At 34.7% G+C, this 72,089-nt stretch overlaps 2 protein-coding genes across 5 annotated transcripts; one reads left to right on the forward strand and one right to left on the reverse strand.

Moving 5' to 3' along the window:
• Positions 1–5,296: 5,296 nt before the first annotated feature.
• On the reverse strand, positions 5,297–21,486 carry LOC111049391. 3 transcript variants are annotated; one of them, XM_039433220.1, is made up of 3 exons: positions 21,102–21,359; positions 6,427–7,320; positions 5,299–6,204 (listed from the first exon to the last, which is right to left on the reverse strand). In XM_039433220.1, the coding sequence occupies exons 1-2, from the start codon at positions 21,168–21,170 to the stop codon at positions 6,469–6,471; spliced, it is 921 nt and encodes a 306-aa protein (XP_039289154.1). In that variant the 5' UTR covers positions 21,171–21,359; the 3' UTR covers positions 5,299–6,204; positions 6,427–6,468. The 3 variants fall into 3 exon arrangements, with proteins under 3 accessions (XP_022191131.2, XP_039289154.1, XP_022191132.2); XM_022335439.2 differs by having other exon boundaries at positions 5,297–7,320; positions 21,102–21,416; XM_022335440.2 differs by lacking the exons at positions 5,299–6,204; positions 6,427–7,320 and adding an exon at positions 16,472–16,972 and having other exon boundaries at positions 21,102–21,486.
• An 81-nt stretch (positions 21,487–21,567) lies between these two features.
• Positions 21,568–33,460, forward strand: LOC111049390. Of its 2 annotated transcripts, none has more exons than XM_039433224.1 (5): positions 21,568–21,849; positions 25,674–26,047; positions 28,943–29,236; positions 31,125–31,617; positions 32,299–33,460. In XM_039433224.1, exons 2-5 carry the CDS (start codon positions 25,755–25,757, stop codon positions 32,311–32,313), a joined length of 1,095 nt encoding a protein of 364 aa, XP_039289158.1. In that variant the 5' UTR covers positions 21,568–21,849; positions 25,674–25,754; the 3' UTR covers positions 32,314–33,460. The 2 variants fall into 2 exon arrangements, with proteins under 2 accessions (XP_039289158.1, XP_022191130.2); XM_022335438.2 differs by lacking the exon at positions 21,568–21,849 and adding an exon at positions 22,707–23,016.
• The last annotated feature ends 38,629 nt before the right edge of the window (positions 33,461–72,089 follow it).

Genomic DNA, 72,089 nt, shown 5'->3' on the forward strand with positions numbered 1-72,089 from the left:
TTCGATTTTCAAAGTAGGATAGAACTTCTAAACTAAAACTTCCACAGTCGACGACAACAAGCATTGTTGACGTTGACATTCATATTGGCCAAATTTCAAGTGTGCTAAAACAGCTGATCGAAAAACTTTATTATTTGTGTTTATTATTCAAGAATCAAAATATTTATAATAATATCATCTTATTGTCATTTGAAAGAATAAAAAAGTATAAACTCAACATCCACATTAAAACATAATTGAACATAATCTTTTAGGTATTTAGACAAATCAGAATAAAAAATTAAAATACTTGGACAATTTCCTGATATTCAGATTACCTAAGATTTGCTAGAGCTATGACTTTCCAGTTTTGCTTTCGGAAGTGCCTAATAAACAATTATTCTCATATTTAAATATAGTTTTATTTTTATGTGTGGCGAAAAATAGCGTTCGCACCACGGGCAAAAATGTGTTTCCGGCTCTCAATCTTTTCTAGTCCTCGGCCCACGGCCTCGGACTTGAAAACCGATTTCGAGCCGGAAAAGTCTCATTTTCGGCCCTAGGTGCGAAATATACTATTTCGCCACACTTGGATGTAATGAGCTGGTTTACGTGCGTCATATGGAGGCCGAAAGTGATTGGTTTTTGACCAGGCCGGTAAAATTTTCACGGCCCTAGGGCTGTAAAATAACCTTGAAGTCAGCTGATTCTGATTTGATGTGAACGTGTCTACAAAATAGTTTATGAAACACGGAATCAGTTTATGCTTCTAGAATTGAATAAAGTATTTTGCAATAAGATACTATCATTTTATTTGGATTAATGAAATACAAATAAGATATTATAAACTATTCAAATTCAATTTTCAGAGTATAATAGAATCTAACCTCAAACCTCATAGTACTGCGTTTATTACGAAACCTGGTGGATAATTTTGGAACTACTTGGGCAATATCCATGGTGCTGAACGTTTTCACAAATAGTTTATGAAACAGAATCAGTTTATGCTTCAAGAATTGAATAAAGTATTCTGCAATAATATACTATCATTTTATTTGGATGAATGAAATACAGATAAGATAAGATATTATAAACTATTCAAATTCGATTTTCAGAGTAGTATAGAACTTCTAACCTAAACTTCCGAAGTCGACGACAACAAGCATTGTTGACGTTTTGACATTCAGATTGGCTAAATTTTAAGTGAATCTAGCAAGTTTGATCGGAGCTGCAGCATTTTAAAACACGCCTCTGGAATGTGTTTATTCTGCTGCCGTGACAGACCACCGAAATAAACAGGACTCGAAAATTCGCAACCAACCGTCTGCAGTTTCTGAATTCTTTGCTCCTGGATGTAGACGAGTGAATAAATACGTCACTACGTCACGCTCCGTACTTACCGAAAGTCAACCTCTTGTTTGCACTGGCTTGAATCACTGGGAAAGAGTACAGTATTTATGGCGGGAACCCGCAATAAACCGTGCTCTTATCTAAAACGAGGTTTTATATATGTTTCAACCTGGTGTTATGTATGTTTCAACGTGGTTTTATATATGTTTCAACGTTGTTTCATATATATTTAAACGAGGTTTTATATATATTGTAACGTGGGCTTCCCGATGTTGTCTCTTAACTCCTCATCCTTCTCACACCAGTATTTGTTACCTCATATATAGTGAACAACATATCAATTAAAAGCTTAACTCCCAGATTAAACAAGTGAGCTTCCTCCTGATCACAACACCTTTTCCGACGAATTAAATTGAATTTTGTAACAAGAAATTTCAAGCGCTACATTTGCTGTGAGATGTTACTCTATCTTCCATTTCAATTACAACCGGGATTTGTAACGGCCACGTTATCAAGATCTTTGAACTGAGCCAGTATAAAGAACTGTACAAGCCGGATTACAAAGAGATCCCTATAGTACGGAGGCTGAATCTCAGGCTACTATAAGGGTTTCTTTGTCCTCTATAAATTATCACAGTTTTTTCATCTCTCACGATTCTTTCGAGAAGTAAGTTTTAGCATATAGAAACGATAGCATAAGTAGATATCCCATGGTATATGGCGTTTATGTCGCAACTTTTATTGTTATCCCAAGCTGATAGTTCACTTAGTTCTTTCCCATGAAGCTGTGTGAAGCTGGTAGTCTCTCAAATTGTGCCGTTCATACACTCTCACCCCAACAAAACAGTACTAATCGACGACAGTAATCGGCTTGAGATAACAGTAAAAATTGCGACATAAAAGCCAAGGGATATCTACTTTATGATATTTTTTCTCTATGGTTATAGTGAGTTACGGTATTCCATTTTCCTACAAATTTCATGTTTAATCAAAATATTCTTATCACAGGGTTCATAAAATCATGATTCTTCCGAGAAGCAAGTTATAGTGAGCTACTTTATTTTCCTACATAGGTACCTCATGTTTAATGAAAATATTCTTATCATAGTTTCTTGTTATAGAATTTGAATAATCATAACAGCTTTCCCAGGAATAACTATTTCTGATAAACGTATACTGAAAATATTATAGATAACCTTACCTTACCTTCCCCTGCTTGTGATTGTGGAGAGGCTAGACAGACGATGAAGCACATCATCAGAAATTGTATACTAATATACGCGCCAATCAAGGCGATTTAAATGATTTTATCTCGGCTTCTCCACAATCAGTACACTACTTTGTCAACCTCACCATCAAAATTAACAATCAATAAATTTACAATATTTTATTGACCTGACAACAGTCTTATGACCAGATTTTTTCTTTGATTACCTATGTATTTGTGTGCGTCTATATATGCCATACGCTAATAATAATTATAGAGAAAGATTGCCAATTGCAAATTAGAATATTCAAAACATATTACAAAATCTTTTTAATATGACATATCATTGAAAATATAAATAAATGAGCATAACTACTCATATAAATACTTGGAAAAAATTAAAATAAAATATAAAATCTAGGAATCACCAGCAAAAAGAAAATCTTTGCCCGCTGGTGAGAGTTGCAAAACAGCAAAAGAGAAACATAATATTTCGAAATAATGCAGAAAGTTGAAGATTGGAGAGATATATGATATAGTGGAGAGAAACAAAACAGTGGTCTTGCCTTCAAGGATTAGGCATATTATTTTTGTCGACTCTTAGTCATAATATTCTGATAATAACATAGATTGTTGAAATGATTATTTGTATAATATAGTCATACAAATTGAGAGGTAGGGGTCATAATCACTAAATTCCTAAATTTGTTATAAAAGATGTTATTTCTTTTATTGAATCTCAAACAAATTTAGAGTTTTACCAGGTGAATTTTTATTTGATGATATATGCTGAGCAATTAATGGCCAAAGTGTTTATTGCAAGCCATTGAGTATACAAACTGTTGAATCACTGTTGTATCTATTCTAAAATCACTGTTGCGATCGCGAATGTCTGCTCAAAAAGGCAGAATTATTCAATGTTACAATAATGATAACCATAATCACCAATTAATGAAGTTCACCTCAGTTCGCAGCTTCATTATTCTTTATCACAAGAATACGGACAATCATTATGGGAATCAGCCTCAATCCTGTTCTTCAGTAGCTTATTTATTTTAAAATCCTTGTCCAATATTATAGAGTATCCAATATCCTAATGGTTTTATCAATTGAAAGTGAAATGACTCAAAACATGACAGTCCTTATACCCCTTAGGAGGTCACTGAATGAATATCAAGATAAATATCAAATATAAGGTGATGCCTATTTCTATGATGAGGTAATATCATAGAGAAACAATAGTGTAAGTAGATTTCCTATGGTATAGGGAATTTATGTCGCAACTTCTACTGTTATCTCAAGCCGATTACTGTCGATTATTGTAAATTTTTACTTTTGGGATGATTATTGTAAATTTTTTCTTTTGGGATGATAGTGTATGAACAGCACAATTTGAGAGACTACCAGCATCACACAGCTGCATAGGAAAGAACTACGTGAGCTATTTGCTTGGGATAAAAGTAAAAGTTGCGACATAAACGCCCTATACCATGGGATATCTACTTATGCCATTGTTTCTCTATGGTAATATCCATTGACATTCTATCACTTTATTCTCATTTATTGAATCATTTATTACAAAAATAATAATAGAAACGATATTTCATCATTTGTGTTCAGTGATGCCCTTCCTCCTTACATTCTTTCCTGAGCATTTCAATATAAATACTTGTATAAAATTAAATAAAATATAAAATCTAGGCATCAACAGCAAAAAGAAAATCTTTGCCCGCTGGTGAGAGTTGCAAAACAGTAAAAGAAAAACATAATATTTCGAAATAATGCAGAAAGTTAAAGATTGGAGAGATATATGAGTGGAGAGAACCAAAACAGTGGTCTTGCCTTCAAGGATTAGGCATATTATTTTTGTCGACTCTTAGTCATAATATTCTGATAATAACATAGATTTTTGAAATGATTATTTGTATAATATAGTCATACAAATTGAGAGGTAGGGGTCATAATCACTAAATTCCTAAATTTGTTATAAAAGATGTTATTTCTTTTATTGAATCTCAAACAAATTTAGAGTTTTACCAGGTGAATTTTTATTTGATGATATATGCTGAGCAATTAATGGCCAAAGTGTTTATTGCAAGCCATTGAGTATACAAACTGTTGAATCACTGTTGTATCTATTCTAAAATCACTGTTGCGATCGCGAATGTCTGCTCAAAAAGGCAGAATTATTCAATGTTACAATAATGATAACCATAATCACCAATTAATGAAGATCACCTCAGTTCGCAACTTCATTATTCTTTATCACAAGAATACGGACAATCATGATGGGAATCAGCCTCAATCCTGTTCTTCAGTAGCTTATTTATTTTAAAATCCTTGTCCAATATTATAGAGTATCCAATATCCTAATGGTTTTATCAATTGAAAATGAAATGACTCAAAACATGACAGTCCTTATACCCCTTAGGAGGTCACTGAATGAATATCAAAATAAATATCAAATATAAGGTGATGCCTATTTCTATGATAAGGTAATATCATAGAGAAACAATAGTGTAAGTAGATATCCCATGGTATAGGGAATTTATGTCGCAACTTCCACTGTTATCTCAAGCCGATTGCTGTCGACTATTGTAAATTTTTACTTTTGGGATGATTATTGTAAATTTTTACTGTTCTTTTGGGGTGATAGTGTATGAACGGCACAATTTGAGAGACTACCAGCATCACACAGCTGCATAGGAAAGAACTACGTGAACTATTTGCTTGGGATAAAAGTAAAAGTTGCGACATAAACGCCCTATACCATGGGATATCTACTTATGCCATTGTTTCTCTATGGTAATATCCATTGACATTCTATCACTTTATTCTCATTTATTGAATCATTTATTACAAAAATAATAATATAAACGATATTTCATCATTTGTGTTCAGTGATGCCCTTCCTCCTTACATTCTTTCCTGAGCATTTCAATATAAATACTTGTATGGAAAAATATACTCACAAACACAATAAAGTGTCACTAATCAACACGAAATTCCCGATTTTATTTTGAAAAGAATTAAGCATAGTGGTAGAGTGATTCAAAAATTGAGAGAAGCGTCAACGTGAGTTATGAAATGAGTTAAGAAGACACAACGTGATTGTGATTTGAGAACAAATAATGCAATTGTCAAAATAATATCACATTTCACAATACATCAATCACAAAAAATAACTGAACATTGATAAGAAATGTCACCCCCAAAAACACTATGAATTTGCTGATTATGGTTTGATGTAACACAAAGCTATGAGAAGAAGTTATGACATGGATGGGACAAATAAAATGTTGAAATACATGAAAGAGTTTGAATGAAACCCAATTGAGCACTGTGATTTTGCTGATCATGGTTGTATGTGAAACAAATCTATGTGTAAAAGTGATGACATGAATGAAAAGTTAAAATACATGGAAGAGTTTGAATGAAACCCAATTATTGAGCACTGTGATTTTGCTGATCATGATTGGATGTGAAACAAATCTATGTGTAAAAGTGATGACATGAATGAAAAGTTAAAATACATGGAAGAGTTTGAATGAAACCCAATTATTGAGCACTGTGATTTTGCTGATCATGATTGGATGTGAAACAAATCTATGTGTAAAAGTGATGACATGAATGAAAAGTTGAAATACATGGAAGAGTTTGAATGAAACCCAATTGAGCACTGTGATTTTGCTGATCATGGTTGAATGTGAAACAAATCTATGTGTAAAAGTGATGACATGAATGAAAAGTTGAAATACATGGAAGAGTTTGAATGAAACCCAATTGAGCACTGTGATTTTGCTGATCATGGTTGTATGTGAAACAAATCTATGTGAAAAAGTAATGACATGAATGAAAAGTTGAAATACATGGAAGAGTTTGAATGAAACCCGATTGGGTTTCTTGCATCATTTCTGTTGTAGTTCGAAAATTCAGAAATCAGTCATGAAAACATGATAAGGATCCTCCAATCTAATCAAACTAGCACCTTTAATCTCCCTGAAATAAGGTTCAAGACCAGATTCATGAGGCCTTATTTTGAATGCCGGAGAAATCACTCCTGAAAACATGTCACAATCCGAGAAAGTATCAGATTCAGTCAGCTGTAGTTTTATCATTTTCTCCAAAATATCATTGGTTTTCTTAGCGGCGCCCATACACCTCACAGTACACTTAAACCAGTTTTCCTCCAAGTTATCATTTGCCGTATGTGCGCTCTCTTTAAACCTCTGAAAGATATCTCTTCTGAACTGAATTTTCCTGTTTTCGTTGTAGTGGAAAAGCCTCACAAAACAGTCTTCGACACTTCTTTTCTGGTTCTTGTTCCTGCATTGTTCAACATCTGTCTTGAATTTATTCTGTAGATCTTGGAGCATCTCAAGAGTGAACCTTACCCAATCCTTGAATCCCCTCATCACGTCGTGATTAGCAGCACAGTTCCTGATGTACCCTCTACCCTCAAGCAAAACATTTTTCACCTTCTTCCCCAGTTTCTCTGAGCAGCTGCTCTGTTCTAACAGGAATACAGTCCCAGCTAATCGTCTGGCCAACAGCTCCCAACCAGAATGTAGTAGATTCCTCCTGTGGTCATGAAGCTCCTTCTCGATAGAATTAATTTCATCGGTGACTTTATCGATGAATTGTTCTATTAGTCGACCTGTCAAGTTCCCAATCTGCTCCCTCTCTATGGTTTCTAGAAGCTTGAGGTTCATATCCTGCTCGGAGGGCGTCTTTGTAATAGCTTCAGCACTATCCTCGTCTGATTCATTGCTATCAGGAGTGTTCTGTTTGGAATGAAATGAGAAAATTGTGTTATAGATTCAAAAATTATAAGTGAAGCATGAAAAATAAGGGGGATAGGTCCAAATTTGATGGATACATCATAATTTCATCACATTTTGAATTTGGAATGAAAAGAGAATTTTAGAGATGCAAGAAGTCGCCATACACAGATACACATGAAAATCAAGATGAATATCCAGTCAAAAAATAATAAAAACAGCATTGAGTAAAAAAACTCATTCAAGTGTTGTGGAGGAGCAAACACTACTTGGGAACCTTCCACACATAGGAACAGACATAAATAAACACATATACAGACATAGATAAAAAAAATATTGCGTGATAATAGATGTATGTGCTCTAATACTATGCATAGTTTGAATTGATAAAATTTTGATAATAGCTAAGCTGCCTCAATCGAAAAGAATCCCATGATAATCAATGTGCTTAAACGATAATGATAGTATGAATATGATGAGGAGTAAAGTCTATGCTTATGAATATGCTGATGTGATGCAGTTTGAGTGGATCCAGTGAGATGACTCACTGATGATCGTGACCCATATGAAACACATAATTGCAATCATACCCAATGATAATTGGAATGGAAGAGAATTGTGCTTTAGATTTGAAAATGTTGAGTGAAGCATGAAAAACGAGGGGAAATTGGTCCAAATTTGATGGATAAATCATAATATCATCACCATTCATGATGATATAATAGAAAACCATTATTATCACTATTTCGGAAACCTGCCCTCTGTGAATTAAAAGAAAATCCAAGAAGATGATCATCATCATTGGAACATAAGGCTAGGTACACACTAGCTAGTCAAAACAAGACAAGACATGATCATACACGTTCAGTCACAATACTTCACATAGTTGCTTATGACGCAACACTCACTGATTAGTCATTGCAATTAGACATGTCTTCATAAGCAACTATGTATTGTGACTGAACGTGTCTGACTGAACGTGTACTTCACATAGTTGCTTATGAAGACATGTCTAATTGCAATGACTAATCTGTGTGTGTTGCGTCATAAGCAACAATGTGACGTATTGTGTCTGATTGTCTTGTCTTGTCTTGACCAACTGGTGTGCGCCTAGCCTGATAAATAATAGAATAGAATGACTGCCTTTATTTTATACCTGGCAGGGCGAACTTAGGGCGCAGTCGGCCCTCTCTTACACTTAACCCTCAAAAATAATGATTGATGACTAAGGAGTAATTGATAAGACTATTGTAGAGGTGCAAAAAGTTGTCAAACACATAGAAATAGAGATGAATATCCAGTAAAAAAAATTCCTTGATAAGAGTTTAGGTGATTGATAAGAGTATTTTAGAGATGCAAGAAGTCGCCATACACAGATACACATGAAAATCAAGATGAATATCCAGTCAAAAAATAATAAAAACAGCATTGAGTAAAGAAACTCATTCAAGTGTTGTGGAGGAGCAAACACTACTTGGGAACCTTCCACACATAGGAACAGACATAAATAAACACATATACAGACATAGATAAAAAAATATTGCGTGATAATAGATGTATGTGCTCTAATACTATGCATAGTTTGAATTGATAAAATTTTGATAATAGCTAAGCTGCCTCAATCGAAAAGAATCCCATGATAATCAATGTGCTTAAACGATAATGATAGTATGAATATGATGAGGAGTAAAGTCTATGCTTATGAATATGCTGATGTGATGCAGTTTGAGTGGATCCAGTGAGATGACTCACTGATGATCGTGACCCATATGAAACACATAATTGCAATCATACCCAATGATAATTATGTGAATATAAATTACAAATAAAATAAACAAAAATAAAATAGTCACAAATAAATGACACTTATTCTCACCTTGAACATTTGGTGTTAGATAAAATTGGAATTACATACGGTACAATTGCGTCAGCTCTAAAACATTGGAATTCTAGATGCTAGGTTTCTATTAATATTGAATGAAAAAGACTAAGAAATTGTCAAAAAACCACTGATTTATTGATAATTAGAAAGACCGGTTTCGGTTATTACACAATGATGAAAAATACACAAATATTACACCATATCAATAAATCAGTGGTTTTTTGACAATTTCTTAGTCTTTTTCATTCAATATGAATAATTACCACAATATCAACTTCTCAACTACACAAAAAGTTTCTATTACCTAATAATTTATATTCAAATTAAAATAAAAATCATGTAGGATTATTGGTATGATTGTCAATAAAAGTAGATGATTATATTCTTTTATACAATTTATTAGCAATCGATTATCGATTTCACAATATTCTTGATTGTAAGGTACGTGATTTTATGAATACAATGACATGTTACAACTTTCAATCAAAATAGGTATTACAGGACTACAAAATTGTAACATTGTAATGTTCCAATACCTTAATTTAGATATCATTACTTATAATAAAGTACACGTGCTCAGCTGTAAGTACAAACTGCCTGTAAAGGACTTTACTGTCAAAGTATTATCATATTTAAAATAACCTATTGAAGTATTTAAACAGTATAAAGTGGGTTAAGTATATTATATAGACTTGATAAATGTGTAATTGAATGTTCTCCATACAGAGAAAGTATCAAATTGAAATTTCAATAACTTACTGTTTTGTTATGTTGCAGATATCCTTATTGGATGAGAACAACTCGATGTTGTAAAAACCACTGGTATGCTTTATTTGAAAAAAAAAATTGAGATACTAGTACGGATTTCAAACCATTATCACAAACTCCAGTAAACTGGAAGCTTAAAGATTGAGCAGCAGAATATAGTGTGGGTGGAGCCCTACGATTGGCAATTAGCTATCGCCCAATAGCGGCTGAGCTCTACTGCTATTGGCCGAGTCAGTAGAGCCAGTAATGGCCAATCGTGTAATGGACTATCATGGGGATTCTTCCACACTATAATATTGTATTGCTCAATGCTTGATCTCACAGTTTACTAGACATTACGGCGTAACAGCCGAACTAGTATTTTAAATTGTTTTAATAAACCAATAGTTTTGACAAGATCTTTGTTATCATTTGTATTAGTTGGCTGTGTTTGGTTATAGTGTTAGTGTTATTGTCTTATTGTTATAGTTATTATTCTATTGTTGCATTTGCTGCTATTGAATTACTGTGCTTCCTTTGCTATTGCTAAAAATATTTTGTTTGCAATTGCTTCAAGCTGTTGAATTTGCGCTGATAGTTTCTAATGCATATTTGTATATTTCATTCATATTACTGTTATTAGTTGTTATACTTCTGAATGATTGCTAAGTTACTTATTTGACTTTATGTTATGTATCTCATATTTATATTTATATTTGTCTTGTTATTTTTGTTTATCTTGTTACTATTGTATTCTTTTAAAATTGGTGTATACCGTTGGAAATGTAATAAATAAATAAATAAACATCAAGTCGTTTTAATTGGAATTTCAATATTACTGGTGATGAACAAGTATTTTCATAACTACAAATAATGAGATTTGTCATCCTTTGAATTCAATCATTCTACCTTCTTAAAATAGTTGTCATAAGAGCAGATTGCAATATTAACTCTTGCTAATTCAATACATGGCTTGATAACACGAAGTCTTTGCTCTTAGCAATTCATATGAATAGTGGAATATATCGAGTATTATTTTTAGCTCTTCAAGGATTTTTAATTGTTTTTTCTCAATAGAGCACTCACTCTAAGCATCTATTACTGTAACTTTTATCTTGCATAAGTTGAATTTGTGAATACACATTTGAGACAGAAATAAGTAATATCAAATAAGGTAACTTTTGATTATCGCTAGATTGATGACAATTGAAATCTTCATAGGTTACAAATGATACACACCATGAAATTGAATAATATTGTGACAGAGAGAATTAGAAACTCATCAATTTCCAAAATGATGAATGATGACAAAAAATGTAATGATCTATTAGATAAGGAACTAATTGAATAACATGAGATAGTAGAACAACTTCATAATCAACCAATAACTACGAATTGAACAAAACTTCAGAATCAAAGAAAATTCTTGAATATTGGTTCATGTTAAGATCACAAAACGATTAGACTATAACATAACTGTTCATAATAATATTATGTCTATCAATATAAGCTATATATAAGTAGTAGGCTAGGCCTATCCCGCTACATTCATCTTTAAAATGAATTCTAATTTTAAGAAACATCTTGTGAATCAAAAAATTGTTACAGTATCTAAAACAGATATTGGTACATAACTGATATGTACATAACGGGATTCTTTCATAGAGAAACAATAGCATAAGTAGATATCCCATGGTATAGGGCGTTTATGTCGCAACTTTTACTGTTATCTCAAGCTGATAGTCCACGTAATTTTTTCCTGTGAAGCTTTATGACGCTGGTAGTCTCTCATATTGTACCGTTCATACACTCTTACCCGGTCAAAACAGTAAAAATCGACAATAATCGATAGTAATCGGCTTGAGATAACTGTAAAAGTTGCGACATAAACGCCCTATACCATGGGATAGCGTCTACTTACGCTATTGTTTCTCTATGATTCTGTCGTGTGAAACTAGCCAATATTCGAAAGACGTTCAATAATAGCCTAAAAAATTGATGATTGAAAGATAAACAATGATAGTATTTCGAAATAAAAACCATGAATTTATTCTCCATAGAATCGTTTAAATAAAATCAACGGATCGAATAACGGATTGAATTGACAAGGATATTAAACATAGCCTGAAAAATTGATGATAATAAAAAAGTATCTTGAATTGTCATATTTATTTTGTCTCAAGTTTATTAAACTTTTGTAACTTGTTTTTTTTTCAACTGGGCACCCGACGAAAAACCTTCGGGTTTGGCAGGACCCTCAACTGTTTTTAGTTGTGAATGAAAATTTTTATTTTAAGAAACATCTTGTGAATCAAAAAATTGTTACAGTATCTAAAACAGATATTGGTACATAACTGATATGTACATAACGGGATTCTTTCATAGAGAAACAATAGCATAAGTAGATATCCCATGGTATAGGGCGTTTATGTCGCAACTTTTACTGTTATCTCAAGCTGATAGTCCACGTAATTTTTTCCTGTGAAGCTTTATGACGCTGGTAGTCTCTCATATTGTACCGTTCATACACTCTTACCCGGTCAAAACAGTAAAAATCGACAATAATCGATAGTAATCGGCTTGAGATAACTGTAAAAGTTGCGACATAAACGCCCTATACCATGGGATATCTACTTACGCTATTGTTTCTCTATGATTCTGTCGTGTGAAACTAGCCAATATTCGAAAGACGTTCAATAATAGCCTAAAAAATTGATGATTGAAAGATAAACAATGATAGTATTTCGAAATAAAAACCATGAATTTATTCTCCATAGAATCGTTTAAATAAAATCAACGGATCGAATAACGGATTGAATTGACAAGGATATTAAACATAGCCTAAAAAATTGATGATAATAAAAAAGTATCTTGAATTGTCATATTTATTTTGTCTCAAGTTTATTAAACTTTTGTAACTTGTTTTTTTTTCAACTGGGCACCCGACGAAAAACCTTCGGGTTTGGCAGGACCCTCAACTGTTTTGAGTTGTGAATGAAAATTTTTATTTGAATCGAACATAAAAGAACATGAACTTCTACTCCATAGAATCGTCAAATAAAATCAACAGATTGTATTGACTAGGATATTAAAAATACTTAAGAGTATTTACTTAGTCAACAGTAAGGTACCTAGAATACAATCTAAGTACATTGGTGAACAGTATGACCAATAAGACTCATCAGTATAGACTCAGTATAGACTCTGTTAGAATTGAGTATAGACTTATAAACGATCACAAACGTTTTATCGAGGATTCAAGAGTAATAAAATTCTAGTATCAAACACAGAAATTGACTCAAAAATTGCTTGATGTAATTGACACTATACAGTGTATTTCAAACACAATTTTATCATGCTACCAATGAATACCTCTCATCATACAACCTTCAAATACTAATGAGAGAAACATTGTTCTCAAGTGGTAAAACCTCTTGATTCAATCAACCTCTCATCAACAACCTTTGTTTTCAAATGAGAGAGAAACATTGTTCTCAAGTGGTAAAACCTCTTGATTCAATCAACCTCTCATCAACAACCTTTGAATTCAAATGAGAGAGAAACATTGTTCTCAAGTGGTAAAACCTCTTGATTCAATCAACCTCTCATCAACAGCTTTCGAATTCAAATGAGAGAGAAACATTGTTCTCAAGTGGTAAAACCTCTTGATTCAATCAACCTCTCATCAAAAGCTTTTGAATTCAAATGAGAGAGAAACATTGTTCTCAAGTGGTGAAAACTCTTGATTCAATCAACCTCTCATCAACAACCTTTGAATTCAAATGAGAGAGAAACATTGTTCTCAAGTGGTGAAACCTCTTGATTCAATCAACCTCTCATCAACAGCCTTTGAATTCAAATGAGAGAGAATCATTGTTCTCAAGTGGTAGAACCTCTTGATTCAATCAACCTCTCATAAACAAACTTTGAATTCAAATGAGAGAGAAACATTGTTCTCAAGTGGTAAAACCTCTCGATTCAATCAACCTCTCATCAACAACCTTTGAATTCAAATGAGAGAGAAACATTGTACTCAAGTGGTAAAACCTCTTGATTCAATCAACCTCTCATCAACAACCTTTGTTTTCAAATGAGAGAGAAACATTGTTCTCAAGTGGTAAAACCTCTCGATTCAATCAACCTCTCATCAACAACCTTTGAATTCAAATGAGAGAGAAACATTGTTCTCAAGTGGTGAAACCTCTTGATTCAATCAACCTCTCATCAACAACCTTTGAATTCAAATGAGAGAGAAACATTGTTCTCAAGTGGTAAAACCTCTCGATTCAATCAACCTCTCATCAACAACCTTTGAATTCAAATGAGAGAGAAACATTGTTCTCAAGTGGTGAAACCTCTTGATTCAATCAACCTCTCATCAACAACCACTGAATTCAAATGAGAGAGAAACATTGAACGATACTATAAAAGTTAATTACTAAGTTACGAAGGGTTGGTTTCCGAGCTCGGGATTCAGCTAAGTTCTAGACTTTAAACAGTTGGAGCTGGAAAACTGGCTCTCCAAAACGGGGCTTAGTCGCAGTTCGCAGTTTCTATGTTAATCTTTATTTTCTCATTTCTGTAATTCGTAACGTTTTTCCTTGACAAAATGAAACATTCCTGAATAATTCAAAAATAGCTGAAACTTGCCACTATTTTCTCTTTATTTCATTATGTTTTAAATTCTCTAGTTTTTCAAGACTTTTTCAAACGTGGACTGCGGCTACGTCCCGTTTCGGAAAGCCAATTTTCTGACTCCAGCTGTTTAGAACTCAGCTAAATCCCGAGCTCGGAAACCGAAGATAAAAGTTACTGAGTTTCTGAAAGTTATTACTTATAGATTGATTAGTTATTCCATTATTAAACTCAGCATCCGAGAAACCTCTCCATTCAATCGTCTTTCTCCTCCTCTTCCAACTCCTCCTTCTTCTTCGCCTCATCGAGCTTCTGATCGACCAGCTTCCGCAACGTTTCGCTGCCATCTTCCTGTTCCCAGGGCATCTTCTGATATCGCGGGGGATGTAGAGGTATCTTGTTGTTTCTGACACAAGGGTTGATGCGATTGGCCGCTTCCCTACTGCGCCTTAACACCTGGACCCTGGCATTTATCAGACACCTGAACATGTACTCTTCAACACCCTCCAGCGTCTCATCCAGGGAGTGTCTCAACATCCTCATTTTCTTCATCATCAATTTATTCATTTTCGCTCGGGATTCCATGTAGACAGGATTCAGACACTGCTGGAGCTGTGTTTCATTCAGGGCTAGATTAGACGTGCACTCCAGTAGCAAAGCCACAGCTTTACTTTTGTGGTCTTCAACTTTTTCCCTAACTTCTGCCACATCATCAAACAGATAAGATATGTCCTCTTCAACACCATCGCAGTCCCCTAAAGCGTCCGCTGCCTGTTGTATTATGAACTGCCGTTCTTCCTCTATCTTATCATACATAATCACGCAGTCTCCGATTATTCCATTTGTTTTGGCGTTATGAATGGCGTCCAGCATCGGCTTCAACTGCTTGCTGACCATTTGTAGTGCGAAGTTCAAAACGGTTCTGGCGTAGTCTCGTGCTGTGGGGACCAGATCGTTGATCTCATCGAGACTGTCAGAGTGGCCTTCCATTGTGAACGCGTGCAGTGATGCTATCAACCTCTCATCAACAACCTTTGTTTTCAAATGAGAGAAAAACATTGTTCTCAAGTGGTAAAACCTCTCGATTCAATCAACCTCTCATCAACAGCTTTTGAATTCAAATGAGAGAGAAACATTGAACGATACTATAAAAGTTAATTACTAAGTTACGAAGGGTTGGTTTCCGAGCTCGGGATTCAGCTAAGTTCTAGACTTGAAACAGTTGGAGCTGGAAAACTGACTCTCCAAAACGGGGCTTAGTCGCAGTTTGCAGTTTCTATGTTAATCTTTATTTTCTCATTTCTGTAATTCGTAACGTTTTTCCTTGACAAAATGAAACATTCCTGAATAATTCAAAAATAGCTGAAACTTGCCACTATTTTCTCTTTATTTCATTATGTTTTAAATTCTCTAGTTTTTCAAGACTTTTTCAAACGTGGACTGCGGCTACGTCCAATTTTCTGACTCCAGCTGTTTAGAACTTAGCTAAATCCCGAGCTGGAAAACCGGAGATAAAAGTTACTTACTGAGTTTCTGAAAGTTATTACTTATAGATTGATTAGTTATTCCATTATTAAACTCAGCATCCGAGAAACTTCTCCATTCAATCGTCCTTCTCTTCCTCTTCCAACTCCTCCTTCTTCTTCGCCTCATCGAGCTTCTGATCGACCAGCTTCCGCAACGTTTCGCTGCCATCTTCCTGTTCCCAGGGCATCTTCTGATATCGCGGGGGATGTAGAGGTATCTTGTTGTTTCTGACACAAGGGTTGATGCGATTGGCCGCTTCCCTACTGCGCCTTAACACCTGGACCCTGGCATTTATCAGACACCTGAACATGTACTCTTCAACACCCTCCAGCGTCTCATCCAGGGAGTGTCTCAACATCCTCATTTTCTTCATCATCAATTTATTCATTTTCGCTCGGGATTCCATGTAGACAGGATTCAGACACAGCTGGAGCTGTGTTTCATTCAGGGCTAGATTAGACGTGCACTCCAGTAGCAAAGCCACAGCCTTACTTTTGTGGTCTTCAATTTTTCCCTAACTTCTGCCACATCATCAAACAGATAAGATATGTCCTCTTCAACACCATCGCAGTCCCCTAAAGCGTCCGCTGCCTGTTGTATTATGAACTGCCGTTCTTCCTCTATCTTATCATACATAATCACGCAGTCTCCGATTATTCCATTTGTTTTGGCGTTGTGAATTGCGTCCAGCATCGGCTTCAACTGCTTGCTGACCATTTGTAGTGCGAAGTTCAAAACGGTTCTGGCGTAGTCTCGTGCTGTGGGGACCAGATCGTTGATCTCATCGAGACTGTCAGAGTGGCCTTCCATTGTGAACGCGTGCAGTGATGCTATCAAATCATCCACACCTCTGATCACTTTCAACTGGGAATGAGGCAGACAAAAATAACTATGTCAATAGATTACATTATACAGAGTGAGTCCCTTCAATACATGGGAACCCTTCAATAAATTGGAGACTTTTGTGGATATAATAAGTTACTGTAACTTTCAGGATTACTGTTATTGGTGGAATACTGGTCTGAAATATTGGTCTGAAATAACATAATTTATTCAAAGTGCGGTGATATTAAGTGCAAAATTTGACTATAATTTGGTATTTTAATCATTCTAAATTCAAAATTTCTAGCTAATATATATTCTTGGACAGAACTTTGAACCTTAAATTTCCTCAGTAAGAACTTAACCTATTTTTTCGGACATTTTATTATTTATCAAAATTTGGGAACAGAATAGTTTTGGGCTATGCCTGTTGTTCTATCCCGATCATATTCATATGATTTGTAATTATATCAACGAATAAATAAATAAATAAATAAATACTCTACGTTTCGACCTACAACTGAAATTCAACCCCTCATAACGGTTGTAAATCAAATTTAAACTCCCATTGTGTGGTAAATCATCTTGAAAGCCTTTTTAGAACAAGAAAGATAACATCAATCAAAATGTTCGATGATACTTGTTTCCAAATTGGCGGCTGGTTGAAGTTTTAGTTTTTAAGGAAATGAGGGGTTGTAACACAAATATTTTAAATGTAAACACCCATTGTATGGTACATCATTTTTAATACATTTCTAAAACAAGAAAGATAACATCAATAAAAATGTTCTATAGTGAGGTCCACGTTATAATGACAGTATTTGTTCAACTTTGGATTTGTTATCCTTGTCTATCATTCGACAAAGCCTTATCCTTTACTATCCTTTTCTAGGTTCACAACGATGCCAATTATGTTTTTGACAGTGTAGAAATATAATTAATTAATGCAGAGAATCGGCATCGCTATTCTCCTATCTTTATCCACCGCCATTATAAAGTGGACCTCACTATATATGATACTTTTATCCAAAATGGCTGCTGATTGAAGTTTTAGTTTTTAAGAAAATAATTAATAAAGTTCAATCAACTGCCTATTTTAATGAAAGTATCATAGAACATTTTCATTGATGTCATCTTTATCATTTTGAAAAGGCATTCAAAATTATGTATCACACAATGGGTGTTTTCATGCAAAAGAGTTACAACCCCTCATTTCTTTAAAAACTAAAACTTCAATCAGCCGCCATTTTGAATACAAGTATCATAGAACATTTTTATCGATGACATCTTTCTTGTTCTAAGAAGGCCTTTGAAATGATGTACCACACAATGGGTGTTTACTTTTAAAATATTCAAGTTACAACCCTTATTCTCCCCCTTATGAGGGGTTGAAATTCTGTTGTACGTCAAACGGTAGAGTATTTGACCGATAGCTTTTCCTGAAAGTTACAGTATTATATCTACAACAGTCTCCAATTTATTGAAGGGTTCCCATACATATGACTCACTCAGTATATCCTATGATGCTACAATAAATTTTATTGATTTGATTTACGGAAGCCTAAGTAAGATCAAATCAAAACTCCATCTGTTCGATATAATGCTAGCAATATTCTAGATTGATGCCCCACTTCAATCATGATGCCAGAAAAAATTCTTGAATTTATTCACGGTCAGATCAAATCAAACCTCCATCCGAATGAGAATCGGTTCGATAATGCTAGCAATGTTTTCTAAGTATTTTTTTTTTCAAACATTAGTTTTAGTATTTTTTCTGTTTTGAATAAATTGTTTACGAGTCTCATTGTTGTGTTGAGGAAGCATATTTGGGTAGTTGCCTGTTGTTTCTGTTGTAATATCATGATTAAATGAATGCTAGATTGATGACTCACTTCAATAAATAAAACTGAATGGATTATCCAATATACAAGTTACAAGGCACTCAAAATGTACGAGTACAAATAATTATAAGATCTGAGCCTTCCCATCCACTATCTCCGTAAACAAAGCCGTAGTGCATTCGTGTAACGTCAGCACAGGTAGGGCTCCTACACCAATAAGGATTCGTTGATTTCAGCTGATCCTTATCAGCAAGTGTTTCTATTGGTGTAGGATCCCTACCTGCTACCTGTGCTCTATGTGCACTATGGCTTTGTTCAAGGAGGTAGTGTCCCATCTCTATACAGTATTTTTTAGTTGTAAAAATAAAATGTAGATCTGTGGTATACTATATTTCAAGTGAGAAGAATTGCTTAAAAGATTTGAGACTTTCCATCACCGTACAGTATTTTTTAGTTTTTTTTAAAATAAAATGTAAATCTGTAATATAATGTATTATAAATGTAGAAAATTTCTCTAAATCTCTCTTTCAAGATTCTCGTAAGAGAAACATCTATTTCTGTTATTCTATTCTATTTTTTTCATTGTCAGTGAGTGATCTGAATCTGAATTGTATTGAATACATCACATATTTTACAACTGGTTCTTTAGTGTACTCCATAAACCTCGATGATGAATGATTTAATAGAATCATTCAAATCAAATTCACATTAGTAGACTAAGAGAATATCAACACTTCAATAACTGCTATCATCAACTGCATCAGAATCACATCAACAATATTCATATCACAGCATTTTCATCAATTTATTCAATGGGAATTACATAATTTTCTTTCAATTAATTCATTGATCACGGAAATTTGGATTAGTTTATTGTCTACTGTACCACTAAACTACTAATAATACATCATTCATAACCTTAGCTCATCATATCCTATTATATTAAGCGAGCAATTCCTGTATATTTTTATCTGATTATTTTTATATCTGGTTATTTATGTTCAACGGATCTCGAAAACGGCTCTAACGATTTTCACGAAATTTGAAACATAGTAGATTTACGATATAAAAATTCGGTTGCACTAGGTTTCATCCTTGGGAAAACTCTCTGGACGACATTAAAAGGATAATTCATCCGTGGCTGAAACAGCTGTGGATAGTAAAAAAGTGAGTGAGCGAGTGAGTATGTGAAAAATCAAAATATCGCATCCCCGAAATTCATAAGATGACGTATAGCCAGCTGTGACCTATAAACACGATCATTTTAGAGAATTGTGTTCTGTTTATCAATAAATAAAAATAACGAGCGAAGCTCGGTGATATTATTAATGATGGAGACACTGGGATGTTGTCAGATATAGGCTATCACTAATTTATTATAAATAATTGATGGATCTATTATAATATATTAATGTATTGAAGGTTAAGCCACATCACAAGCTCAAAACATTCAATATGAAGTTAATTAATAGGGAATGAGCTAATAGTTTTGATTCTTCTTAAAACTCAATGACCGATCAGGAATATCATTCTATGCTTTTCGAAAATAGACTTATAAGACGACAAAAATTGAAAACAATAATCATATTGACAACGCGCTTATGCTCTAGATACAGTGGAGCCACTTTGGGGATTATGCCCATCTTTTTCTACTTTAGCTTATTATTTTTATATTACTGTATTACTGAACCGTAAAATGTATCAATATCATTTTAAGCTATTCGAAAATAGATTTATCAGGCGACAAAAATTGATAATGATAAGAATATCGACAACACGCTTATGCACTAGAGTCTAGATACAAGTGGAGCCACGAAGGGGATTCCTGCCCAACTTTTTCTAATTTAGCCTACAATTTTTCTATCAATTACTGAATTACTGAACCGAAAAACGTATTAACGAATCAATATTTCACTCATCAATGCTATCCGGCTCTTCTACGGAGTTGAAATTCAGTAGATTATAATTGAATTCAGTAGATTATAATTTTCATATTACTGTATTACTGAACCGAAAAAGGTACTGATGCATCAATATTTGACTTATTTATTCATGTATTTATTATTTTCATTCTCACAGAGAAGCATTGAATGAGAGATAAAAACCAAGGATACTCCTTGTAATATTTTTCTCCCTAATTTAGATAATATTTTAAAAGTCCGAAATGGGGCTATGATTCCACTTCTTTGACATTTATTCCTATACGGATCTACTACTGACTTGAAATTTAGTAGATAATTACGCTATTCATTGAAACCCACCTAAATAATATTAGATTGTTAATTGAAATAATTATTACCTAAATTCTTGATTGAGTTATCATAGTTTACCTGAGAAGTATAAAGTGTCCCGTAGCTCAACATCAAAAATATCACAAACAATCTTTTCATCGAATCCATTTCGCATGAAATAATAAATCCAACTATAATCCTCTTAACAGGAGTAGAAAAACTCACTCATCAAAGTGCACACGATGTGAGTACAGCAAACTAAAGACACTCTATTGCCAGAGAAAACTTCTTTACTATATTGTTATTCTGAGCTACTGCTTGAAGAAATACACTCAAACGCATGCACCTGCTATTAAAGTTGTGATGTATGCTATAATGTCAGATCCATTTCTGTCAGCTTCGTTTGAATGGGTAGCATTGGTATTATTCATTGGGAATGCCAACAGTTTAAAGTGAATCGAGCTATAGTATACAGGTCGAACATGACGAAGAGTGATTTGCATTGTAAATATCGGAGGCAAACATACTTTGTCTAAGTCAAGATTAATGAAAGACTTGGAACAAAAGGCAGTGAATCGATGCTTTAGAACAGTAATAAGATATGATTTGATTGAGATTATTTATTGCTTATAAGTAGAGGGTAGCCTGTTTTTCAAATATAAATTTATCTCATATCATCATCGAACAATCCACTGTTGAGTGTGACTGTTAATATTAGAGTTCTTGATTTGATTGAAAATGAACGAACTTTCATATTCATAATAAAATAAATACAAGGGAGAAACTAGTTCTCATTCTTGTTTTTAAAATCAAGAATACGTTTCTTCTAAGTTGTACAGAGGATACGGTGAGTAGAGTACTTTCTTGTTCTAGTACATGGATTAAACATTATACGGTAACTGTTAAAAATCGTTAATGAGAAAACAGAACTGGCGAACATGCTCTCATGAAATATGAAAAACCAATACACAATTTTACAGGACATGAGGAGTAGAAAGGGGGTGACCAATTGAGAATCCTCTCTTTATGAGAATTTGTTCCATGACCATGCTTAATTATTTCAATTTTGGGGAGTAGTTGAATCATATCCAACTATTTGTCACTCATATTCCATTTTCCAAAAAAATCATACTCTTCAAGAAATGTAAAATTCCTCACTTATAGACTAACAGAGTGATGTGAAATACGCGAATAATAATATTTTTCCTTCACTAGGTAGAATCTGTGAGACAATAGAGTCTCTTCAATGAAATATTAGTGAGTCAATTCATAAAAATTCCTCACTTATAGACAGAGTGATGTGAAATACGCGAATAATAATATTTTTCCTTCACTAGGTAGAATCTGTGAGACAATAGAGTCTCTTCAATGTAATATTAGTGAGTCAATTCATAAAAGCTATTAAGAGTTCTCCGTGATGAAATTTGCTTGCTCTTGTGTGAATCCTTTCATATTTGGAAGGATCACTATCAATTCGATTGACTTAAAATTTGAAAAGGAAGAAAACACTGTAGTTTTTTTTTTAATTATAAATGATACCATAACATTCCTGTTTTTCTACTCTCCATCTCATTTCCTAGATCTTTGGGATATATGTCAGGAAACAGTTTCGATGAACAATTGAACATTGCACCACTCTAAATAATGATCAATACGATTCCTAAATGAGCAGCTGCACGAACACTTGAGCTCCAATATTAGAATAGTCATTAACAAGAGCGGTGATTGAGTGTGCTTAGAAGAGAGTGCTTGATGAGTTATCTCCATTCCTTTCTAGATCAGGTTGAACTTTATTCACAATGTTTCCGATTGGATACTGCGAGTGTTCGACGTCGAAATTTGTTATTCAGTGATACAGTTTCTCAATGATACTGTTACACAGTGATACCTCGCGTTGAGCTATTGACGGATATTTTAATTTAATCAAGGTGGACTATTGATGTGATTTTTTTATTCTGACAAAATGTTACTGAGGAAGATTTTTTTTGGATTGCTCATAATGTTGAGTACAGAGGTGAGTTTATGGTTATAATAAACAGTAGTGCATTCATAATATCCCAGTCAATAATAAAATGATCAAAGGTTTCAAAATATAAGATCCTCCAAAATCTCCTGGATTATACTATAACATCTTTAATAATTGAATAGTCATGTTTTAAACCTATAAGATCTTACTTATATATTTTGGTATGATGATAGTGAAATATTCCATAAACCCCCGTTAATAATGAAAATATAATCATGGTTCCAAACTATGAGACTTTCTAGATCATACTATAACATCTTCAATAATTGAATAATTATGGATCAAGACTATTAGATCTTACTTTGATATACTGGTAATGATCGTGAAATTTCCATAGAGACCGGCCTTTGATAATCATGGTTTCGAAATATAAGATCTTCTAAAATCATATTATAGTTTTTTTAATAATTGAATGATCATGGATTCAAACTATGAAATCTCACTTTGATATTCTGGTGATGATCGTTGAATATACCATACTTTACCACTTTCGTGCTGTATTGTCAAATATTACGTAGTAGACAGTCTCTTAAAAATGATATCAATCACAATCTATCGCATGCCAGAATATTGTTATCGAAAGAAAGCGAGAAAACAATATTTATCATTGGAAGATAGGTGAGGAGAAACCATTGAAAAAACCATTGGAGAAACCTTGATAATATTATTTTCGCCACACTGCACAGAAAGCAGCTGTTTTCCAGTCCCTACGTAGATCTGAAAGACCTTGTTTGCAGACGACTCTCGTCTGACGTCAGAAAAGGGGTTCTTTCCGGCCTAAGCCGGAAAACGACTCTTTCCAGCCGCCAACATGGAAGTCCGTAGTTAATAAGTCATCCCCTAAATCGGGCGAGTGTCAACTTTCTTCATCTGAAATTGCAATTATTTCAGTTTGAAATTTCGAATCAAACTAATTCAGCATTCGCTTCGCAACCATTTTTATTCAATTATTTATTGTTGATTAGCGCATTCCGAATTTTCAAAAATGCTTGAAGATGACGACGCCCGTGATATTCCAAGTGAAATTTTAAAAGAATCTGAAATCATGACTGCAAATCTTCTAAAATCAAGAGATAGGTACGATAACTTAACGAGTATTCTTTATTTATTTTGTCAGCACTACCTGTAGTGTGGTGAAATATATCGTTCGCACCACGGGCAAAAATGTTTTTCCGGCTCTCAATCTTTTCTAGTCCTCGGCCTACGACCTCGGACTTGAAAACCGATTTCGAGCCGGAAAAATCTCATTTTCTGCTCTAGGTGCGAAATATACTATTACCTTGGGACTTTATTTGAAATCATCATAACTTGAAGCTATTCTAAATCATCTACCCAGGTTTCTGAACCAAAAGATCAGGAAGATTATGGATACCCCAGAAAAATCACAATTCCGATTACAGTTTTCCTAGCTTGGTCATAATAATATTAACATAACCGCAGATGAAGGAATATGCGAAAATTTTTGTTAGTGTCTCGAAGAGATGAGTTATGTTTCTTTTGTAATTTCCAGATTCATAGAACGCTTCATAACACGAGTATAATCGATAACGGTATTAAACGATTTTGAAATGCAGATCCGTTGAACAAGTTGGTAGAGCAGAAATTGCAATAAAGATATTCATATGACAAATATTTTTTTATAATAATATAATAGAGAATTATCATCATGGAATAGTCAAATGGATTATTGGAAAATATTAAAAGAAGTGAAAATCAATCACCACTTACCAAATAGAAGCCACACAAGCTTGTCAGTGGAAGAGAATAATAACTTCACTTACCTGAAAAATAGAAAATATTATTAATTTTTAGGATAATATTGTAAGATGAGGATCAATTATACCACGAATAATAACATTATGCCATCAAATAACAAACTAAAACCCAATAAGTATTGTATTTTGAATGAATTCAAATTAAAAACACCTCCCCTCTCCATATGGATATATTGGGCGTGTATTTGAGATGGATCACATCCATGATCCATGAATTCAGATGAAATTACTAATTGGAGTTTTCTAGTAATAAATATATTAGTTTAGGCTCATGATGAGAGAAAATTTCGAGTATATACTACGAGTACACTGCTATGAAATAGCAGCATTGAAAAGACAGTATTATAATTAAAATAATATTACATTTCCACTATTTAAATATCACAAATAATTTACACTAGGAGGTTTAAGGTGAATCTATGTAGGCTATACTAAGACACTTATACACTTATACACTTACACTCATACTTGGATATTTCTGAGTTAAAATAATATTACATTTCCACTATTAAAATATCACAAATAATTTGCACTAAGAGGTTGGAGGTTAGATTTCACCTCCAACCTGGTTAATCTATGTAGGCTATACTAAGACATTATATCATATCATACTTGGATATTTCTGAGGTATTCTCAAGACTTCAAAATGATTTGGAGAGAAGAATTCAATTTGCATTTGAAATAAGTAATCAATCAATAATAGTGAGTGATCAAGATAATCATTTTTGTTCACGATTTCTCTCATAGCCTATCTCAACAAAAAAATATTGGGTGAAGAGAATTTGTATTTATTTTGCTAAATATTTCTCTAGTAGCACATGTAGTGGATGATCCAGAGTATTTATTATTCATTCTTGTCTACGATTTCAGTTTTTGGTGAGAGGAGATGAGACAGACACCACTCTCTTCGACTTTGTGGCCAACGGTCTACTGGAAGACTCAGTAGATGTGATGGAAATCGTGGCCTGGTTCAGTCGCCGGGTCAAAGATAACATGTCACAGCAACTCGATGCAGCGTTCAACACCCTGTCCAAGCAACAGAATCGAATCGATCCGCTCATCGAGCACGCTGAAAAACTCAACCGTTCCGAGTGTACAAATGAGAAACTCTTCCAAATCACCGACATTATCTTCAGGGAGTACTTCAACCTCAACGCCAACTGCATCAAAATATCCAAGAAGATGTCTGTGTTCTTGATTGAGATGCAGAATGCTACTTCGAGTGTTATTGAGATACAGAGGAGGTAAATGAATGTATATATAATTAGATAAATAGATAAATGAATGAATAAATAAATAGATGAATGAATAAATAAATAAATAAATAAATAAATAAATAATAAATAAATAAATAAATAAATAAATAAATAAATAATAAATAAATAAATAAATAAATAAATAATAAATAAATAAATAAATAAATAAATAAATAAATAATAATAAATAAATAAATAAATAAATAAATAAATAAATAAATAAATAAATAAATAAATAATTAATTAATTAATTAATTAATTAATAAAGGAATGAATAAATAAATGAATAAATGAATGAATAAATAATTGAATAAATGGATAAATAAATAAATAATCATTATATTTTTTCAAGAGCCTTGGCTCATACAAATTGGTTGTACATCCACGTAAATTCAAAAGTAACAATGGAAAAGTAATACTGTAACAAACTGATTAAATAAAAACACATATATGTTGTCAAATTCATGTTAATCATGTTGACAGTGACTCAGTTGAACTGTAACAAACATAAATCCTCGATTTATAATAAACAAATAACAACATAGAGACAGTAAGTATTAACCTATTATTATGCGAGCAATTTCTGTATTTATATATATCTGGTTATTTTTGTTTAACGGATCTCGGAAACGGCTCTAAGGATTTTCACGAAATTCGAAACATAGTAGGTTTATGATTGAACTAGGTCTCATCCTTGAGAAAACTCGCTAAACGACATTAGAAGGATAATTCATCCTTGGCTGGAACAGCTGTGGATAGTAAAAAAGTGAGTGAGCGAGTGAGTATGTGAAAAATCAAAATATCGCATCCCCGAAATTCATAACATGACGTATAGCCAGCTGTAAAATATAAACACGATCATTTTGAAGAATTGTGTTCTGTTTATCAATGTAAATAAAAATAACGAGCGAAGCTCGGTGCCCCGATATTATATGATAAACACATGCAACCATAAGAGAAACATAAATCCTCGAAATGAGTTGTTGACAACTTAATAATTTTCCCAACAAAATGTAGCAGAGGAAACTTTGATCGGAATCTATTGTATAAATCTGGAATTTCTCTTTCCTAAAAATTTGACTGAGTCACTGTCAATGTTGTAGAACCGTTCCATAATAAAATAAAAAACACACATATGTTGTCAAATTCCACACAGTTTTTAAACTGTGTATATTAAACTGATATTTTTTGTGGTAGACGACAAGATGCAAAATAGTCTAATGATGTCCTAACTTTTTCTTAAGTTCTTAAGTTTTCTCAAGTTCGTCATTTCAACAAATGAAATTTTCATTGTTAATATGGAGAATATTGAAAAACTTCTTTATTTGGCGGAGTTAGAACTTTCAAGTCCTCTAAACCAGAGTTCTGATTGGACTATTACAACTCAGCACGACCAAGCGTGTATGAATAGTCGTCACATTAGAGCTTTTGGGAATAATATTCCTACTGTACCGGTCACTTTCATGTGGGATACAGCTTAATACCTCTAAAAGGAGAAAGAGAAATAAATCATACTTCAAAAATGAGTAGACAATTTTCTAATGATTGCATATCATGCCAGAAGTAAATGATCACATCCATGTGGAATCCACATGGAGAAAAGATGGCATGAAAAGATGGCATAGCATGGCATAGGACGTGCATCTTCCAATTTTCACTGTTAACTCAAGCATAATTATATTATAAGTAGTTATTTTTCGAGAAGCTATGTGACGCTGGAAGTCTCTCATAATATATAAATCAATAATATGTTAATATTTCCCATTTTAGTGATAATAATGTGAAACATTCCTTCTATGTTTGGTTTTGAAGCATCTACATTTTAAAATCTACTTTGTGAAAATAATTAAGGCTGTGCAAGGGCTAAAAATAAACTTTTTACTCCTGATATTTTTCAAAGATTTTTGATTTGTATATCATCAAGCTATCAAATTGAGAAATGTTTTCAGGAAAACATTTTTATTCTGATCATTACTTTTTGAGAAATGAGCGCCTAAAGTTTCAATTTTTGGAACAGAACATTTCAAATTCGGTAATAGATAAATCCAAGAGATTTGGAGGATAGATTCTTCATGGTATTGTTGATCTAGTAGAACAAACATTTTTTTGAAAATAGCAATTTTTAAGATAGTTATTCAATTTACTAAAAATAACCAAAAATAAAATTTAGTTGAGTTAATTTTGGTAAATTTAATAACTTTTCCAAAAATTTGGAAAATTATCTAGATCGTTTTACTAGATCAACAATACCATGAAGAATCTATCCTCCAAATTTCTTGGATTTATCTATTACCGAATGTGAAATGTTCTGTTTTGAAGAATGAAGATGAAGATGAAGAATTCATTCTCTAAATCTCATGGATTTATCTCTCACCGAATTTGAAATGTTCTGTCCCAAAAATTTGAACTTAGGCGTTCATATTTCAAAAAGCAATGATCAGAAAAAAATGTTTTTTGAGAAAACGTTTTTATTTTGATAGCTTGATGATATACAAATTGCAAAACTTTGAAAAATATCACCAGTTTATTTTTAGCCTTCGCACAGCCTTAAGGTCTGAAAAATTTGTGAAGTTAACAACTACAAAATTTAACCTATTTCAGACTATGTGTAACCTCATCTAAATTTGGGAGAGGAATAGCACAAGGTTACGTTATTTTTTCTCTCCCCATCATTTTGATAATGTAGGCCTACTTATTGTATCAATAATACAGAATATGCTGTTCTAACACTCTCACCCGGCCGAAACAGTAATAATAGACAGTAGTCAATATTAATCGGCTTGAATTAACAATAAATCTGCTTGAAATTTGAAACATAATACACCATGTGATATCTACTTATGCTATCTTTTATCTATGAATTCACTAAATCTTTTCCTCCAGATACATGAATTCAGCGCCGACATGCGAGCCACCTTACAAGCCGACAGTGGACAGAGAATGTCTACAAGACCTGGTCAACAAAGGGCGGAAAGAGATCTTCAATGTCAGGAAGGGATTGCTGACTCTGGGATATGACATTGAGGATTTCATGGACAACCATGCGGAAGAAACGTTCGCTTGCCTCCTGCCCGCTATGAGTCAAGTCAGAACTGCCACCAAGAGAGCTGCTAATGAAATACAGTGCTGTTTGGCCGGCAAGAAAGAATGTTCTGATTTCGATGAGAAAACTTTCAGGTTTGTGAGAAAATATTCTTTAATTAATACTCATAATCAATACATCTACAGGGCTCGGCATAAAAACCTGATGATTTTGAGGGATAATAACTAAAGTGTGCTTCGTACAATTAAATCATATCAAATCAAAGATCAAATTTTGCAATTCATAGTGAATAACATAGATAACGCACAAAGTTTTTTATTTGTGGATTATGTCATCCAAATGATTTCCGATACTTTTCACACACTCACTTAACCTAATCCTAAAATTTGCCATTGCTCGCTCAATCATTACTTGTGGAATCGCTTAAATTTCTCGTTGAATGACTTCCTTTAGTTCTGTGGATTATTGTCTGCTCGATAAAGGAAATGTTGTTTATTCACAAATCCTGAAAAATGAAAATGTTCCTCGTCACTTGAAAGAATAACGGTATCTTAGTAGACATTTTTGAGAAGATTTCGCAAGCGGCTTTGCGATGTGCCCAATATGCCCAAAATGTTGTTGCACTAACATTATCTTATACGGATGGAATTTTAGGACGGAATGAAGAATTCGTCGTACACTTTGATCAGTCATGGCTAGCGCAACAGCATGTTTCGCTGCTGAACGTCGTGGAGACCGTGTAACAACTACTCAGGCGTTTTTCAGGCGCTCTCACGGTTCGTTTTCGTCCTGTTGGTATCGTTTTTAAAGCGGACAACGTGTTTCTGAAATTCTTCACCCACAACAAGATCGTATTCCTACTGGGAACAGGCGCGTGTCGATTTAAATTATTGAAATGTTTGCGACATAAACGCTGTATTAAAATAACTGAGTCATTACTTTTAGAATAAGCTTCAATCACAATCGTTTGATGTTCACTTGTACACAACATACTGGCTACTGAAATGACAAAAATAGACCTGTTGATGTACAGCATTCCCGCCTTTTCAATGACAGTGGTTCAAACGTAACAATTGATACAAAATCGTCAGATTAATATGCCGGTCCCTGTATTATCCAATCAATATTATCATCTCATTAATACCATCTTCCTAAATTCTTACTTAATTATACTCCGTTCAAACTAACTTCGGACTTGGGATGAACATGCGCAGCAGAGAAGGAATACAGCGGCGGCTATGTTACCGTTGTGTACCGGCCAGCGGTCTCTAATTTCCAGTGAGTATTCAAGCGCTCATGTTAAACTTAGGAAGTTTCCTCTCTGCAATCACAGACTCGACTGACTCTATTCGACAAATTGACAACTACGCTTCCACCTATGACTCAATCCATCACTGCAATTGGCTGATCTCCCTTTATTTCTCTGCGCCGCAAACTCCTCCAAGTCTGAAGATGATTTGCACGGAGTATATATAGACCTATTTATAGGAGAGTCGAGTTCTGGTTGATCCAAATTCATTCTCCATTAATTGATGATTGATTAAACTTTGTGATTATAATTTTCCTTTGTGTGTAGTTGAGAAGTTGATGATATTGTGACAATTATTCATATTAAATAAATCTGAGTTTATCAGAGATTGACAATGGTGTAACAACCCATACCGGTGTTTCTAAACTTCAATAAAATCTGTAGTTTTTGACAATTTCTTAGTCTTTCTATTTAAGATATAATTTTCTTGAGAGATCTTATCAACGGTAAATACCAATATCCGGTATTTGCTTGATGATTGAGTAATAAACTGTAGAACTATCACAACCTTGATCTGATGAATATAACAGACATTGGATTATATTAATTATTGGAACATTCTTATGAACTTATCCATGTTCTAGGTTCCCACATGAGAGACAAGTCTACGTAGAACTAAACTGTAGAATTATTAAGACTTGATTTGATGAATATAACAGACATTGGATTATATGAATTATTGGAACATTCTCATGAACTTATCTATGTTCTAGGTTCCCATATGAAAGGCAAGTCTACATAGAACTACCAACAATCACGACTCAATTCGACGATATCAATTTCAGCAAAGAAGACCCAGCTCTAGCCCGCAAAGAGTTTTTGGAACAAAAGCGGTTGGAACAGCCCTATCCCCAGTTCGGCATTCCTCCCCCGGGGACAAAGCCACCCTTGAAACCCAAAACACCCTCCAGGGATGCGTCAGATTTCCAAGATATGATGGACCAAAGAAAATACGAGGAAATGCACCCTCCTTGGAGAATGCAGCCCAATAACGAACACAAGTACGATTTAATAAAGGATAAACGGCAGAGAGGCACAGAAGCCCAGAGAGGGGGCGCTTTTGACAATTTCGATTTCAATGATGATTATGATAGTGCTGATGATGACGATTTCAATGACGCGTCATTTGCTGACTTCATTGCCGAACTGAGACAACTGGGACAACAGATTGAAGCCGAGAAGAAGATGAAAGAACAAAATAACGAGGTAAATTATCGACACGATCATGATGAATAATATACAGCAGGGCCTCTTAAATATTTGGGAGGTCCTGATATATAGAGTGTTTAACGGAAGGTGTAACAGTCGAATACCATAGACTCTACATTCTACATTCTTCATTCCCGTCCATGAAGTTTGCAACCAAAAATGTCCAGTAATATTCCCACATGTAGACCTTAGTTTTCGAGATATATCGATTTGGCGATATTAGTCTACGTCAATTTCTGGAAAACTATAAGTCGAAATCTGATTTTAAGCACATGGGTCTAAAGAGGAAGATTAATATAATTTGTTATTTTATGTGAAGAATGTAGAATATTGTGTTCCAATTAATTTTCCTTGAATTCGATCATCTCCATTTTTAATAATCCATTCAAAATTCAAAGTGAACATATAGTGATCATAGAAAAAAATTTAATAGCTTATTATGATCATAGGACGTTGATCATTGAACAATGAAATAATGGAGAAAAAATATTAACTTTTTCAAGTTGTTTACTGAGATAACATGTTAATTCGAGTTATAGGCATTTTCTATTGGCCATTTCTCGAGCTTGATCTAGGAGAATCTAATGTCATTAATACAAGTTTTAAGATAAGTGAATACAGTTTGATTCATAGAGAAATTGATTCTACATTAATACCCACATTTTGTTTATTTTTCAGAAAGATGAGCTGTAGTCATTTTCCTAAGTTGGAACAAAGGATTACAACCCTGCTAACCCTAGAATTGAAATTCGTATGAAATTCTCTAATACATTTCAAAATAAAAATAGAAGATAAGAAGGCGATCAGAATCAATGTGAAAATCATATTATGCCGGGTGCTGACAAGAGAGAAACAATATTAATTTTAGCCACAATTCTAAGGGTAACCGTCCACTGGAACCGTATTCAACTGATCCGTTCGACCGTTGGATCGGACGAATCTGCCGGCCGTTAATTCGGCCGAATATGGTCGTCCATTGCAACCGTTTACGTCAGTCTAGTTCAGTAGTTGGCTGAGCAACATTGAATATTGAATTAACTACTATCATAGCCATCAAAATTTTTCATGAACAATGATTATATTGAGATTTTGAAAATTGAATAAACAAATATCCTCTAAATTAGTTATTCATTACAATGATCTCACCTTGAGATCCTATTTGTTCAGTAATCTTTGTCTACAGATTCCTTTGAACATCACGAAGATGATAATCTTTTGTCTCGCATATCCCACAATGGAACATGCTCTTGAACCAAACTTTTTGTTCAGTAGCCTAATCTTTGTCTACAGATTTCTTTGAACATCACTGTTAAATCTCACTTATAGACAAATTTCACAATCACGAAGATGATATCTTTTGTCTCGCATATCCCACAATGGAACATGCTCTTGAACCAATTTTTCATTGTCCATGGTTCAAAAAAGTTCAAAAAACAAAAACAGACAAGACTGTGAAACAATTTTGAGGCTAGGATGATGTTGACTCAGCTCGACTTCGGCCGGATAGAGCCGGAAAATCTCATTCAATTCGGATCGAAAACTTGATCGGCCGTGCACGGCCGTATGAACCTGTTGCAATGGACGAGCATCTATAGCTTTCTTTGTTGGGGGATCATTCGGACAAGTTCAGTAGTTTTCGGCCGATGCTTGTTCGGACGAAGTCGGCTCCAATGGACGGCCCACCTACATGTGTCGCATTCCCGTCGTTTTCCCCCATCACGCATCATTGTGAGTGTGGGTGAATGTAAAGTTTTAGATTTTTTTACAGTCAAGAAATGATTCTCCATTTATTCATTCAGTCATGTACAATTATTAAACTAATGTGAGAAGTCACAACAGACTTATGCCCAAAACTGTTTTATTTATATTCTTCCTTCTATCCTTTGCTATGCCGTGATACTGTCAATGATCGAACATGTTGTACCTATAGTGAGGTCCACGTTATAATGGCAGTGTAGGATTGACGATACTGTTGCTGTCCTTTTCTATCATACAACAAAACAGATAGCGCTATCTCTCTCTAGCTTTGCGATGTTGTCTGTTTTCCAGAATATTGTATTTTTACTTTTGACAGTGACTGTACAAATGTGGACAAAGAATTCTCAGCCGCCATTTTTTTTCTTCATTCTATCAAAATACTTTAGTACAAAAGTCGTATAATTGATTTAAAATGTATTTTTGAATCAATTGAATAATTTTGAGATATTTCCGTATGAGAAACACAAATTAAAATACCTGAAATGACATTTTAAAAGTAGATAACTAACCATCCTAGATTTCATCCATGCTTCAGTTAGCCTACACGTATAGGTTAGACCTACTCGTACCGGTATAAATAATATTGAAAGGTCATTTAAAAATTGAAATTACTTATTACTTACCATTGAAATTACTTATTTTTGATAGGATTTCTATATTTCTCTTATTTTTAAAAGAAATTAGAATAGAATACCTATCAAATAACTTAGTTTCTGTTGTTTTGAGATTCAGATTGGTGTATCACAGCTTTTTAAAATAGACGTCATTTCAGGTTTGTATAAAAATAAAATCTGATCTCAATTATGGAAGAAAATTTTTGAATCAAATTATGAAAAAATATATATTCTTAATTGATTTGACATTAAATTGATTATTTTATCAAGGAAATTATAATTATTATTGGATCAAATTTAATGGGATGAATTGAGTAACAGCTGTGTACACTCAGTGGCAAAATAGAGAGACTTGGCAACGTTCTTCTCCTATCTTTCTTTACTGCCATTATAACGTGGACCTCACTATAGGAAACAGTTTCTGGTTCATTCGCTAGAGTCGCTAGCTCACAGTTCTTGGTGCATCATAGTTGAGAGTTTCGCTGCTAGAGAGCGCAAAATTGCAGTACTTGATGCTTTAGCAAGACTCACTACATTCTGTCAGTATTAGTTGAACGGGAACCATCCATGTTATTAATAAGGAATGCTGGCAGTTGGAATTATCCCACCATAGTGCAGGTACAGTGACTATGAAGGCTCTCTATGAAAATTAGTCCAGTCACGGAATAAGCATAAAGTGTAGTGTTTATAAAGTGTAGTGTGTAACATAAAGTAGTGTTTCTTTCCTCTGTGGTCCAGTCAAGAAAAGGTTATAGAGGGAAAAGTTGGGAAGACAATTTTTGACCTAGAAGTTCTGCTTAGGCACGGAATAAGCATACAAGATTAAGATACAATAAGTAGTGCTTCTTTCCTCTGTGGCTTAGGGCAGTAAGGAGGTGAACATATCAAAAGTCCCCAAAAAGTCCTCAAAAAGTGTAGAGAATTTATCAAGCTTCATTTTTGAAGTCATTCATGTCGGTTCAACGCATTGTTCTCAAAATAATTATGAGCGTGGGAGCAAAACGCTGAAAAATGCAACTTTTAAACCACCCTCATCCCCTTAGCACATGAGTTAGGAATGGGAACTTTTGATATGCTCTCCTCCTAACTAGTCCCAACAACGCTGCGAAGTCAAAAATCTTTTTAAAACATTCCCTTCAAATTTCTTTGTCAATTGGTGTATTGTTGAAAAAATGGAGATTTCACACTCAACACTAAAGCTACTGCAAAAGGTCTAGGGAAATTCGTAAAAGTGTGAAATTATACATCAAATTGAAGAGAATTTAATGCTCTATAAGCTCATAATCAGTAGGGATTTTTCCCATAGATTTTTCAAAAAGTTATAAGAGCAGGAATATAAAAAAAATGTGGCAAACGTATTTTTTTCAAAAATGTTACACCTTCTAGCGGATATATTGAAAACTAGAGGAGATATAAAAAAGTTTTAAAATAAATATTGTAGGAAATTAAGTGAGCTTTAATTTATTATTATGACAGCCAAGTCCTCAGGATACATAGTTTTTGAGTTTTATGTAAATAAATATAAAAAAATTGGTAGCAAACGTTTTTTTTTCAAAAATGTCACACCTTCAAGAGCGGATATCTTGAAAACTAGACTAACAATACGAATCTGTGATTACACAGATGTGTGGAGAAGCCAGTCTATTGCTGTATTTCCATAAGGTCTATAGTTTCAAACAGGTACTTGTGGATGAGAATACTGCGTGAGGTCTACTGTTCACAGAACTACTAGTACAAGAGAAAGGAACGGGAGAAATCGTTTTCCTTTTCCATGATGAAGGATATAGGCTAAGGTATCCAATACAGTCCGGGTAAAACAAGTTGAAACTCAAGCCTAAAGCCGACAGAACAACAGAATTACAAGAAGATGTCAGATTGTGTCTTTCTTGAGCTGCGTACACATATTCGCGCTTCCAACCCGCAGCGAGCACGCTCCTCCCTCGTACCGCCCTCGTACCACCATCGAACCACAGTCGCTCCGCCCACGGACCCATCATGAACGTTACGGAAGATGTTAGATCTTCTCGCGTTCCCCGGTCGACCACTGTTGCTCGCCGGTCGATCATCAATCGCTCTGCTGGAGTGACGTTCGGTTGCGGAGCAGAGCAAAAGTCTGTACGCACCTTTAAATTTACAATTCGGTCACACATGACAATTTGATCCTCGTTAGTAGAATTATTATCAAAATATTTTGGAGAAGGTTCTGAGATGGGCTGAGGTCCATCTTGGCAGTGGACAAGATGATAATATGCAGGTGTCAGCTTGGCTCTATAGAAGGCAGTGGCAAGGCAGAGATTGGCAATGCTGTAATCCTATCCTTCTCCATTGCCAAGATGGACCTCACTATAGGCTCAACATATACATGAAAAATTTGGAAAAGTCTAAAATTAATACTGATAATAATCCTTTGAGAAAAAATATAATTAAATATCAGGAACCGAGCTTCGCTCTTGAGTACAAAAGCATAAAAAAATTATTACGAAAGAAGAAATTATAATAAAATTCATACAGAAATGTTCTATCAAATCACAGTAAATTGGGATTAATTCCCAGAGGAATGCAAAAATTTCCCTTACTAAGGCCAAGTTGCACAAAAGCCGGTTAAATTTTGATCCTGATTAACTTCACGTGAACCAAATCAGAGAAGACCATTTCAAAAAGATGGATTTACTGGAATTAATCAGGATTGAAGATAACCCATCTTTTTTGCAACCGGTACTAAGTACCTGATTGAATGATTACAAAAGTTCAACAGCTGAGTCATAATATTGACATAGTCCCACACACATGAACTCGCTCACTCACTTCCATCACCAACAGACGACGAAATAATTATTATCAGCTGTTTTCCCAAGGATGAATAATAATTATCCTTTTAATGTCCTTCAGCGAGTTTTCTCAGGGATGAGACCTAGTGCAATCGTATCTTCATATTATAAACCTACTATGTTCTGAATTTTGTGAGAATCGTTAGAGCCGTTTTCGAGATCCGGTGAAATACAAACATATAAACATCTAAACATCTGAACATATAAACAGAAGTTGCTCGTTCAATAGTATAGGATTGGTATGGATATGTCGATGATAGAATATGCTTGTACAATAATAATGATGAAACACATGAAGATTTAGAGAGATATTTCAACTCAATAATTTCACCTTCTATAAAATTTACTATGGAAGTTCAAAAAGAGAGAATATTTTTTTTGGTTTGGAAATAAGTTAGAGGAGGCCAAAGTCCACCCAGGACTGTAGAGCCGGATAAAGTAAAAGTAAAGTAGAGTAAGTAAGTAAGTTGGAGATAAGAAACATAATTTTTATATCTTCAGGAAACCCACACATACAATAATTCTCTAATTCCAAAAGACTCTAACCATCTATGGCAACAAAAAACAGAGGCATTCAGATCAATACTTATTGATTGATAAATATTCCCAAGTTATGTCAAAAGAAAATTATGAAAAAGAAGTGAAAATTATAAAACATTTTGCAATAACATTATATCTTTGAAACTGCAAAATTAAATAGGAATAATTTAATAAATATAATTCAATTAAACTTAAATAATCCTATTTTTGATAAAATTAAAAGTAGCCTAAATTAAATTTAAAAAATTAAAAAAAATTGAATTTATTGAAATTTAATAACTTTAATCAAAAATAATGAATAAGAAATAGATCATATTAACATAAGCATAGGAATTCTATTAAACGAGCAGCTTCAGTTTCTATGTTTAGATGTTTAAAAGTTTATATGTTTGTATTGCACCGGATCTCGAAAACGGCTCTAACGATTCTCACGAAATTCAGAACATAGTAGGTTTATTCAATTGTACTAGGTCTCATCCCTGGGTAAACTCGCTGAAGGACATTAAAAGGATGATTATTATTCATCCTTGGGAAAAAAGCTGATAATAATTATTTCGTCGTCTGGTGGTGATGGAAGTGAGTGAGCGAGTTCATGTGTGTGGGACTGTGTCAAAATTATGACTCAGCTGTAGAACTTTTGTAATCATTCAATCAGGTACTTAGTGCCGGTTGCAAAAAAGCCGGGTTATTCTCAATCCTGATTAATTCCAGTAGATCCATCTTTTTGAAATGATCTTCTCTGATTTGGTTCACGTGAAGTCAATCAGGATTAAAATTTAGTTGACTTGTCAGATATCAATCAGATCTGATAAGTTGTGTTGCATTATGTTGCATGTCGAATGATACAGTATCACTGTGGTTTGTATCATGTTTGCTGACAGCGCTTTCTAGCGTCACATTCTACAATTATATTAAGCTTTTCTCTACTTGATTTTCCGTCGGTGCAACTTTGATCACGTCTTTTCATCAAATTTGAAGATGATATTTGCAAATTTGACTATCAAAAAACGTTCTTTGATGTGTGGAGAGCTTACAAAATCAACTTTAGTTCATTTAGCATTGGATTTGTCACTGATAACTGACTTTATAGGTCCTGCCTCTCGCCAGAGTTTTGTGCGAATGTTTGACTAGGTGCAACTCACCATACTACTGCCGTATTATCGTTAATCTTCTTCTAACATTTATTATTTTTTTGGAGGATTATTGTGATTCATAGTAACTTTACTATCATGATGATCCCATACCTCCATTAATTATAGCGCGGCAGAATTTTAAGTTTATCCATAATTAGAAATTAGCAGGAACCCGTGCCTGCTTCGCAAGGATCTATTTTAAAACTTGACGTAATAAAATCTTGAAGAATTGAAAAAATAAGTCTATAACCATTCTTGGTTAGTTAAGAATCCAATAACGGGGCACCGAGCGCGAGCTTCCCTATTACTTATTGACTTTTGATAAACCTAACTAACACAATTCTTCAAAATGATTGGGGAAGGAAGTACAGTTTCAAAATTTCTTTGCAGTCATCTTTATAAATCGCATTAAAAACTTCTATCAATTCCCCCATTATAATTATTTTTACATTCAAATAATGATTCACTATAACCTAAATTAATAAATAATGATCGTCTACAGAAGCATTAAAAACAACCGTCGAAAAATAATTTACTATCAGCAGATGATGTTTCCTCATCAAATCTTTACAGATATTTCAAGTTAATCCAAATTATTGGGTTTAAACCTCCTGCTTTGGAGGTTTAAACTTTCCCAGAGTTTAAACTCAATAAAGAGTTTAAACTGATACTGTGCAAACGGAATTTAGTTTAAACCAAAAAAATCCAGATTTGGTTTAAGCTTTAGCTTAAACTTACACTGTGCAATTAACGGTCCTTAATAGTCTAGAAAGTAGGTTATGTTCCATACACTTGAATTCAGGTTCAATTTTCTGTTCAAACATTAGAAAACAAAAATTTATAATTTAGATTATATACAAACCAAATTGAATAATAAAATAACACTCACTTGATATTGTCAAATAATGATCAACTTTGAAAATTATGAAATACCCTGGTTTAGGAGGATTATCATGTCATATCAACAAATCAGATTATGTCGTTCAAATCGATTAAAAATTGTCTAGCTAGATAAAATTTCTCGCTGATTGATTATGATTACACAGCTGGAAATAATTCTGTCTCTCTCCCACACAGGCACACGCATCTTCAGTTATCAAGAGACGACAAAATTATCATCTGTTTTCCAAGGATGATCTGTTTTCCATCCTTTTAATGTCGTTCAGCGAGTTTTCCAAAGAATGAGACCTAGTGCCTCTTCTCCTCATTCTTTTTCTTCTCTTTTTTCCCCTCATCCTCCTTCTTCTTCTTCTCCTTCCACTTCCACTTCTTCTTCACCTTCTTCTTATTCTCCTTTCTCCTCCCCTCCTCCGCCTCCTCCTCCTCCTTCCCCTCCTCTTTATAATTTTACTCCTTCTCCTTCCCCTTCCGAAACTCCTTCTTCTTCTTCACCACCTCCATCTTCTTCTTATTCGCCTTCATCACCCTCTCCTTCCCCTTTCTTGACCTTCTTCTTCTCGTCATCCTCCATCTTCTTCTTATTCGCCTTCATCTCCTTCTCCTTCCCCTTCTGAAACTCTTCCACCGTCTCCTTCTTTTTCTTCTTCTTTTCGCCTTCCTCCTTCTCCATCGCCTTCTTTTCCTTCTCTTCCTTCTACTCATCCTCCTGCTTCTCCACCTTCTTTCGCTTCTTCTGCTCCTTATTCTTGCTCTTCTTCTATTCCTCGTTCTTCTTGTTTTCCTTCTTGCTCTTCTAATCCTTCGTCCTCTCTTCTCTCATTTTTCTTTTTCTTCTACTTCCGTTAGTCTTTGTATTGAAAGAATACTGCTATATTTTGCAAATCCTTCTACGGGGCACCTTTATTCACCGTTTCTGCGCGCTTTCTAGTTAAATATAAAGTTGTTTGTTCATTATTTGAATGCACATTCACACACATTTAATTGTACACGCACTATCGAGTCTTGCAATATTTATTGTGAGCGATCAACTCGTTATGATAGCATTTCACCTCAAATTGGCCACGCAATGCTAATCTGGTTGGTTCAGTCAGGGAAAACATCTAAAGCTTTATAAGATTGTTTTATTCTATGGTTCAGCTGGCATCACGCACTCTGGCGTGATTGTTTGCATTGAGCATAATGTCCAGTCTATATATTTGTTGCGAGAATAATGTTGAGACTATATATTATTATGTGTAGCGGAAATAATGGGATGAATGTTTGATTCGAGATAGGCCTCTATCTATGACTAGGCCTAATATTGTTTAATAGTATATTTCGCACCTAGGGCCGAAAAAGAGACTTTTCTGGCTCGAAATCGGTTTTCAAGTCCGAGGCCGTAGGCCGAGGACTAGAAAAGATTGAGATCCAGAAACACATTTTTGCCCATGGTGAGAACGTTATTTTTCGCCACACAGAAAAATAAACAATATAAATATGAGAATAATTGTTTATTAGGCACTTCCCAAAGCAAAGGAAGGTCATAGCTCTAGCAAATCTGAGGTAATCTGAATATCAGGAAATTGTCCAAGTATTTTTATTTTTTATTCTGATTTGTCTAAATAACCTAAAAGATTATGTTCAATTATGTAGAGATTGAGTTCATACTTTTTATTCTTCCAATTGACAATAAGATGATTTTATTATATATGTTTTGATTCTTGAATAATAAACACAAATAATGAAAAATTTTTTGATCAGCTGTTTTAGCACTGAAATTTGGCCAATCTGAATGTCACGTCAACAATGCTTGTTGTCGTTGACTTCGGAAGTTTAGGTTAGAAGTTCTATCCTACTCTGGAAATCGAATTTGAATGATTTATAATATATAAATCTATTCATCCAAATAAAATGATATTATCTTATTGCAGAATACTTATTCAACTCTAGAAGCATAGACTGATTCCGTTTCATAAACCATTTTGTAAACACGTTCACATCAAATCAGAATCAGCTGACTTCAAGGTTATTTTACAGCCCTAGGGCCGTAAAACTTTTACTGGCCTGGTCAGAAAACAGTCATTTTCGGCCTCCATATGACGCACGAAAACCAGCTCATTACATCCAAGTGGGGCGAAAAAATATTTTGATGTAATGAGCTGGTTTGCGTGCGTCATATGGAGGCCGAAAGTGATTGTTTTCTGACCAGGCCGGTAAAAGTTTTACGGCCCTAGGGTTGTAAAATAGCCTTGAAGTCAGCTGATTCTGATTTGATGTGAACGGGTTACAAAATAGTTTATGAAACTGGATCAGTTTAAGCTTCTAGAATTGAATAAAGTATTTTGCAATAAGATACTATCATTTTATTTGGATGAATGAAATACAAATAAGATATTATAAACTATTCAAATTCAATTTTCAGAGTATAATAGAATCTAACCTCAAATCTCATAGTACTGCGTTTATCACGGAACCTGGTGGATAATTTTGGAACTACTTGGGCAATATCCATGGTGCTGAACTGATTCCGTTTTTCATAAACTATTTGTTGAAACCAATACTTTATGAAAAACGGAATCAGTTTAATGCTTCTAGAATTGAATAAGTATTCTGCAATAATATACTATCATTTCATTTTTATAAATGAAATAGAGATAAGATTTATATTATAAACTATTCAAATTTGATTTTCAGAATAGGATAGAACTTCTAACCTAAACTTCTGAAGTCGACGACAACAAGCATTGTAGATGTTGACATTCAGATTGGCCGAATTTCAAGTGTGCTAAAACAGCTGATCGAAAAACTTTTCATCATTTGTGTTTATTATTCAATAATTAAAAGATTTATAAAAATATAATCTTATTTAAATTTAAAAGAATAATTAAGTATAAACTCAACCACCCACACAATTGAACATAGTCTTTTAGGTTATTTAAATAAATCCGAATGAAAAATAAGAATACTTGGACAATTTCCTGATATTCAGATTACCTTAGGTTGCTAGAGCTATGACCTTCCACTTTTGCTCTCGGAAGTGCTTAATAAACAATTAATTATTCTTATAATATATATATATATATATATATATATATATATATATATAATATATATATTGTTTATTTCTCTGTGTGACCAAAAATAGCGTTCGCACCAAGGGCGTTTTTCTCCGGCTCTCAATCTTTTCTAGTCCTCGGCCTACGGCCCCGGACTTGAAAACCGATTTCGAGCCGGAAAAGTCTCATTTTCGGCCCTAGGTGCGAAATATACTATTGTTTCGTATTTTTTATGTATGTTGGCAATAAACATTCATTATTCAGTCTATAATTCGGTCTATTATTATAAAATATAATCCAGTCTATTAACCACCATCAATGCAGACTGCATTTCGGAACAGAGTATCAGAACAGAGAGGAGTTTGAGTGTTTAAAGGTGTGACATTTACTTCACCAAGATTTCAGTTGATCAAGAATCACCCCGGGTAGGAAACTCCAGTGCGTCGAGTTTCCATTTTGTCAAGTTGAATTGTTACTTTCAGAACGGTCAAACACGCGATGAACTGATATCGTGAGCAACTGAGACCTTTCCTTTGTAGCAGATGAGTTGATTTTTTGTTGTGATTTATTGGATTGAGTTTGTAATTTGGAGTATTACTTGAAGAAAAATCTGGTGTGGCGCACTCACACAACTTTCCTTGCCGTTATGAAAATGTATCACCTGACGCTAGTGTACACGAGCATCTCAAGTCTATTATTCAAAGATCCAAGCCAGCTGGTGACAGGACAATAACGCTGGATAGGTGTGCTATCTCTTCATAGTGAATGGTTTAATAGAATCAAACAGTTGCCAACAGTTTGCAATTGAAATTATAACATTTTCTCGAATTTCGAGCTTATTTTCAATTTTAGGTGAAAATGTTATTGAACATAAATTGTAGAGATTTTCATGCTCAATCTTTTTCATTTGGTGTTTTTTGTTTAAATTGTTTATGAAGCCTGATAATTGGATAATTGGAAGCCTTTAATAATGGATCCCTGGAGTAAAGATGATGGAGCATTTTCCCACAGAGCACTTATTTATTGAAGCATTGATTTATACACTCAAGAAGAAAATGGAACACATTATTCTTCTTTTCATCCCGATTCCATATAATGAATTTACTACAAATTCATCATAAATATAATAATTATTATAAATTTCATATTACAGGCCATGTTATTATCACCAGACTTGAAGAGATGTAGAAAGTAGAGGTTAAGTTCTATATTGATATATCTTATATGCAAATAATCAGCTATTCACGCATCATAATAATATACTCATCTATTTATTTGTATATTCATTATACTCATCAGTTTCATAGCTGATCCCCGGAGTAATTATGATGGAGCATTTTCCCACAGAGCACTTATTAAAGCCCTGATTTATACAATCAAGAAGGAAATTGAGCCCATAATTTTCCTAATGTTGGTTCTAAATAATTTCTAGTTCAAATGATAGCTTATCAGCAGTTCTGAATTCGTTTTCACACGTTTCAATTGTTGATCTCAAATTTAGAGTTGTTATATAAAAGTAACGAGAAAGAAAGAAAAAGCGAAACGAAAAAGGGACGGAAGAACGTAAAGGAATGGGATGGAAGTAGATAAAAGTGAAGAAGTGACGAAGATGAAGTGAAGACGAAAGTGAAGAAGATGAGGAATTGAGAGAAACGATCAAATTTCTCCATAACTCACAAGCAGATCCAGCTGCAGCTGTAGAGATGCAGTGGACGACCAAATGATTCTACTCGCCTTCAGAGCTCCTCTCCAAGTCAGAGTCATAAAGTGTGAACGTTAAACAATTAAATAGTCAAAAACACCTACGAAGCACTCCGATAACACTATGTGGCCATACCGGTGTGTTGTTTAGAGAGGTCTGGTTATAAATTGTGTGCAGACCTGGCCATTAAATCCAGATGGAGCTCACAAAAGTGCTGCAGATAAGTTGAGTGATGCTGGACTAGACTTTTTAAAGGTCTTCACAGTGATAGACTTTTATTTGTGAGGAATCCCTGAGTTTATACAGAAAGTCAACTCGCATGACATTCCAGCTTGGAGTTTGTTTGTTATGCCGTACCGTACTCATATTAGAAAAAAATGTTCCCTATACAACTAAGTTATAGAGTAGAGATAACTACTAGTACAAGTAGTTTATTAGTACAAGATTTTGCAGTATTGTATATTATTATTTTGTTTGATATGATTGGTTAATAAAATTTATTATTATTATTATTATTATTATTATTATTATTATTACAGAGATATTTAGATATATATGTCTCTGGTTACAGTGTGATTTTACTTATTTTACACGCATGAATAAATATCATTATCGATAATGAAAACTGTCACGGAAATATTATTTGTGAAGTGTTGCAAAAATTAGATGATATGATAAGAGTTTGGTGAAGTAGCATAATAAGCTCACTTTGCAAGCTAGTATTTATTCCACTTGCATCAATATGCATATTATCATAGCCACCTTCAATACAAGGCCGCGGCCTACAATATTGCAACGTCGCAGTGTAGGCCTAGAATCTAATACATGATTGGTGAAGAAGATTTTTAGAAATACCAGCTGATATTTTTCACCAATCATGTATTAGAATGTAGGCCTACGCTGCGACGTTGCAATATCGTAGGCCGCGGCCTTGTATTAGAGGTGGCTATGATATTATCATAGCCACCTTCAATACACCTGTATTAGAGGTGGCTATGATATTATTCATTATTTTTTGGTTGTACAATGTCAATTAATATGATATATTTGTATTTTCAAGAAGATATATTTTATGTTCATTTGGTCATAATACAAAATTCCCTTCAAATTTTAAATTTTGAAATTTACAGTTTATTATTTATAAACAAATAGGTAATATGCTAGTTATGTATTATATACTTTTTATTTATTCATTTATTAATGCTTTGTAATAATATTGTATAATGCATAAATATATACTATGTACTATATATTCATATTGTATTGCATTTTGAGCAAGTGAAATACAATTTATTCTATTCTATTCTATTCTTTCACTTCTATCACTTTGCCAACTACTAAAAAAGTAATATTTTTTTGATCCAAACTATTTTGCTCTCCCTCATTAACTTTCTATATTCATGTTTGAATATAAGTCAGTCTTATCAAACTTTCAAAAAATAGAATGAATGACTGCCTTTATTTTTGACCTAGGAGGGCGAAGTTAGGGCGCAGTCGGCCCTCTCTCACACTTAACCCTCCAATGTGATATTGAGATGGTAAATAATATTATTTTTACTGATTGGATTTATATCTATATTTTTCTTCAAGTAATACTCCAAATTACAAATCCAATCCAATTAATCACAACAAAATCAACTTAATCACAACAAAAGTATGCTTCAAAGGGAGGGTTTCAGTTCCCCACGATATCATTTCATCACGTGTTTGACCGTTCTGAAAGTAACAGGAACTTGACTAACTGAAAACTTGTCGTACTGAAGTTGCCTACCTGGGATGATTCTTGATCAACTGAGATCTTGGTGAAGTAAATGTCACACCTTTCGCTCAAACTTCTCTCTCTAAGAGAAGTTCTCTCTCTCAAACTTCTCTCATATTCATCATCTCAAAATTTTCTGTTCTTTAGTATTTTATATCGCAATTATTACTCAATCAATTTCAAAAATCTCAATTAAATCACACCCTATAACGTTTGTTCCATTTATCTATTTTGTATCATTAATGCAATATTGTATGCATTATAATGCATATAACTCTAATTATAATTATAACTCACTAGCCGTCAGGCTCGCTTCGCTCGCCATATCCGTCTAGCCAGGAGGCTCCGCCCCCTGGACCCCCGACTGGATCGTCCAGGAATGAGATCAGCAGGCTCGCTTCGCTCACCTGCATTTTCCATTTGAGCATTTTTATCATATGTTAGGACAATCCAGTCGGGGGTCCAGACTAAACGTCAGGCTAAACGGATATGGCGAGCGAAGCGAGCCTGACGGCTAGTAATATAATATTCCCAGGATTGAAGTAGCAGTGCCCAATCAATTTTTCCGCGATAAATGCATTCAAATGTTCAACTTGGTGCCAACCTAACAAAGTCAACTCAACTTAATGCCAACCTGACAAAATTTTTAATTTAGTTGCCAGTTAACAACTGTTTCGAAGAGGTACTCTATCCAGATTATAGTTCTATAGTAACATATGATATGGAAATTTTAATTATAATTAAGAGATTGGGAGAAAAAGAATATACATGCTAAAATACGAACTTTAAACCCTTAAAAACAACCCTCAGAGTTAAAATATTGCCAAAAGATTTCTTAGTGCGCCTCTAAAGGGCAAACTTAACATACCTACCAAATTTGAACGTTTTTGGTCCGGTAGATTTTTAGTTATGCGAGTGAGTGAGTGAGTCAGTCAGTCAGTCAGTGAGTGAGTGCCATTTCGCTTTTATATAATAGATTCTAATATCATCCATCTTATACATTCACTCCATTTCTAAGATTCAAATCACATATTCACATGTTATAATATTCCCAACAGCTCTATTCCATCACAACCCGGTCGTGTGTTGATGGGAAGGATATTATTTTATATCCTTCTTAGAGAATGACAATTATTTGTTGAAACACCGCCGATTTATGGAGTTACATTAAAATTTTATATTATCGTTATTCTAATTGCATTTAATCTTTATTCTCATCGATTAATTATCTATACTTTGTAAAATTCGTTGAATAATTAGCATTACCGTCATTTAATGTGTAAGCCAGTAAATATTGTAACATACATAAATAAAGAAATCTGATCTAATCTAAAGGTACTCTGTTATGAAGTGCAGTCTGCATTGATGGTGTTTTAATGACGAACTATAGACTGATTAATGAATTTGTTTATTGTTTAATGAATTATTTAATAATTTGTTTATTGTCAAAATACATGAAAAAATACGAAACAAAAATATTTCAAACAATATTAGGCCTAGTCATAGATAGAGGCCTAATCTCGAATCAAACATTATCCAATATTTCCGCTACACACAATAATATATAGTCTCAACATTATTTTCGCAACAAATATATAGACTGGACATTATGCTCAATGCAAACAATCACGCCAGAGTGCGTGATGTCAGCTGAACCATGGAATAAAACAATCTTATAAAGCTTTAGAAGTTTTCCCTGACCAACCAGATTAGCATTGCGTGGCCAATTTGAGGTGAAATGCTATCATAACGAGTTGATCGCTCACAATAAATATTGCAAGACTCGATAGTGCGTGTACAATTAAATGTGTGTGAATGTGCATTCAAATAATGAACAAACAACTTTATATTTAACTAGAAAGCGCGCAGAAACGGTGAATGAAGGTGCCCCGTAGAAAGATTTGCAAAATATATTAGTATTTTTTTCAATAAAAATACTAGTGGAAGTAGAAGAAAAAGAAAAATGAGAGAAAGAGAGGACTGAGGATTAGAAGAGATGGAAGGAAAACAAGAAGAACGAGGAATAGAAGAAGAGCAAGAATAAGGAGCAGAAGAAGCAGTGGGAGGGTGAATGAAGGTGCCCCGTAGAAGGATTTGCAAAATATAGTAGTATTTTTCAATAAATTAACTTCTGGAAGTAGAAGAAAAAGAAAAATGAGAGAAAGAAAGGACGAAGGAGTAGAAGAGCAAGAAGGAAAACAACAAGAACAGCAAGAATAAGAAGCAGAAGAACAAAAGAAGATGGAGAAGCAGGAGGATAAGTGGAGGGAAGAGAAGGAAAAGAAGGCGATGGAGAAGGAGGAAGGAGAAAAGAAGGAGACGGTGGAGGAGTTTCAGAAGAGGAACGAGAAGGAGATGAAGGCGAATAAGAAGATGGAGGAGGAGAAAAAGAAGGAGAAGGAAGAGAAGAAGAAGGAGTTTCAGAAGGGAAAGGAGAAGGAGAAAAAGGAGGAGAATGAGAATGAGGAGGGGAAGGAGAAGGACAATAATAAGAATATGAAGGGAAAGAAGAGGAAGACGTTTCAGTATAATGAGGAGAAGTAGTATGAGGATGAGGTGGAGGGGAGGAGAAGAAGAAGAAGAAGAAGAAGAAGAAGAAGAAGGAGAAGAAGAAAAAGGATGAAAAGGGAGAAGAAGGAGCAGGTGAGGAAGAAATAAAAGTAGAAGGAGAAGAAGAAGAAGAAGGAGCATGAGGAGAAAAAGGAGAAGAAGAAGCAGATGAGGAAGAAGAGGGAGAAGAAGACGAACAAAAAGAAGAAGAAGAAGAAGACGACGATGACGAAGAGGGTGGAGAAGGAAAATAAGAAGTTGCAGGAGGAGAAGGAGGTGTAAGAGAACGGGGAGGAGAAGGAGAATATGAAGAAGAAGGAGGAGAAGAAAAAGAAGAAGAAGAAGGAGGAGGAGAAGAAGAAGAACAAGCAGAGAATCAAGAAGAAGGAGAAATAGTGAATAAAATTAAAATCAGGTATGATTCATGTTCCAAGACATACCCGTATTATAGGAGGGATGAATGACAACATAACAACTTTGCAGTAGGACAATAAAACTCTCAATCTCGGATTACAGTGATGAACTTGATGTCTGATTCTAACTGGTTCACAGTGTGGAACAAACCGGCTTGATATACAGTAACATACACTCACTAATGAGCTATAGTGAGGTCCACGTTATAATGACAGAATTTGATCAACTTTGGTATTGCTATCCTTGTCTATCATTCGACAAAGCCGGTAGTACTATCCTTTTCTAGGTCCAGAACGATGACAATTATGTTTTTGACAGTGTAGAAACATAATTAATTAATGCAGAGAATTGGTATCGCTATTCTATCTTTATCCACTGCCATTATAACGTGGACCACACTATAGCACTGAATGGACCTATACTCCTCAGGCTGAAATTACATTAAGCCTTTATGGTTAGCAGACATAATATGAAATATGTAATCATTTGGAAGTGATAGGGTAAGATAATTTCTCAAATCATGTTCAAGCGCCAAAGATGACAAATTTGATGGGAGTTGAATACTGAAATTTGACAGAGATTTAGCACTATAGTGAGGTCCACGTTATAATGACAGAATTTGATTAACATTGGTGTTGATATCCTTATCTATCATTCGACAAAGTAGATAGCCCTATCCTTTCCTAGCTCCCCTACGTTGCCATAGCATTTTCAACAATGTAGAAGTATTAACAAATTAAATTATTCAATCTAAACTATGGGAATTTATTATTAAGCATTGGAAAAAGATTTTCTTGACAGATGATATATAATTAAATTTAGCAAAAAATACAATAGTCGGAAAAGGAAAAAAACAGGCTATTGCCCAAAACGTCTTCTAATTCCTAATTTTGTCTCAAAATTGATTGTTTTTGCAAGAATGAACAGTTCATATCAAGTTGCGTACAGATTTACGCGCCGCGAACATGAGCAATTCACTTTTAATCAGCTGATGCCAAGCTTTTTATATCTGTATCTTACCGTTTTTGTAAGAGTATAAAGATATAATCAGCTGATTAAAAGTGAATTGCTCATGTTCGCGGCGCATATATCTGTACGCACCCATATATTACATCAGATACACCAGTATCATCTATTCTCTATTGAAAGGCAGTGGCAAGGCGAAGAATCGACAATACTGTTCTCCTTTCTTTCTAAACAACCATTATAACCAATAATGGACCTCACTATATAGATCGATTGAGTTCGTTGGCCAACAAAATATTTATTTACTTTATTTCCTTCGTCCTTTTTCAGGATACAACATGATACCATTGCAAGTGTTTGAAAAAATGTAGTGACTTATCATCCAGCTGACTTGTCATTTGTGTTTCGAGAGTTATTTTTCATGTCCTCTATGCGCTAACAGGTGATTTTAGCTGCATGTCCTGAATTTAAATTCTGACTTGTTTACCCATATGAGAGAAAGAGCTAGGCTATCTCAAGTGCTATCGTGAGTTAGTTGCAGAAATGTTATGGAGTACAACCTTTGACTATAATAGACATTCATGTCAATAGTCAAAGATAACCCTGTAGTTGGTTTCACCTAGCGACAAAATTGAGAACTGAACAAGTGGGCTTTTCAATCCACCAATCAAAGAGAGTATGAGGAGCTCGAAGGCGTGGCTTGCTGTTATTGGTTCATTGGTATATAATTCACACTCTCTCCTACAAACGCGCACACACACACACTCTCTCACTCTCTCTCTCTCTCACTCTCTCTCTCTCTCTCTCACTCTCTCTCTCTCTCTCTCTCTCTCTCTCTCTCTCTCTCTCTCTCTCTCCTCAATTCAAGTGTTATTGGGAAGGACATTCTTGAGTATCATTAATTTTAAAATAATGTACCCATTACTCACACCCATTAATTAATGATTCAGAGTAACCTGGAAAGCTATATTGATAATATAATATTACAATTTGTGGATTCGAAAACCAGTAAACAATAGTGTTTTAATGAGCAAGTTCTTCAGCCCGGAAGGGCTTACTAGTGTTATAACTTACATGGAAATGAAATCCGATCATATTATGCGAGCAATTTCTGTATTCATATATCTGGTTATTTTCATACCTGGTTATTTTAATACCTGATTATTTTTATATCTGGTTATTCATGTTCAACGGATCTCGAAAACGTCTCTAACGATTTTCACGAAATTTGGAACATAGTGGGTTTATGATTTAAAGTTTCGATTGCACTAGGTCTCATCCTTGATAAGACTCGCTGAACGACATTAAAAGGATAATTCATCCTTGGCTGAAACAGCTGTGGATAGTAAAAAAGTGATTATGTGAAAAATCAAAATATCGCATCCCCGAAATTCATAAGATGACGTACAGCCAGCTGTGAAATATAAACACGATCATTTTAGAGAATTATGTTCTGTTAATCAATGAATAAAAATATTAATTTAACCCCGATATTAAATTTAATATGAAAACTTGTATGAATTTCAAAGTACGCATCTTTATTGGGTGAGTATAAATCCTAAAGCTGCATACACATATACGCTCTTCCAACCCACACCGAGCACGCTCCTCCCTCGTACCGCCCTCGTACCGCCCTCGTTCCTCCATTGAACTACAGTCGCTCCACCCACGCACCCATCATGAACGTTACGGAAGATGTTAGATCTTCTCGCGTTCCCCGGTCGAACCACTGTGCTCCCAGGTCGAACCACTGTTGCTCCCCGGTCGATCATCAATCGCTCTGCTGGAGTGACGTTCGGTTGCGGAGCAGTGCGAAAGTCTGTACGCACCTTTAGACAAGACGAAACAACTCCTCGTTGCCCAGCTGACGTTTTTAACAGTGCTGCTGCCACACTCTGGCAGCATAATGAATGATATGATTGTATATGTAATGTGATGTCTCTGAAAAATGGCGGCACTTTCAAACCTCACAAGGTTGTAACAACTAGTAAAACACTGAATACAAAAGCTTGAATTCTTCAAAAATTCACAAACTTTACAACACTAGAAGAATATTCACCCATATCATTGAGATTTATCTTCTCAAGAATCATTATTATTGTAATCACAATCGATTCTACTTGAAGGAATTGTATAAAATATTATTTTTAACAGTAAAATGGTGGGAAATCATCGCCAAAATAAATTTTCAATACTCATTTACAGGGAAGTGAGCATTTCTAGTTGATCCATTCACACAGTCTTTACAAACAATGGAGAATGATATTTTTTATCTATAAGTACTGGTTCAACGATTTACTAACGCTATAATAAGCCCATCATCCTTGTCTGAAACAGCTGTGGATAGTAAAAAAAGTGATTATGTGAAAAATCAAAATATCGCATCCCCGAAATTCATAAGATGACGTACAGCCAGCTGTGAAATATAAACACGATCATTTTAGAGAATTATGTTCTGTTAATCGATAATAAAAATATTAATATTATTAATATAACTCCGATATTAAATTTAATATGAAAACTTGTATGAATTTCAAAGTACGCATCTTTATTGGGTGAGTATAAATCCTAAAGCTGCGTACACATATACGCTCTTCCAACCCACACCGAGCACGCTCCTCCCTCGTACCGCCCTCGTACCGCCCTCGTTCCTCCATTGAACTACAGTCGCTCCGCCCACGCACCCATCATGAACGTTACGGAAGATGTTAGATCTTCTCGCGTTCCCCGGTCGAACCACTGTTGCTCCCCGGTCGAACCACTGTTGCTCCCCGGTCGATCATCAATCGCTCTGCTGGAGTGACGTTCGGTTGCGGAGCAGAGCGAAAGTCTGTACGCACCTTTAGACAAGACGAAACCACTCCTCGTTGCCCAGCTGACGTTTTTAACAGTGCTGCTGCCACACTCTGGCAGCATAATGAATGATATGATTGTATATGTAATGTGATGTCTCTGAAAAATGGCGGCACTTTCAAACCTCACAAGGTTGTAACAACTAGTAAAACACTGAATACAAAAGCTTGAATTCTTCAAAAATTCACAAACTTTACAACCCTAGAAGAATATTCACCCATATCATTGAGATTTATCTTCTCAAGAATCATTATCATTGTAATCACAATCGATTCTACTTGAAGGAATAGTATAAAATATTATTTTTCAACAGTAAAATGGGGGGAAATCATCGCCGAAATAAATTTTCACATACTCATTTACAGGGAAGTGAGCATTTTCTAGTTGATCCATTCACACAGTCTTTACAAACAATGGAGAATGATATTTTTTATCTTTAAGTACTAGTTCACAGATTTACTAACGCTATAGTAAGCCCATCATCCTTGTCAACAACATCAGCTGTGCACCTTAGCATTTACAGGTAAGTAAGAATTTTCTAGTTGATCCATTTCCACAGTCTTTACAAACAATGGAGAATGATATTTTTTATCTTTAAGTACTAGTTCACAGATTTACTAACGCTATAGTAAGCCCATCATCCTTGTCAACAACATCAGCTGTGCACCTTGGCATTTACAGGTAAGTGAGAATTTTCTAGTTGATTCATTTCTACAGTCTTCACAAACACTGGAAAATGATAATTATCTATAAGTATCAAGTACTAGTTCAATGATATACTAACGCTATAATAAGCCCATCATCCTTGTCTACAACATCAGCTATGCACCTTACCATTTACAGGTAAGTAAGAATTTTCTAGTTGATCCATTTCCACAGTCTTTACAAACACTGAAAAATGATATTTATCTATAAGTACTCGTTCAAAGATATACTAACGCTATAGTAAGCCCATCATCCTTGTCATCAGCATAATCTATGCACCTTCCCTCCATGCAAACACTACTTTCCCAACAAGCATTCAATGCAAGTCAGAGATCGCTTCTAAGATGAATCTAATCACCAGAATAATATCTGATACTTCCAGGCATTTGCATCCTGTGCAGCAAGTTCCTATCCCTGGAGGAAGACATAAAGCTAATTGCTCAACCCCTTTAATGGTACGTGTCTCTTATCTGAAACTTCAACAAAACATGTTAGTCATCTGATATAGGCTACAGTAACTATATTACTACAGTAATACAGGCTAAGATTGAGGAACTAATAGGAGCGAAACTAAGAATCAACAGCCTGGAGATATCAATCTGGCAAAACAAGGCGATGAAAAATCATCAAAACCATAGTTAGATTCATTTTAAACAGACAGTACAGGTTCAATGGAAAGCATCGAAGCTATTAATTTGGGATGCTGACATGTCATAGTAAATCTAACGACAGCTACTTATTCACCTTGTTTACCATTAACGGAGGGTTCAAAAAATAACGGCTAGTTTGTTAACCATGATCTGAATATTAACTTTTGAGATAGCCCTGATTGAAGGCAACAAGAGGGCTAATTGAACCATAAGATGTGATCGAATATTCATCCTACTGATATCCAAATATAGCGTTGTTTTGGTTATTCTCAGTGTGATGAGAAGGGAACTAGAGATTGGGGAAGCTATACTCATAATACATTATACTCCAACAAGGCCGTACCCAGAAAAAAATTTCGGGGGGGGTTGTGATACTAGGCGGGGTCCTAACATACATTGTGGTCCGGAGGACCCAATAAAACCTTTTAAAAATTGTAAAATAACCCTTTTTCAGACCTTTATGTTTGTATTGACAAAACGAAGCTTTGATGGGCTTGCCGCTTGGACCATTTCCATACAAAGCCGTTTGTTGTTCTCTCTGGCTGGCTCAAAAAAGTGCTCATGGCATTAAAGCTGTTCGGTAAACTTTTTTTTCATTTAAATTGGATAATCTTTGTCAATATAATTGTTAAGATCATTATAAGAGTGAGAAAAAGAGGTAACTGAAATTTTTAAGTGGTCTAATAAGCGAGTTATGGGAGTTAGGAATCGTTGAGTTGCTGAATCCGTTTTCTTTCCAGATTATGAACGGTTTCGACTATATTAACAGAACTTCTCTTAAAAATTCGAAAAATTTATCTTTCCAAACTAAAAAAAAATATTCCCCATATCGTTCATAAATGAAAAATCTGGTGTGGCGCACTCACACAACTTTCCTTGCCGTTATGAAAATTGATCACCTGACGGTAGTGTTCCCACGCAACTCAAGTCTACTATTTAAAGATCTAAGCCAGCTGGTGACAGGTCAATAACGCAGCAGACACACGAGGTCTGCTATCTCTTCATAGTGAATGATATTTTATAGAATCAACAGTTGCCAACAGTTTGCAATTCAATAATCTTATTTTCTCAAACATCGAGCTTATTTTCAATTTTAGTTGAAAATATTACTGAACTTTAATTGTAGAGATTTTTATGCTCAATTTTTTCCACTTAAGATTTTTTGTTCAAATTGTACCTGAAGCCTGATAATTGGGAATCTAAAATCAAACTTTGCATAGATGGGGCGCAGCTCCTGAAATTTTTACAGATATGGGACTTGTGGTAGTTGATAGAGCTTATCAATGACTATTTTAGGTATAAATTTGATCAAAATCGTTGGAGCCATTTTCGAGAAAATCGCGAAAACCCCTGTTTTTGACATTTTCGCCATTTCAGCCGCCATCTTGAATTGCTTTCGATCGAAATTGTTCGTGTCGGATCCTTATAGTGTAAGGACCTCAAGTTCCAAATTTCAAGTCATTCCGTTAATTGGGAGATGAGATATCGTGTACACAGACGCACATACACTCATACACACACACACACACACACACACACACACACACACACACCACACACACACACACACACACACCACACACACCAATACCCAAAAACCACTCAGGGGACCTTGAAACGTATAGAAATTTAGAAATTGGGGTACCTTAATTTTTTTCGGAAAGCAATACTTTCCTTACCTATGGTAATAGGGCAAGGAAAGTAAAAAGTAACATTTTTTGTAAATTCGATAACTTGTTTATTTTGGCATAAATCGCGAAAAACGCATATTAGAACAAAGCCAATGATATACTGAATGTATTAGAAGAAAAACTCCAATGGAACATTCGAAACCGTTTATGATCTGGAAAGAAAACGGAGTTTAGCACTTCAATAACCCACAACTCGCTTATTAGACCACTTAAAAATTTCAGTTGCCACTTTTTCTCACTCTTATGATGATCTTAGCAATTATATTGAAAAATATTATCCAATTCAAAAAAAAGTGTACCGATCAGCCTTAAATAAGCTACGTATGTGAAAGATAACTCTAATATAATTTCCACCGTTATGTGGTCTGTGGTGAATAGGAAAATCAAAAGACAATACAAATAGACTTAGCATCGTTTAATGCACCACAAAATTGTGTATGTAACGTACTTTTCACTAGAAATTGTTTTCAACTTTGAAATCTTCTTTATTTACCTATGAAAATGATTAAATAATAGCCTACTTGAGAAATTCAGTTCCCATGTATATGAAAATTTTACTGAACTTTAATTGTAGAGATTTTTATGCTCAATTTTTTCCACTTAAGATTTTTTGTTCAAATTGTACCTGAAGCCTGATAATTGGGAATCTAAAATCAAACTTTGCATAGATGGGGCGCAGCTCCTGAAATTTTTACAGATATGGGACTTGTGGTAGTTGATAGAGCTTATCAATGACTATTTTAGGTATAAATTTGATCAAAATCGTTGGAGCCATTTTCGAGAAAATCGCGAAAACCCCTGTTTTTGACATTTTCGCCATTTCAGCCGCCATCTTGAATTGCTTTCGATCGAAATTGTTCGTGTCGGATCCTTATAGTGTAAGGACCTCAAGTTCCAAATTTCAAGTCATTCCGTTAATTGGGAGATGAGATATCGTGTACACAGACGCACATACACTCATACACACACACACACACACACACACACACACACACACACACACACACACACACACACACACACCAATACCCAAAAACCACTCAGGGGACCTTGAAACGTATAGAAATTTAGAAATTGGGGTACCTTAATTTTTTTCGGAAAGCAATACTTTCCTTACCTATGGTAATAGGGCAAGGAAAGTAAAAAGTAACATTTTTTGTAAATTCGATAACTTGTTTATTTTGGCATAAATCGCGAAAAACGCATATTAGAACAAAGCCAATGATATACTGAATGTATTAGAAGAAAAACTCCAATGGAACATTCGAAACCGTTTATGATCTGGAAAGAAAACGGAGTTTAGCACTTCAATAACCCACAACTCGCTTATTAGACCACTTAAAAATTTCAGTTGCCACTTTTTCTCACTCTTATGATGATCTTAGCAATTATATTGAAAAATATTATCCAATTCAAAAAAAAGTGTACCGATCAGCCTTAAATAAGCTACGTATGTGAAAGATAACTCTAATATAATTTCCACCGTTATGTGGTCTGTGGTGAATAGGAAAATCAAAAGACAATACAAATAGACTTAGCATCGTTTAATGCACCACAAAATTGTGTATGTAACGTACTTTTCACTAGAAATTGTTTTCAACTTTGAAATCTTCTTTATTTACCTATGAAAATGATTAAATAATAGCCTACTTGAGAAATTCAGTTCCCATGTATATGAAAATTTTTATTTTTGAGAAAATTTCGGGGGGGGTTCCAACCCCTGTGACCCACCCCCTGGGTACGGCCTTGTACTCCAAGATAAAGTTTATTGTGAGTAAGATTGTTTACTCCTCACAGGGGTTCATCGATCAGTGTTGATGGGTTGTCGAGACCCAAGGCTTAGTATGTGAAGGCTATACTAGCCTTGTTTGCCCCGGAAACTGTACTATAGATAGGCCTACTATCGGAAGCATTTCAAATACCGTACAAACGGAATTTCAGTAAACAACAATCAACCCGATATTGAAGGTCAGAAAATAATGTACTGCTAAGCTTTGAATATTCATACGTTTTCAATATTTTCGGAGTAATGTGTATTTGGAAAGATTTTGAGGTGAGAAGCTGAAGTAAATTTTAGAATTCAAGGATGATCGAAGTGGTTTATGCTGTCTATGCAATCAATTATTATGTATAGAGTAAGGGAAGACAACACTGCTACCTAGAAAGATACAGTCACATCAATAGCAATTATGATAACCATCTTGTGGGATATTTGAAGATAATTCAAATTTTTCAAAAAAATACGGTGAATCACACAAACGTCTTGTAATGTGAACAATCAGCAAAATTATTTCTATGTTATTTCTAACAACAAATCTGATGTGGAGAAGTTCAAAGTCAAGGACAATATTGATCAGTGTTATCAAAAAAATATTTTTCAAACTTTGAAGTGATTGTACATCTACTATAATCCACAAAAATAGATACTAGATTCCTGGAGATGAGAAAAAGTTCCATATTTATAATGAAAATCTTCATAATTTATTATGAGAAACACTTGTGAACTCCATTTTCTGCATAATGAAAAAATCTGGTGTGGCGCACTCACACAACTTTCCTTGCCGTTATGAAAATTGATCACCTGACGCTAGTGTTCACGCTCATCTCAAGTCTACTATTCAAATATCTGATCCAGCTGGTGACAGGACAATAACGCTGGAGACACACGAGGTCTGCTATCTCTTCATAGCGAATGATTTAATAGAATCAACAGTTGCCAACAGTTTGCAATTGAATTATCACATTTTCTCGAATTTCGAGCTTCTTTTCAACTTTAAGTAAAAATGTTACTGAACATTAATTGTAGAGATCTCCATGCTTAATCTCTTTCACTTGAAATTTTTTGTTTATAATGAATCTGAAGCCTGATAATATTGGGAATCTAAAATCAAAACTTTGCATAGATGAAATTTTTACAGATATGGGACTTGTGGCAGTTGATAGAGCTTACCAGTAACTATTATAGGTATGAGTTTGATCAAAATCGTTGGAGCCGTTTTTGAGAAAATCACGAAAACCACTGTTTTTGACATCACTTTCGCCATTTCAGCCGAATTGCATTTGATCGAAATTGTTCGTGTCGGATCCTTATATTGTAAGGACCTTAGATTCCAAATTTCAAGTTATTCCTTAATTGGGAGATGAGATATCGTGTACACAGACGCACACGCACACACACGCACACACACACACACACACACACACACACACCACACCACACACACCACACCAAACACATACAGACCAATACCCAAAAACCACTTTTTTGTACTCAGGGGACTTGAAACGTATAGAAATTTAGGTACCTTAATTTTTTTCGGAAAGCGATACTTTCCTTACCTATGGTTATAAGGCAAGAAAAGTAAAAATATAGTCAGTTTTTACCTTGAATTTATTCCCTTCCTGCTCTTCACCGATAACTGCCCCATTCACTGTCGGTTAGTAGACTAGTATAATTACTAGTGTAAATTTGAGCTTTCCACTTGATATGTTGTAAACTTCAAGAAAATTGTATTAAAGAGATTGAGGATAGCGGTTTATTGAGTAAAAGGATTAGTATGAATAATCGAAGATCTTCACTCAAAAAGTGTGTAATATTACATTTAAACAAGAACAAGAAGGAATAGAGGAAGAAGAAGAAGAAGAAGAAGAAGAAGAAGAAGAAGAAGAAGAAAAAGAGAAATAAGGAGAAGAAGAAGAAAAACAACAAGAACAAAACCAATGTCCTCAACATTTTTTTGACAATGTAGTATTGAATTGATGAGTCAGTAAGGATAGTATTAATATTGAGGAAATCAGTTTGAAGATCACTGATCATAACCAATAAGAAACTAGCAAATACGACAACAATAGAACCCTCCAGATGTGAAGTGTTTGCAAAGTGTTAAGCTTTGGAAAGATTTATAAGGACCGCGAAGCCGCTCAGTATGGTTCAAGTTGGGCCACCAGACTCGCAGAGATTAACAGTATCTAATTAAGTGATTAATTAGCATCTACTCAGTATGCGTCACGGCGCATTGCCGGCGTGTGTTTGAAAAAGCCGTTAGTAATCTCTCGGTGAGCCTTTAATCTGTCACATCACTCGGCATTCGATCTCGCCAATGTAATTGGTCCATCGTTCATTGATTACAAATGCAGCCGAACGCCTTGCCGCTGAACTTGATTGATAACAGATCTTATGCTAATTCTTTCCCGATTTATTTCCTTAGAATAGAATGGAGTGATAGAACGTAGGAAGTTTGAGGTTACAGCGTAGTGGAGAGTAAATGAAGGGTAGAAAAATTATTGGGGATTTGAGTGGGGATGAATGGAGGGTTAGAAAAATTACTGGAGATTTGTGTGAGTAGTGTAGTGGGGATGAATGAAAAAGAATCAGGATTGTAAGAATAGGAGGGAGAAGGAGAGTGAGATTGGAATGTAGAGAAGTATTGGTGGCGGTGAAGATATCAGACGAACTGAAAATTTTAGTGTTTAGTGGGAAGGATATACTTGAGTACCATTCTACAAGAATTAACCTATTTACTCATACCTATTACCAATACAGAGTAGGCTATAAAGCTCTGTTAATCCACATAATATAATTACAAGTTGTGAATTTCAAAATCATTACATTGATCATAATAGGCAGATTCAAACTGAACTGCATTTTATTACTGAATTAGATTTAATTTTAATCCGCTACATTCCCACCTACAGCGTTAATTTGGAAATTTACAGTCCCTACTTCGGCTACCTTTGTAGACCGTCAACCTATCAATTTAGCAAATTACTTTTACAAATCAATCTTATCTATATACTGTTCACTCTGCCTGGATCCTCTGAACTCAGTGACATCCATGCTTCAACAAAACGGATGAAAGTCAACCTAACCTATAACTACGAAGTACAAATTTATAACCTCAAATTTTCCAACTGTTTATTTGGTCTTTTAATTCAATTATTCCAGTTACTATTATTCTTTTAGTGCACATTCATGCCCCTCCACGGAGCAGTATGTGACAATATTGAATTCGAAAAATAAGTTTATATATTTCTTACCTCTCTTATCAAAAACGAACATAGCTCACCACAATGCATGATAAATTCGACTATAAGTGTACCCCTCAATTGAAAAACATTCCGGAATTCGACGGTAACAACACAGATTTTACTGAAGCCAAGTTCTGAACGTACTTCAGTATCCCTGAACCTTCTATTATCTGACTTGTCCATGAGCAAGTTATCCAGCCCGGAACGAGTGGTAGAGATGCAAAAAAGTGAATCAAGATTGGTTGGGAAGGAGGAAGTAGAATAGAGGAGGGCAAAGTATAAGTTTGAGGATGGAGAGTAGAGGAGAAAAAATGTAAGAATTGAGTAGAAATTGAAAATTATCTTGGACTATAGAAAGAGAAGTAAAATGTCGAATGGGTGGCAGGTCGTGTGAGTAGTACAGAAGAAGGAAATTGAATAATGATGGGAGAAAAGAAAAGGGTAAAAGAATGGAGGGAATCGATTAAAAGAGATCTGGAGATATCAGGGGTAAGAGAAATGATGATGGAGAAGAATAAGTAGAGAGTGGAAGAAAAGAGAAGCGAAGAAGAAACAAGGGTTTGGATCATCAAAAAGGGTTTGGATGAAGTAGTAATTGAATGTAAAGGTGCGTACAGACTTTCGCTCTGCTCCGCAACCGAACGTCACTCCAGCAGAGCGATTGATGTTCAACCGGTGAGCAAGAGTGGTTCGACCGGGGAACGCGAGAAGAGCTAACATCTTCCGTAACGTTCATGATGGGTGCGACTGCCGAGCGGGGGCGGAGCGACTGCGGTGCGATGTAGGAACGAGGGCGGTATGAGGGCGGAGCGTGCTCGGTGCGGGTTGGAGGCGCGTATATGTGTACGCAGCTTTTGAAATAAAAAAAAAAGAGTTCTGGGAACTGAGTGGGGAAAAATAGAAAGGATTGATGAATGAATCAAGAGTGGTACAACAAGAGAGTTGAAAAATGAAGAGTTTCTATGACAAGGAAGTAAACAGCATTATAGGAGAAACAGGTAAAATGGAGGAAATTGGTGAAAAAAGTTATGGAGGACTGGTGGAGAAGGAGGGAAGTACCGTAAATCAAGAGTGGAACAAGAAGAGAACGAGCTCAGAATAAAAGAGGTTTGGTACTACAGTCTGAGAGTCAAAAAGTTTATAGAAATAGATCTGGATAAGTATGAGACAGACAAAAGTCATGCAAATGAACAAAAGCGAATCAAGAACAAGATGATTGGAACAAAAGTAGAAGAAAGAAGAGAACGACCTTGGAGTGTCAGGGGTTAGAAAGAGCATTAAAACAAAGAGGGGATACAAAGGAAATGTAGAAGAAATGGGTAGGGGAGAGACGTTTTGAAATCAGAAGCAAAGAGCAGTCGAGTTGAAAATATTCATCACACTAATTCAACCAAGTTACACACACTCCATATAGTAATTGTGAACATACTAAATAGTATATTTCGCACCTAGGGCCGAAAATGAGACTTTTCCGGCTCGAAATCGGGTTTCAAGTCCGAGGCCGTAGGCCGAAAACTAGAAAAGATTGAGAGCCGGAAACACATTTTTGCTCGTGGTGCGAACGCTATTTTTCGCCACACAGAAAAATAAAACAATAAACCGTAAAAATTTTACCGGCCTAGTCAGAAAACAATCACTTTCGGCCTCCATATGACGCACGAAAACCAGCTCATTACATCCAAGTGGGGCGAAAAATTAATTACTCTCCTCACAAGAATTTCTAGAGTTCCGTAAACGAATAATCTTTTCGATGGATAAAATTGAATTGATTATTTTAAACAAAAATGAACAGTTAATATTACATCAGATATACCGGTATCATCTATCCTCTACAGACGGCAGTGGCAAGGCAGAGAATCGACAACGCTGTTCTTCTATCTCTCTCCACTGCCATTATAACGTGGTCCTCACCAGTATAAAGCAGGGACATTGAATCAGTTACCTTGCAGCCTAACAACGGCCTACCATGATTGAAGAAGCTGATAGCGATTCAGCTTATTGCTGTGACAATTTACGATTACATTCTAGCAGGTACTGAGGCCGAGGTACTTTAGAGAGAGAGGCAAGTTGCTCTCTCCAACAAAGGGAATGGTTGAAATTCAACAATACTCAGATTCATACTTTCAGCATTTAGTTCAACGGGGAGCATTGTTGTACCTCATAAGGAATACTGACCGTTTAAAGTGAATATTAATGATGTTTTGTGTGGGTGGAAGGGAAGTATATGTATATGTATATGTATATGTATATACAGTATATGTATATGTATAGTATATGTATATACATATCACATACTGCCGCTTGTCCCCATGTAAAACAACTGCCTGTTTTCTATTAGCGACTGTTTTATTGAATCGATTGTGCCGCATTGTATAACCTGGACTGGAATCATGATAGCGGAATCCCTCTGACTAGATAAACGTTATGATAAACAGTTGGTAGGACTGCTTTCTAGCATTTCTATGCACCCCGATAATAAACGACATCAGGTTTTCCCTGCGGAATCCTACCAGTAATTAGAAGCTAACTGCCTATAATAAACTGCTATTATTGAATATGCTTCCCCTATTATATCGGCTATTCCGCTATAATGGACAATACCGCTGTTGATAAGACAAGTGGGCAAGTAAACAGAGGGAATTATTACCAACCATGAGTAAATGACACTTTAAGTACCTCTAAGTTTTATCTAAGGTGCGAAAATAATTATGGCGTCTCATTACTACTGTTTTCCACTTTAATCCATCGTTATTAACAAACTGTTGAGTACTGTAGAACCGTATGGTATTGATTTTCTCTATATGAAATCGAATCTGTTGGAATAGACACGATTTAAATAAATTCACAATCAATCAGTACTTATATTAAAAATATAATAGATACTATAAATAATAGATAATTTTGTAAGTATGTAGTAATAAATAAATTTATATAAAAAGACATTACTAGCATACGCGGAACTCGTTCGCCAGCAGTGAGTGCGATTCAAAAAAATCTGGTGTGGCGCACTCACACAACTTTCCTTGCCGTTATGGAAATTTATCACCTGACGCTAGTGTTCCCGCGCATCTCAAGTCTACTTTTCAAAGATCTAAGCCAGCTGGTGACAGGACTATAACGCTGGAGACACACGAGGTCTGCTATCTCTTCATAGTGAATGATTTCATAGAATCAACAGTTGCCAACAGTTTGCAATTGAAATAATAACATTTTCTCGAATTTCGAGCTTATTTTAAATTTCAGTTGAAAATGCTACTGAACATTAATTGTAGAGATTTTCATGTTCAATCTATTCCACTTGATTTTTTTTGTTTAAATTGTATCTGAAGCCTGATAATTGGGAATCTAAAATCTAACTTTGCATTAATGGGGTGGAGCTCCTGAAATTTTTACAGATATAGGACTTGTGGCAGTTGATAGAGCTTATCAATGACTATTCTAGGTATGAATGTGATCAAAATCGTTGGAGCCGTTTCTGAGAAAATCATGAAAACCCCAGTTTTTGACATTTTCGCCATTTTAGCCGCCATCTTGAATTGCATTTGATCAAAATTGTTCGTGTCGGATCCTTATAGTGATAGGACCTTAAGTTCCAAATTTCAAGTCATTCTGTTAATCGGGAGATGAGATATCATGTACACAGACGCACATACACTCATACACAAACACACACATACACACACACACACACATACAGACCAATACCCAAAAACCACTTTTTTGGACTCAGGGGACCTTGAAACGTATAGCAATTTTGAAATTGGGGTACCTTAATTTTTTCGGAAAGCAATACTTTACTTGCCCTATGGTGATAGGGCAAGGAAAGTAATACAAAATAATATTACATGAATCGAAACTAAAAGTGGTTTCATACTAAAGTAGTTCTGTGAACAGTAGACCTCACGCAGTATTCTCATCCACAAGTACCCGATTGAAACTATAGACCTTATGGAAATACAGCAATAGACTGGCTCCTCCACACATCTGTGTAATCACTTGTCAGCTGATTTATGATGAATAATTCTAGTCTGATTTTTACTCTAATATTGGCGTATGAAGGAGGCTCCTTTTTCCTTTTATATTATCCTTGAAATGCAAAATTTTCAAAAACCTTGTATATACGTCGACGCACAATTAAAAAAGGAATATACCTGTCATATTTCATGAAAATCTATTACCGCGTTTCGCCGTAAATGCGCAACATATAAACATATATGAACATTTAAACATTAAGAGAAATGCCAAACCGTCTACTTGAATCTTAGACCTCACTTCGCTCGGTCAATTAACTGTTGAGTACTGTAGAACCGTATGGTATTGATATTCCCTCTATATTAAATTAAATCTGTTGGGATAGACACGATTTGAATAAATTTACAATCAATCAGTACTTATATTGAAAATATAATAAGATATTATAAATAATATTTAATTTTGTAAGTATGTAGGGATAAATAAATTTATATAAAAAGACACTACTGGCATACGCGGAACTCGTTCGCCAGCAGTGAGTGCGATTCAAAAATACAAAATATTATTACATGAATCGAAACTGAAAGTGGTTTTATACTATAATATGAATCGTAACAGAATAATTTAAATACACACAGAATATTACAAATCGTAACCGAATCAAGAAAGGAAGGTATCATAACAGACGGAATATACACTATGTTGTTAAAATTATCACAAACTTATCACATCATACACTCATCTTGAAATAAACTCTAGCTTTTACCCACTCATCTATTCCATTAGTTAGATTTTTTGTTATTCCATTGTTCATGAAGTGATATAGGACTATATTAGCAGAGTATCAATTTAATAGGTTTTGAATAATTTATTATTTATCAATTATTAATATTGTTGAGGATTAGGAGAAAACCGTTCGGTATTGGATCTCTTTCGAAAGAGAGTCAAATCAAATTTATTCAGAGGAAAAACAACAATTACATCATACAGCTCTCTCTCTCTCTTCTAATATACTTCTTAGGCATTCAAGGAGCCTATAAGTCTGTGTGTGATGACGATTTCATTTTTTTTTGAATCATTATCCAATGATGTGGAATCTGAAAAAATTGAGAATTCAATAAGTTGCAATGATAAGGACTTGGCAGAATTTTACTGCTGTCTGACCTCCTCCTATTCTGACTCTTATTCTGACTCCTATTCTGACTCCTATTCTGACTCCTATTCTGACTTAGTCTGACTCCTATTCATTCAGATGAATAATTTGGCAATTGGCGAATCTATAGAGTCAATAAGTTCAATTACTCAATTATTCCAGAATAACTATGGAATGACCATAGTTGTCCATGATTTAATAAGAGTTGACTAATAATTATCAAGTAAGAGTTCTATGGATTTTGACTACTTGTCCATAATAATACAACATAATATTGCTAAATTTCAGGAGAATTCTGATTAATTTTAATTTATTCGAAAAATAGCTTTGACACCCCTGTTATTACTGATTAATTTTCCAGTTCACATGGGAAATCAAACTATTCATTCACTTAGATGGAGAAAAGAGAAACTAGATACAGAGTCAAGAGTATAAAGTATAAGAGATGGCTTATCCGTGATTATAGTGTATCATTTTCACTAGAAGTTGAGTCCTATCATAGATGAACAATAGCATAAGTAGCTATCCCATGGTAGCCTATAGGGCGTTCATGTCGTAACTTTTACTGTTATCTCAAGCCGATAGTCCTCGTAGTTCTTTCCTGTGAAGCTGTTTGACGCTGGTAGTCTCTCATATTGTGCTGTTTATATACTCTCACCCCAACAAAACAGTAAAAATCGACAGTAATCGGCTTGAGATAACAGTAAAAGTTGCGACATAAACGTCCTATACCATAGGATATCTACTTACGCTATTGTTTCTCTATGGTTCTATCTATCTAAGTTGGTGAACTATGAAACTACAAACTTTCACGCACCAGTAGCTCAGTCAACCAACACCAATATACAGGGATATGCAAATTCTGAAACGCATTACAAAACCTTGTCTCCCGTTCTAATACAGTCATTAATCATGCAAACTTAAATAGTAACGCTTATCCTGTCAAAAGCAACATGACATCCTAAACACCCAAGCGCTCCGATATGAGCGATTCAGTTTTGCTTCGTCATTCATCGTTTACAAGGAAAACTAGATTTTCCAGACCAGTTGACACCAGATGGATGCCGGAAAATCTCTCATCCATCAAAATATTAGCATCAGTCTCCTATTCATTTTCATACATGGATGATCCAATTTGAAGTTGGATTGAATAGACCTAGCCTTACGGAGATGATGGATTGAACGGTAGTTTGTCATGATGGTAATCAGATATATTGAGAATCTGAAAGACTTTCAGGTGTATGTATGGTGGGTATGAAAGCCTCATATGTCTCTGAAACCTGGGGAGAGATTTTGCTAGTTCAATATTTTGTGATAAGATACATATTTTATTTTCTATACAAACATTGCTATTCAGAAGAAGGATGTGAAGAAAGATTAATAATTATTATATCATTAAAGCCTATCTAATACTCTCATACTATGATAACATTGAAAAGTGCTGTTCTCTAAAGCTAGACAGAAGAATAATTAATCTTCAAAATAGCCAGACTTTTCATTCCTACTAGATAAGTAGCTATTTTATCCTTCTTCAATATTTTTACTTTCCTATTACCATATGTAAGGGAAGTATTGCTTTCCAAAAAAAAATAAGGTACCCTAATTTCATGTTTTTATACGTTTTTTTTTTTACTTTCCTTGCCCTATTACCATAGGTAAGGAAAGTATTGCTTTCCGAAAAAAATTAAGGTACCCTAATTTCATGTTTTCTATACGTTTTTTTTTTTACTTTCCTTGCCCTATTACCATAGGTAAGGAAAGTATTGCTTTCCGAAAAAAATTAAGGTACCCTAATTTCATGTTTTCTATACGTTTCAAGGTCCCCTGAGTCCAAAAACATGATTTTTTGGTGTTGGTCTGTGTGTGTGTGTGTGTGTGTGTGTGTGTCTGTGAACACGATAACTCCATTCCTAATTGACCGATTGACTTGAAATTTCAAACTTAAGGATCCGACAATAAGAAATTCAATTCAAAATGGCGGAAAAATGGCGGATAATGGCTAAAAAACCATGTTTTTCACGGTTTTCTCGAAAACGGCTCTAACGATTTTCTGCAAATTTATACCCTAGATAGTTATTTATAAGCCCTATCAACTGACATGAGTCTCATTTCTGGGAAAATTGAAATTACGGAGCTCCGTAATATTCCTGAGAAGAATGAATTTTGTTTAATTTCACGATTTTCTCAAAAATGACTTGACCGATTTTTCTCAAATTCATACCCTGTATAGTTATATATCAGCTCTATAAACTGGCATGAGTCTCCTCCCTGAGAAATCAACAGGGGGTCCACCCCATCTTTGAGAAATTTACTTTGCAACCTCCTTCTCGTGCGTGAGGTAGGTAGGTAGGTAGAGCAGTTAATTCAAAAGAACACATGTCGATATTTTATCTGTAGAACAGCTGTTTTGACAAATTTTAAAAAATCCTCGAATTTCATTATCCAAACAAAGGAAAATGTACTCTGAACACTATAAAAATAGTATAATCGTACGGTAGTTTTAATTATTTAGCTGCCAATCGGCATAATGTTATTCCCGTAAATTATCCTCGTTATGAGGCTTATAGATTAATGTGCAAGGAAAGTTGTGTGAGTGTACCACACCAGATTTTTCAATGATATTATCATCAATGATGAGTGATATTTGTTAAGATGGAGAGCACATAATACTCCACACAATTAGAGTATGATTATTACTTGGATATTGAACTCTTATCAAGAATTACATAACTGACAAAACGCAGTTTTATTTTTGTCACATCCAAATTTATTAGAACCGTTCACAGAACTGCAGTTAGGTGTAAAAACAAACACATTCAGCTGCACTGACACAAATGTGTTGGCTTTAACACGAAACTGCAGTTCTGTGAACAAATGTGAAAAATATGTGGAGTTGACAAAAATTAAATTATGTAGAAACTCCACAATATCCTCACTCCTACTCAACAAATTTCACCAATTCTATAACTTATTCGAGTAAATTATCTTCATCACATAAAGTCTCTAAATCATATCACGACCACGACTGTAAATGATGTCAAATTGGATGATCTTGAGGATTCTCAGAAGAACTCTATCATCCGGTTGCACAAAGGTTTGTTAACTTTTGATCATGATTGAATGCTACGAGACTCAATTAAGAATAAATTAAGCCTTATCCTGAACAAATTGGTTCTTGTGGTATTTAGTCATGATTGAAAGTTAACATACTATTGTGCAACCGGGTGTATAAGTTAAAATGTAAAGGTGATGGTTTCTTGATACATCCCGAGCTACTTTGTATAAACACACTTTTTTTATGTATTTGAACATATAATCGACTGCATGTCGTGTTCAAATACATAAAAAAGTGTGTTTAAAATGTAAGCTTCACTCGAAAGCATTCAAAATAATGCATTATCCTAAACTAACTACTAACATTGCAACACTGCGTTACATAATTCCATTATTCGTACACTGTGTTGATATTCTACAAGCTCTTCCAATCTTATTTTCACAGCCTATGATAAGTTATCGATTGAGCGTAGAGAGAGGTAGACTAATCCATAAAGCATCAAGTAAGTTATTCATTCACGGATTTCACGCATATTTTATATGGAATCCATCAAGAGAGAGATCTGGAGGACGAGTGATCCTTTTAGGGAGATGAGAGAAAAAGAATCCGCCTTAGGCAATCCTGTATGACGCTAAGCTAACGCTAAGCTACGCTATCCTTCACCGACGCTAAGCTGCAGCGAATCAAATCACCAGCGAACCATTCGCTTATTCAAATTCGGCGAGAGGGTATCGTGCCCGATTAGAGACCGGATCATCTGTGCGGGAATAAAATCAGACAAGGGGAACAGAGAACAGATGGTGGCAGACCAAAGGATATCCCGACAAGATTGTCATTTCAGACCAGAGAATATTCCGAACAGATTGTCATTCTGTGAGTAATCTCAACATTCTCGCGTGGGCTGGCAAATCACTTGACCCGATGATTCACTTCAACTTTAAAACAAATCCGGATTTCTTCCGTTTTATTACTAAGGTCATGCTGGATTTCCAGATTCATTTGTATGCGCTTATCGGTTGTCAAGCATATGCCGCAAAGCACTCCCGATCTGATGTGTTTCTCGCTGTGAAATTCGAAGCGTTGTTTCATTCTCTTGTAACTGATACTTTATAACTGTTACTGATACTTTTAGACAAAGTTGAAGCAGTGATTGTCGGCTCCTAAAATAGTTAGATTCGGTATAAAAATATACAAACTTTGAAGGTTGTTATTAATTTGTTATTAACGCCAATTATTTAACAACAAATTATTTATTTATTTTCTAGTAAAACTTTGGTTGATTGGTGAATAAAATTTGATTTGAATTTGTTGACAAATTGTGGAATTGGAAAAGGAATTTTCATCCACATTTTCTCTTAATCTACTATATTATCAACATTATTACATTACAGAGATGAAGTCTCCGTGATTTTATCAGTTCATTGAAGGTGAGAATGAATAATGAGAGAATTATTCATTTATACAATAAGTGCATTATCAAAATGATAGGGAGAGGAGAAATAAGGTAACCTTGTGCTATTCCTCCCCCAAATTTAGATAAGCCATAGTCCGAAATAGGTTAAGGCTGTGCAAAGGCTGAAAATAAACTTTCTACTGGTGATATTTTTCAAAGTTTTTCGATTTGTATATTATCATCAAGCTATCAAAATGAAAAAGTTTTCTCAGGAAGACATTCTTTTCCAATCATTGCTTCTTGAGATATGAGCGCCTTAAGTTCAAATTTTTGGAACAGAACATTTCAAATTCGGTAAGAGATAAATCCATGAAATTTAGAGGATAAATTTGTCATGGTATTGTTGATTTGATGAAACCAAAATGTTTTGAATATAATTATTTTTGAGAAAGTTATTCAATTTACTAAAAATGACAAAAAATAATTCAAGAAAGTTAATCTCGGTAAATTGAATTACTTCGTCAGTCTGGCGGCAGCAGCCGAACGAAACAGTCGCTTCTTATCGTTTCGATTAGAAATACGGATGAAACAGTGAAAGTGAGATAGGAGCCTTCTGACTGTGCTGCATAACCAAAGAGTGATTTCGAAAACAACGGTTTATTGTGTGTAAATACAGGAATTTCAATTATATACCTATTTGTGGGATCTTAAAAGTATATATTATCACAATGTCGGTGTGCGGGAAGTGCCAGCAAACAGTAGTTAGGGCGGAGAAGGATAAAATAGAGTGTAATAGATGCGCTACTCTTTTTCACGGAAAGTGTGTGGATTTAACAGCTACTGAGATTGAGTTGCTGAGTAAAAAACCTTGGTCATGTGTGGATTGCGAGAAGGATTTTCGTTTAGCTCGTGCAAGCGATTTTTCAACTCCAGTTAGGGTGACTGATAATGTGATGAATAGTTTGTCTGTTTCTGAACTGACTGTTGATTCTTTGAATAAAATTCTCGAGAAGTTCAAAGACGACATACTGGCTGGTCAAGACAGGATTTACAATGAACTTTCGGCATCAGTGAGGGAGTGTAAGGATAAGTTAACTGAGTTTGGCAATGTTTTGCGTACACAGGACGATCTTATTAGAACACAAAATGAAGTCATTCAACAACTGCGAACGGAAAATGAGCTCTTGAAAAATAAGGTAATTGACTTGGATGCTCGTGTCGATGACCAGGAGCAATACTCGCGGCGAAACACGCTTGAGATTTTCGGTATTCCCGAGTCTCGGGGTGAGAACGTGGAGGGGTTGGTCTTGGACGTGTGTAAGGAGCTGGGATTGAACTTCAGTGCTGATGCAATAAGCGTTGCGCATCGCTTGAAAAAATTCGGTAACCAGCGTTCGGCGGGTATTATTGTAAAGTTTGTGCGGAGGAAGGATGCAGATGAACTTTTAAAAAAGCGCAAGGAGAAGCGTAATTTGGCGGCGCAAAATATTGGGTTTCCTGGAGACAAAAGCCCAATATTCATAGATCAATCATTATCTCCGGGACGTCGTAAATTGTTTGCGGCGGCAAGGAAAGTCAGGACACAAAAAAAACTTCGCTATGTGTGGGTCGACCGATCAGGGGTAATCAAATTGAGAGCGACCGAAACTAGCAAGGTGGTCTCCATAAAAACCGAACAAGATCTAAGTGTGTTTGAATCTGACAAATAGAAAAAGACGTCTTATAGATGATTTAGTTCATATTTCAAATTTGTCATTAGTTTACGGAGTG

This window comes from Nilaparvata lugens, chromosome 7, assembly GCF_014356525.2.
Source record: "Nilaparvata lugens isolate BPH chromosome 7, ASM1435652v1, whole genome shotgun sequence".
Classification (NCBI taxonomy): domain Eukaryota; kingdom Metazoa; phylum Arthropoda; class Insecta; order Hemiptera; family Delphacidae; genus Nilaparvata; species Nilaparvata lugens.

What these genes read in the sequence shown, in the direction of transcription:
- LOC111049391 (XM_022335439.2), bottom strand. Translation starts at nt 21,170, where the DNA reads ATGGATTCGATGAAAAGATTGTTTGTGATATTTTTGATGTTGAGCTAC. An exon ending in GGACACTTTATACTTCTCAG is followed by an intron (nt 7,321 to 21,101) that starts GTAAACTATGAT and finishes CATTCCAAACAG; the next exon opens with AACACTCCTGATAGCAATGA.
- LOC111049390 (XM_022335438.2), top strand. Translation starts at nt 22,966, where the DNA reads ATGTTACTGAGGAAGATTTTTTTTGGATTGCTCATAATGTTGAGTACA. An exon ending in GTTATTGAGATACAGAGGAG is followed by an intron (nt 26,048 to 28,942) that starts GTAAATGAATGT and finishes CTTTTCCTCCAG; the next exon opens with ATACATGAATTCAGCGCCGA. An exon ending in TTCGATGAGAAAACTTTCAG is followed by an intron (nt 29,237 to 31,124) that starts GTTTGTGAGAAA and finishes TCTATGTTCTAG; the next exon opens with GTTCCCATATGAAAGGCAAG.